Here is a 72,089-nt window from a genome sequence, read left to right as displayed (position 1 = left end):
CTCTTTATACTTTCAGTCTCTCATTATAAAATCTGCATGTCTACCTAAGTACCCCAACTTTGCAATGCCTTCGTATATCACTGGATTGAAATGTTATTTTATTTAATAGAGAAATCTATATCCTAATTAAATGTCATTTTTGTGTCAGGATGAAAATGATAATAAAATCAAAGGATTTCGTTTTCAATGTTTACATATGTATTATAACTTCATGTTTGTTTCAGTTCTTCATTAATGACATAGGAAAATCATGTTTTTTTTAACTATATTATAACAGTAATGCTATATTATTCAAAAGATTTGGAAGCTGATTTGAATAGAATAAAGGGAGAATTGATTAATTGTTAAATCATGATTTTTCCAAGTCTTCAATTTATGAAGTTACGTTTAAATGAACAGTTGTATATTTCTGCACAATAATCTTGTTTTGTGTGTACTACATATGTAAAAATAGCCCCTTGTTAAATAAATTTGGTACAAATTCACAGAGCATATGCTTTTCTTGTTAATATTAAGTAGTTATAAACAATGCACCACAAATCCAGTGGAAGCAACTGTGATAATCTGAAATTTAATTATAGCATACAGACTGTGATCTGTGCAAAACTATTGATGCTGGATTTAGTTTTCTGAAAGACGTGTGTAGCTATTTTTTAAAATTAATTTACAGCGGGAAAAACATACGCACAAGAAATGATGAAAAGCAAATATTTGTAACTATTATTACTTTGTAAAGTGGTATGTCTGCAGATTTACAAAGCTCAAAACTGAGCTGTAATACCTATGGTGGCAAAAGCACAAAGATTGTGTGGTTTTGTGCTTAACTACAAACAATTGCATTATAAAGCAAAATTAAAAGCATTGGCCATCTGTGATTAATGGAAGCGGTGCTTAAATAAAATGTGTAAATAAAAGAAAAACATGATTGACAGAATCAACAACTTTGAGAACGTTACAAAGCTACAGGAAACTTTCACAACACGTTTTGACTATTACAAAACAATCTGTGTGTTGCCTACCAAGCATAAAATGGAAACAAGAATGCAGAGATGTCTGTGCTTCGTGTTATATTTGCTTGGTGGTTCTCTGTGCACAAGGTAAAATAAAATGCAATGCAATTATTCCATGAAACAGTAAATGAGTTCCTTAAACAGAAACTCTACAAGAAGTGATGCTTTAAGCTTAGTTTGTCATGTGACTCAATGTGCTACAGTTTTGAATGTTTTAAATATAATGAAGTGAAATGTAAATTACAGGAAAGTTAGGTATATAATATTTGCATACTTCAACACTCTTGTCCCCTTATTTTAGGCTTGTTTTCAAGACAACTTTAATTTACATTTATCCCCAATTAACATGTTACAATGCAGCCCATGAAACGACTCGCATATGATGTTCTCATGAAACTAAAAATAATTCTAATAGAAATCAAAAATCCTTGTTCAACTTAAATACAATAAAAGATGCTAAAACTTGCATTAAGTAACATATAAGGAAAAACAAATATTTACAATGCTATAAAAGTGGAAATTCCTTCTAATACAAGAAGTTTAGATTAAATGTAACATGTTGAAATCACAATAGAAACAACAAATTTGAAAAGAAACGTGAAAATGACTGTAAACATCAATGTATGAAATAACACTGCACTGTTGATTGTGCATTTACCAAGAGTGAAATAGAAGCAATCAACAAATTAAAACTTAAAGCTAAACAGTTAATAACACAGCAATATATATTGTATAACAGAATTAAACTCAATGATTGAACTTCGACAACAATACTAATATTTTAAATACATAAAACGTTTAACAAAAAAGGAACTTATTTTAAAATACAAGAATTTAACCATGTGTATTATGTACATAGGCATAGATATTGAAGAAAAAAAGGCAGTGAAAAATAATAATTTTAAAAGTAGAATAGCTTATTTATATTATTTACACGTGAAAAACAACGAACGTTAACTCATAAAGGATTAAAGACTTATAAACTTGCAAGGCGCGTAAAGAATGCTGAACAATAGTATGTGTGTGTGTGTACATATAAGTATATCCATGGAAAAATAAAGGAAATCAAACATAAAAAGCATATATGTACATAAAGTGCTTAAATTAAGTGTTGGTGGGAAGGAAGCAGGATGTGAGTGAAGCACTTGAATTTGAAAAAAACGTAAACCATTCGTGTATAATTTTCGATTACATGTGACTGAAATAGCCATTCTGAATTTTTATAGTTTATTGACTAAATGTGTAATAATCACACAATCTTACATTTTCTTATTGTAGTAGCAGAACAAAAAGTGTATTATAGCTGTGATTGTTTCACAATTTTGGTTTGGAATGTTTAAAAACGAGTGGTGTTCAATTAGGAGGTTTTGCAGGTTACACAAAGGAAATTTGACTATTTTTAGAGTATAAAATGTATTTTTAACTTTAATACTTTGGTCTACTTTCATCATTTTTATAGTCGTGATCAAGTTCACACAGTAATCGTTTTTTTGTCAATTTTTTAAAAGTAATTTAGAGAACTATGCAAGAGTCTGTTGGCTGTGGTTTGTATATTTGTACATAAATTTTCACAATGTACCACAACAGACTTTGTATGCTGCAGTAATTATTAAGTTTTGTATTGATTGTATTTTATTTATGTGTTTCAGTCCCATGCTTAACCATACTGGAAATGCACATTCGATAGTAGGTCGTGAATATGTTTTGTAGATTTTTATTATGTTGTCTGGTGAGGTTCCTTGGTTTTTGCCGGTTAGATTATTTGCATAACTTGTGCGTTTCCAGTTTTTTTAAATATGTTATTTGCATGTTTCATCCATGTTAGTTTCATATTGAAGGTTAAATCTAACAGGTTTGTTGTGGTCTGGAGAAGTGTTTTGCTCGTGTATAATTTGGAAGGATCTCTTTTATGTTTTGTTTGTGAATGTAACTAATTGATTTTGGTAAGTTTGGTTTAACACAATATTTCTGACAATATTCTTCTATATTATCTAACAACAGTTGTAGATTTGTCGCTGTTATGGATGGGGTGGGAGCACTTTTTCAGACCACAACATCGTCCGCGAATTGTGATGCATACTCCAAGTTTGGGTGTTTTAAGGGCATATTGATGAACAGAATAGGGCTAATTACCCCTCCTTGGAGAACACCAACCTCTGGAATAAAGGAGAAGGTTCCCCTGATGAAATAATAATCAGTGATGTCGAGAAAACCCACTTGTAGAGAAATATATGTTAAAACGGCATCGTCAGGTTCACAAAGGATGACCAAAGAAGGTCGAAACGTTGTTCGCTCCTCTACGTAAAATATTTTCTCAACCCAAACGAGCCATTTTTTACATATATAAGGTTCCCCTGACATTTGTTTTCCAACTTCTATTTTCCAGGACCCCTCAGTGTGGATTCATGTACGTGGTGAGGGGGACCTCCCAGGGAAGGTTCTGTTCTGTCTGGATACCTAATGCTTGAACACAAATGACTAAATTTCGTTACGTGTTTACTGATTATCACTTCGTTTCAGTGTGGGCTTAATCTTTTGACCAGCTTGTATTTGGACTAATTTCATAGTGTTCATTTTCCCTATTAAATGCTAAAAAAGGTTTTTATTTTTATTTTCCCTCTTTCTTATTTTCATCTTTTGAAGCTCTTCTCAAATAAGTGGTTGAGTCTAACAATGCAAAATGCATATTTTTTCTTTATGTTCATTGGCCTTAAGATTTTAGCCAGCAGTGTATGTAACACTAAGAACACTTGCCAAGAGTTCATCTCTTACAAGGTAACTATCCACATAGTTCACAATGTTCGGATGTTTCACATCACACAATATTAACAGTTCAGTAATTAAACATTCTTTATTAGGTTGCTCAGTTAGATAAAGCATCTTAACAGCAACTTACAACTAAGTTCCTCTATCTATTGCTTTATATACACCTGCTGAACCACTAAAACAATTAAAGAAATATCATCAGAATCTGTAATGTACTCGAATGCAAAGACATTACCAGATTCTAGTGATACAATTATTACGCTTTAAAAAACAAATGCACAATGGAAAATCACCTGTTTAAAATATTTGTACAATAATAAAACTGTATGCATACCTTATTATACAGGAAACACAATATCATACATAACTAAATGTCTTTCATTATATGAAGACTACCATAAAGCATCAATAAAAAATAAACAATAAGTGAAATTGACACATGTAAGCACCACTTGTTAAAATAACATAAATAACTTTTTGGAAGTGATTCTGGTGTTACAATCAAGGTGTACTAGTAACGTGACGATTTTAGAATATTTTCAGCTAATCATTCATGAGTGAATTAATCCATTGAAGTAAATGTATGTTTTTAAGTATAAGAATATCAATGACACTATTGATTATTCTGCTCTATAAATCTTGTAAATTTGTGTATGATCAAATATGCTTTACAATTTCACAAGGTACTGATGTCTTTATACACTGTTATTTTATTTTACAGAAGTTACTAAATGCTCTCTTTCAATCAAAATGTGCAGTTATTCAGTTTCAAAGTTTTAACTTTATGAACTATGTAAGTATTTTTGCTGGGACTTAAATGGTTATTTTTGAACACAAACTTATGTTGAAGTAAAATGAAACAGCTGTATTTGTGTGATATATATCAAACTTTCCACTTGTTATTCTGTATTTTTTTAATTCCTTGGTAGGTTAGAAAATGGCAAGGTGTTACTTATATTGAACATTTCTATATTTTATGATTTAAATCACATTTTCAATACATCAGGAATATGTTAAGCAGCACATACATTTCCCCCTCTTCATCACATATAGTGTAATAATGTTATAAATGTCATTACTTTCTCTACTGAAAATGCATTTCCATGCACTACTTACCTTTTCTTATATAAATAGCTATTCACATGCATTGCTGCCCTCTATATGTAAAACAACATTCTTACACACAAGCCTTCTTCCTCCCCTCCATCAGAAATGACTTATTCTAATGCGTGTCTCATGCAAATTATCAGGACAACCCTGAACCAGTAAAACTGTCACATATTCAGGGTTACCCATGTTATTTCTTCTACTGAATTTTACCAGAATATCACAACGAGTTTTGCCACAAATTGGAAGATTCTGCTTTAAACAAGAAAGTGAGATGTGTGAAAGGAGTTAAATACCTATCGAAAATACAATTTTAGTATCAATAAATTATAATATTATACATATGTTCACATAAGTACCTAGAATTCATATTCCATAGGCAAAAGAACCAGAGCAACAAAATAAAGGAAGAATCCTTTGAAACCATAGAAGGAAAACGTCTGGAAACAAAAGAATAAGATGCAAAGAACTGATGTGAGAGACTGTACTACAGTTGAACTCATTGTCCATTGACAAAAATTGTGGTACATGTGGATGGAAAACAGTGTCCAAGTGGTGTGTGAAAAAACAATGGAACTGCTTCCAGAAGTACAGTGAATAACGCACAACAGACCACACTCAGCAAGCCAACTACAGTAAACTCATTGTTTCAAAGTCGCTAGAAACGAATATATCACTTGTATCGAAGTTGCTGACTGGTCCGGCCAACTGTCCATATAAATACATAGTAACAAAAACCCCTTGAACCGAACTGCATGTATCGAAGTGTCGGCTTGTAACGATGTATAATTATAGTCCCTAGGGTGTGAAAAGCATCAATATTACATCCTTTGTATCAAACCAGGTACAAAGATATTTATTTTTCTCTTCTTCCCTAAATTAATTGTCACGGCTGCCGACCACCCGCTACGCCGCTAGCAAGTGCAATTAGTCAGTCTCCGCGCAACAATGTGTGGTGCCACCATCAAAATCTTACACTTGAGAAATAGCGGACTGCAGATGGAGTAGTAGATTAGCCTAGCAATGTTTTTACAACAATTATAGTCAATAACACTTTAAACCCCTGCCCGCCCCAACTCACCCGCCTTCCCAGCAAAAAATTAGCTTAGATATAAAATTTTCAGATTATGGCTTGAGTAGATTATGCCTGGGCAGCCTGCATGCTGTGGCCTATAAAGGCTAATCACAGTCAACTTAAACAGATCATTAATCATTGATCATGGCGAAGCACAAGCTTGTATCGATAGAAACTAAAATTGCAGCAATAGAAGAAGTTGAAAAAAAAGTTAAAACAAAAACAGAAATAGCAAAAGCATTTGATGTGCCTCTGAACACTTTGTCAGCATGGTTGAAAAATAAAGAGGCCATATTATCTTCTCGAGACAACTTTTGTCCCAATAGAAAATGCATGCGAACTGCAAAACATTCTGACCTAGAAGCGGCATTGCTTCTGTGGTTCAAAAATGCCAGATCAGAGAATGTTCCTATCTCTGGGCCTGTTATGCAAGCAAAGGCAAAAAAACTTGCTGATCAAATGGGAATCACTGACATTTGCATGAGTGATGGTTGGTTAACCTGATTAAAAAAAAAGACACGACATTCAATTTCATACGATCTGTGGTGAGTCTGGTAGTGTAGAACCAGAGCAAACAAACCAGTGGACATCAACAGCACTGCCACGCCTGCTAGAAAACTACAGCCCACGGGATGTCTTCAACGCAGATGAGTCTGGCTTATTGTTTAAACTTCTGCCAGACAAGTCTCTTGTTATCAAGGGAGACTCCTGTCACGGCGGGAAGCGAGCGAAGGAGCGGCTGTCTGTTTTGGTATGCGCCAATATGGACGGCACCGAGAAGCTTCCTTTACTTGTCACAGGTGAGTGTCAAAAGCAGGTAAAAATACTTTCCTGTGTTTTCTATAGAAGTTGTTATTTTATGATTTTCTTCAGATTATTGACTTGTAAATGTTTCATTTTTAATTTCAAGACATTAACCATGTACATTTTCTTTCTTTTTTTTTTTAGGAAAGGCAGCAAAACCGCGTTGCTTCAAAGATGTCAAAACCCTGCCAACACCATACAAAGCCAACAAGCGAGCTTGGATGACATCAGATATATTCACCGAGTGGCTGAGAGAACTTGACCGAAAGTTTGTGCTGCAGAAAAGAAAGGTCCTTATGATAATTGACAACTGCCCCGCCCACTCCAACCCCACTGGACTTAAGGCCATCAAGCTGGTGTTCCTGCCTCCCAATACCACAAGCAAGACACAGCCCATGGACCAAGGCATCATCGCCAATCTAAAACATCATTACCGCACCCTACTGCTACAGCGTCTTATTGATTCAATAGACAATAAAAGTGTTTTCACTGTGACTGTGCTTGAAGCCATGCGACTGCTACGCTCTGCCTGGTCATTGGTAAAGCAATCAACCATAGCCAATTGCTTCAGAACTTGTGGCTTCTCCTCTCCAGAGCCAGCAGAAAACAGTGAGGACCCCCGAGGATGACATACCATTGGACCAGCTCTTGACACGGCTGAATGACACTGGGTTTACGGTGGATGGCACAGCAGAGGACTACGAGACTGCTGATAATGATCTGATCACTAGCGCACCCCTGACAGACAGTTATATTGTGGCCATGGTGCAAAATAAACAGACACCAGAAAATGACAGTGAAGATGACGACAATGAGGAACCCCCCATCCCAACACATTCTGCAGCTCGTGAGATGTGCCTGCAACTTCAGAGATATCTTGAACACCAGGCTAACGCAGGACAGTTTATCTCTCAATTAAACATGATGGAGCGTTTTGTGACCAAGTGCCAGAGGGACAGCAGTTCGCAAAAAAGCATTGTGCAATATTTCAAGTGACTCCAGTTAGACGTTCTTGCTGGTGTTTGTATCCTGTACATTATAATTACATATGTCTATATTATGAATGTTATTTTTTTACATGCTTTTTTTTTTTACAAGTGCTGTTAATTGTCCTTTTGAAATTCATTAAATGTGTTTTAAGTGTTTACACACGTGTGACTTCTGAGTCTTTAATCCAATTACCGGTACTGCACCAGCCGTCAGTTATAGGGTCTACCATTACCAGACTTGGCTAGTGAATGAAAAAAAAATCCTTTTTAACGAACTTCTTTTGTAACGAACAATTCTCTTTGGTCCCTACGACTTTGTTACAATGAGAGTTTACTGTACATCCAAAACCCATGTTACTGGGAACTAACATCCATACAGTGATAGGGTGAGGAGCAAAATGTCTACACTTCAAGTTCAAAAGATGCAATAACATTAATAACAACAAGTAATTACCATCAAAAGGAAAATAAGGCCCCTGAAAAATTTAATAATAATAAAAAATAACTTACCTAGCCAAAGTCACATGGAAATTCGAAGAGTGGCTACACATCAAAGAAGACAGCCCAATGAGGATGAAATGGTGATACTATACAAACAGCGAGAGACGAATGTATTAGAAGTAGTCAACTAGTGCAGTTGAAGAAGTTCTTCCAGAGGATGATAAAGATGAAATACAAGAGAAAAGGTAAGACATCAAATATGATGAGAATAAATATGAAACAAAAAGTACAGGACGACAACAAAAAGAGACAAATAAACCAACTGAATCAAAAGCCCTGTCCCCATTGGTGAAGCTGAAATGAGAAATATCACAAACAGAATAGTTGCCAAGGTATAAAGAGAGGGGAACAAGCACTACAGATGACAGTTGTGTGAGCAATGAAACATTGAAGATCACATGTAGGACACAGTCTTTACGGATCAGACATGTGATAAAGGTTACTAATGGAAGGAAGGTAGATCAATGAGTTATCCTCACTAGCTACTATTGTTTTGAGGAGGAAAGAATGATTCAGATAAAGGAGAAATATGTAGGATGATGAAGAGATAATAGTACATTGAATATAAATGTTGCAGGAAAATTAACTTGTGTTAAGATCATAGAATAAAAGAACTGATGTCCCAATGTAATGACTGAGAATGACTGTAGTACATGCCAGAAGCATGAAAACAGTATCGATGTGGCTATATTGGTATGTACAATACTCTGACAAAGTTAGCCCCTTAATGTATGAACTACACAGATCCAATGCAATGTACATAGAACACATTTATCAGCTGTGTCCACACATCTCAGACAAACCCTTAGTTCACTGGCTTGATCAGGAGACTGCAGATGAAAACAATGAGTCAGAGGAGGATGAGAACATTGTTTCTAATTGTTACATCCTGTATGAGAATAGAGAAAGGAAACTGTACTTATATAGAACATCCAAAGAAAGGACAGCACAAATCTAACGTAGCTTATCCAAATATTAAATGGAATATCATTGAAGGCCACTTTATGAGAGAGGAACAATTGCAGCCACAACAACACACACAACCAGTACCTGGCACAAATCATAAGGTGTGTTATCATGTAATTTACCTTGGTGTTCAGAGGTACTGAGGGAAGTAAGATAAAAATAACATTGGAGGGTACAGCATCTAACTAGTTTTACCTCCATATTGTCAGCCTCACATGATTAAGACAGAAATTGAGCAAATGTGGAAAGCTGGATGTTCACAAAAACTAAATAAATAAAATGAAACCAGCATAAACTCCACGTGGTGATATGGTAGTTTGATAATATCCAAATAATGTGTAGCATATGCTTAGTAATAACATAACTTCATAACATTTACGCATTACACAGTTAACACCTTTTATGCAGTCAGAATGTACTCTTATGACATGTAGTACTAAATCTGCTCTGCCCACCACTGTATCAAAACTAGGTTTCTCGTGGTATAAGTCTGCAGACATACCATTGGGGAGCCACATAGAGCTACTAAGTAGCAATAGCATGAGTATATTAATTTCATTTGAAAAGCAAAAAGGTAAATCAGTTAGCAGTGTAACTTATAGGCTATTATGTATTCCACACAGTATTTGTTTTTGGTGTTTAAACATTACTTTTGTATACTTAATATTGCATCCAAATAAAAATGTTATAAATTATGTAAAATATTATTTTCAATATAAAAAGGAAAAAGGATAATTAGTCATAAATTTACTTACTTATTTGATGTATTTGTTATAATGTGGATAAGTCCTAAACTTCAGGAATGATGTTATAGCTTAATTATACCTAATTTGAATAAGATCATCTCAAATGTCCAGCATTCTTGAATTAGCAACTTTAAATCTCCAAAATACTAATGTACATAATGATAAAATATACTTTCTACATCCACAGAAAGTTTGTAGAATGTTTAAAATCACAAACTAAAAGAGAACTTGACAGCAACAGTATCAGATAGAATAAGTAAATAAGTCCTAGACTTCAGGAATGAAAAACAGGGTTTAACAGTATATATTAAGTTTTGTTGTCATACCACAGTCACAAAAGCACAGATCAGAGAATTTGCATAAGACCTTTATTTGATTCTCTCTGGACTCTCCAAATTCTGCAGACTTCAATTGTTCCCAAAACACTGTCAAACACACCCTTGAGGCCAAGACAGGAAAATTTGAACATAGAGGCAGAACACTTAAACTCAATGATACTGATGTCAGGTATCTTTGTTCATTCTGCCTTCAGTACAAAGGAAAGACTGCCACTGATGTCAAAGTGATATAAATGAACATATATAAAATGACAGGTGTTCAGATCTAAAGAATCAAGAAGACACACTGATAATGTAATATCTGGTTGTGTTTCAGTTAAAAAGCTTTTACTTTGATATTCAAATATTGGCAAGAGACTTAAATTTTCTGAAAAATACAAAAAATGGACTGCTTATAATTGGAAAGAGCTGTTATGGATGGATGAGTCCAAGTTTGAAGTATTTGGGTCAAAGTGTAGGTAATATGTCTGGCTGAAGATAGTAGAAAGATACTTATCTCAATGCATAGCACCAGCCATAAAGCATGATAGAAGCAGTGTGATGATCTGGGGACATTTTTCTGCTGAGGTGATAGAAAATATCTACAAAATAAATGGAATAATAGACCAGCACAAGTCCAATGCAGTATTGATCAAGTAGGGTATACATGGTAGTTTGCATATTATTGGTAAAGGACTCTACTGCCAAGATTACAATAACCTCAAATACTCATACAACCAATGTAGAAAAATTTACTTAGCGATGAAAGCTGTTGGTGAAATCATTCAAATGATGTAACTGCCCCCCCAAAGAGTTGCAGTCTCAACCTAATTGAGCAGATCTGGGATTTGATAGATTGAAAACTTGACAAATCAAAAGTTACTTCCAAAAAAGCTTCATATGAGTGTATCAGAGACACTTGGAGTAAAATCTCAAAGGACACTCTTATTAAATATCTTGCAGCAATACCTAAAAAACCATCTATAGTAATTAAAGCAAAAGAGAGACAACAAAATGTTAACTGTTTCCTTAATCAATCACTCTAACTATATTTCAGTTGTGCTAAGTTAGAATAACAATAAAATATTGATGTTTAATGTGGGATTCACCTTCTATTGTTCTTTTGAGACAACCTTAGATCTATTTTTGACTTTGTCCTAACACATTTCCACACTTCTGTATTACAAGTTTAACATATGTTACAGGGAAGAGCATTATAAAGACAGGCTGATAAATAAAGAGTATATAACATTAAACTACAACTTTTTACCAACACAATTTGTATAAACAATGACAAAGTAAGTGTACTGTAAATTTGACTTGCATTGTGAAAGAATCTATAGGGATTCATACTTAACCATTCCTCTGTAAGAAAATGTTTTCAAGCTTGAAATTTCTACTGACAAAAATGTTACATATGCTTTATCATAAAAAGCATAAAAAAAATAACATTACAAAAATTAACTCTCGACTCATTAACAGTCTTACAAGAGTCTTACTGTAATTTCTTGAATAATTCCCAATTTTATCAGTGATACAAGATATTACAGAATGTTCTTTACTTTGGAACTTAACTTGAAGAACAAAAAATAAGATTTTCTACTTGTTTCTCAAACAATTAGTGAAATTCTCCATTAATTATTATAAACAATTTAAACTTTATCATCACCATTTTTAAAATGTTTTATATTACAAGTTACCAGTACTGATAATGGTATCACTTACATTTAGAATGTACATGTTTTTTAGTTGATTTGTTCATTTTTCTTTCACTCATCTCAGCAAATATTATAAAAGGTGAAATGATATCTTTAAATTTCTATAAATATCCATAAATGGTCTTTATGAAAATTTACTTAACACCCAACTTTCATCATTATTTTCATAATGCATGACATTGTAGGTGTGTCATTTTCCTGAACTTTCAAAACTGTATCATATGACATGTTCTAGTGTAACTTCCTCCTCAAGACATTATGTAGTAAATTTCATTCACAGCAACACAAATTGGTAAGTTTGATATGAAAGATGTGCAACTCACAGTAATTTACTTATTTTATATATCTCAGATATTTGAGAATAAAATGCATGATAGAAATATTTGCTACTGAAAAATGCATAAAAAAGGAGCTAGTAGATAGTGATTCCAACTACCATAAACAAACAGTAACATGTATATATATATACACACGTGTGTGTGTGTAAAAGTTATTAATATTCTTTTTGCATGTAATAGTTTTTTTTTTATACACATATTAGGTCATCCCATAAGTAATGTCATTTTTTGGGATAGGATAAATTTAAATGCATATTTTTTGGCTAAATGAAGTTATTCTCAAAGTCACACAAGTTATATGGGATGAAATAATAACATTCAGAGTAAACCAATTTGTTTTTTTACTAATTTTTGTTTTATTTATTTTAGAAGCCCCAATTATCATGGAGGTATCAGAAGAGCACATAAGGAATATAATGTTTTACAACTTCAGAAAATGAAAGAGTTCTACTGAAGAACCATTCAAGATGTGTACAACAATGACATTCTGAATGTAGGGAAGTGTCAAAGATGGTTCCATAAGTTTAAAACTGGTGACTACAGTTTGACGGATGCAGCTCGCATTGAGAGCCCTGTTGAGTTCAATAATGACCTGCTTCTAGCAACACTTGAGAAAGATTGTGCTGTAACTGTTGAAAAATTAGCCCAGAAACTTAATTCATCTCCTTCCATTGTCCATCAACATTTGCAACTTGGTAGAGTTTTAAAGTTTGGAAAATGGGTAACACATGAGTTGTCAGCTTATAATCAGAAAGAATGAGTAGACATCTGCACATCTCTTCACTTTCATGAACTTCAAGCTTCATTTTTGAACCACCTATTTAGTGACTGGAGATAAGAAATGGATACTCTATCAAAATGTCATGCACTGCCAACAGTGGGTTAATGCAGTAGAACCAGCTACACCACAGTCAAAAGTGAACCTGTACTTCAGGTGGTGTAATACTCTTTGAGTTGTTACAAACAGATCACACAATAACTGCTGAGAGACACTGGCAGAAACTGGATTAACTGAATGCTGCACTAAAAAATAAATAAAAGATACCTGCTTTGGTAAATCAGAAAGGAGTTGTTTTCCACCATAACAATGCACATCCTAACATCGCTAGGGTCACTTTTAAAAAAATTGAACAGCTTAGCTGGAAGAAACTTCTCCATTCTCCTGATCTTGCTCCTTCAGATTATGATATTTTCATTCACGTCATCTGAATGAAAAACAGTTTACTTCTATGATTTGTTAAAAAGTAACTCTTGTACCTTTTATATTTCAAAACAACTTGATTTTTATAAGTGTGATATTGAAAATATTTTGATACATTTCCAGACTGTTATTGAGAAGAGATGAAAAATATGTAATTGATTAAAGTTGTTATTTGAGTTATTTTTCTTCCTTTTAAATCTTAGTGTTAAAATGATATTACTTATTGAATGACCTCACAGTTTTCATATATGTAGTGTAATCTACACAGGAAACCTAAACAGTAAAAAAAAGAAAATAATTGCATCACTGACAGTGTTTCTGTTTAAAGCTTTATGTGATTTTGTAGTCAACAAATTCAAGATGCAAAAATAGCTTAAAATTGTATTTATAAAACAGAGAGTAATCTATTAATGATTTTAGGATTTACTTAATAAGTTCATTTATTCCACAACCTTCAACAGAAAAACATGTCTTTGAAATAGCATCTCAATATTACTTGCTAGAAAACAAATTACCAGAGCAGTTCCTAAAATTAAAGATATAAGTACCTATCAATTAATATACATACAAACATGTACACACTTGTTTAGGCACACTTTCCCAGTTTGAATGATTTAATATTTCTTAACTCTTTTCTGTCTTCAATCTAATAAAACCTTATTTCTTCATCTTCTAACCACACTACAACATTGAAAACTCATTCTCATCTGTGAAATATATATTTGAAAATATCAATACACTAGTTAATTCCATCCAGAACACAAACAAAATAAATTTAACTTGAGAAATACCAACTAAAATATTATTCAAAACATTGCCAAAAGCAATTTCCTACTGTCTTACTAATATTAAAGTGTATAACTTTACAACTACATGAAAGTGTAATTCTGAGAATAAAACAAATTATCAATCACTTTCAACTATAAAAACCTGAGTTTGAATACAATATAAAAATTCTTATAATATATTTAAACTGCTATAAGTTGCACTAACATTACAGTTAAAAAAAAACTTTATTACTAATATAAATTTCTAAATGTTAAAATGAGACACATCTTAATACAACAAATAGAAATACAATTAGCCACATTGCACAGATGTTTAACTTGCATTTATTTCCACATAAAACAAATATTCTAACAAAATGTATTAAGTAATATTAAATTATCTTATAATAATACTGTTCTAAAACTTTATGTGCACTTCATTTTAAAAGATATAAACAAAAGGCAGGTGTAAATATACTTCAGTCAACATTTTGAAGTAATACATATTAAAAGCTAATCAAAGTTTTAAAAAGGTCTAACATTAATAAGTCATACAACATGGTAAGTTTATTTATTGTTTTGAGTATGGTAAAGTTCAGCCCTAACTCAATTAAACCAAAAAATATACATAAATTACAGTGATAATTTATTTCTTTATAGCAGAAAGGATGTATGCAAAATAAATGATTAACAAATGTCAGGCCTAAGACAAATGGACTTAGAATTTTGGTGTATGTGATAGGAGTTCTTTTGTATTACTCTAGTATTTAAAGAAGTACTGTTACAATAATTATATTAATTTTATTGCAAATGTTTTGTGGGTCTCTTTAGCTAAAATTAATAAACACCAATTAACCAGTCATATTTCCTAAGTAACATTCTCTTATATTTTTGTTCTCAGAAGAATAACAAACCTGATTATTCTTTCTGATTCTAAACATGTTTCAATATGTTTCTTGTTGAAAGTTGTAAAGCTGTTTGATATATTTCTGCTCATAAAGGACAATGTAACTCAATATGGGTTTTAGATAAATTTACTAAGTAATGGAACTGTTGCTTCATTATGGGTCTGTATTATATATGTATCTTAAACATTTCTTGGTAAAGAAAGTAGTTTTTCTAACCTGATCTGGTACAGATTTAATAAAACTTCATTACTCTAACTCAAGTAGGATATAGTAATAACACTGAGGTACAATACAAAGTATACAAAAGGCCAACACTAAAATAAGTATTTAACTTTGAATGAAATACCTGTATTCTTTGAACTTTCTGGGTGAATTATTTTAACATATTTAATTCATTTTATTATCATACTGTACCATTAAAAAATCTATCACAATACTCATTTTGAAACTGGTTGATATTTAAAAATGAATTTAACAGTTTGATAGAAATATAGAGAATAACTTGTAACATGGTATTCTAAGTTAGTTCAGCTTGTGAAATAGATTCTAAAATAATTTAATCAGCCTAAGTGGACTTTTAACATGAAGAGAACTGTCACATTTAATATACCACTGTAGTCATCATAGTCTAGAGAATTCTTGTAGGTACATTTAACTTGTTTTAAATATATAATTTTAAAATAACTGGATTGCTTGCTGCATGTTATTTTCAAATTTATCACTAACAAATCACAGACATCTACTGTAGAAGAATCCTAAAACTTTGACGTATGTAGTTTCTGACTATGAGTTGAATGTTAAAATCTTCACAAGTATGCAGTGAAGTTAAAATGGTGATAGAAGCCACATGTTTATTTGCTCTTTGGTTACTCTGTTTCAAAATCTGGAAAGTCTCACCTAAATACTAAAATTCATTAAATTCATATTTATTGTTACTCGTGACATACACAACATGACTAGATAGTGGTGAGGCCCACGATAAACTAATGAAAAATAAATAAGAGGCAGAGAAAAGTTTAGTTGAGGAAATTAGTATAGAAGTAATTAGAAGGGTAGACTTATTTCTTACAATCATAATAACAGAAAAAAAAAGATATAAAATAAATAACTTTAGAGCATTAGTAGGAATGAAAGATTTTGATATTATGGTAATAACTGAAATATGGTTAAACAAAGATGATGTGTGACAAAAATTTCCTTCAAATATAGTGTTAAAGACTTTTTAATAATTAAAGTACAAAAGAGATGGAGGAGTTGTCATATGAGGAGTGGCTGAAAACTCTTGTACTGCTTTCTCTTGGAAAAGAATTGGAGGAGGGATGTGATATGATTGAGGTGTTAAAGATTGTAAAGGGAATTGATAATGTTGATGCATCATCTTTATTCATACTTAACAGTGAGAAAAGTAGGGCAAAAGGAGTTTAGTATAAACACTGGCAGGTTGGTTGATTGGTTGATTTAATGTTTTATGGCACAAAGCAGCCAGGTTATCTGTGCCAAACATCCAGTAAAAAGGTAAAAGTAAATTTAGTAAAATTCATTAAAGGAAATCAAGGTAAAACAAAACAAAGTTAAAAAAAAACAACAAATAGCATTAGACCAATGTTTACATCTAGTCTACAATGTCAAAACTGCAGTGATTCAAAGTTGTAAAGGACTTTCTGTAGCATGACTGTAATAATCATAACTCACCAGGAAGACTAACAGATAAGTACAAAAACCACCATCAGTAAACTGGAGTTAGCCTTTCCAATCCTGGTTTCAAGTTACTTAGTGGATACTGGCAGAGTAGAAGTCACCTTCAGCTAAGATAACTTTAATTTTCTTACAAGATAGTTGGCCTTTGAAGTGGGTTTTCTTTGGATGTTATAGAGCAGAAAATTTAAACAAGTTTAACAGAAAGCTTGATAAGTATATGAATAAGTGTTGGCTTTAAGACTTCTAAAAATTTATTCATTAACATTTATAGTTTAAATTAGAGGATGTAAGAGCCAGGATGGACCAAGAGATCCCACACTATTCCAAAACGTCATGTATTGTGTCTAGTGCTTCAGACTGCAGTCTAATTCCAGAAGATTTAACATGTTTCTAATGCAACAATAAAACTTTTGTCGATAATGTGGCTTCTTACTCAGCTTTAATGTTAGTATTACATGGTTCACTATGGTACTGAGAGAGACAGTAAGACCATACAACATAGAAGAATATGGTATTGGGAAAACTAACTTCTAAAAAGTTCTATTCTGACATCTAACTTCGTTTTTGTTTTGTTGGTCCCCTTATGATTCTATTTCGGATCAACTGTCCATTTGATTACAAACGTATCTTTATGCTGATGTTTATGCTTTAATGGTCGAGGTTATGTTTATTTCTACATGCATCACACTAGGGCCAACAAAGTACAGCAAAAATATAAATTCTCTTTCTAAGAGTATGAATAACCTGGTCCTGAATTACATTGTTGAGTTGGCTACATCACTCGGCATATTAAATTTTGTCTTTTGCAAAAAAAAAAAAAAAAAAAGACATTCTAAACGACCAAGAAAGTTTGGCAACCAGAAAATAAAACATTTAAACTCACCATTTGCACTAAAGTTATCTAAATTGTGATAACCGAAAGCTGTATATTTCCTATTGAAAATCCTTATTTTTCGGTATTAATCAATGAACTATGGTCTATAAAAGACCTTTGCGTTACATAGTGGTTAGATTTTGTATGACGTTATATTTACATATTTTTTAATTATAAATAAGCATTAAATATACATTATGAAAAATAAAATAAATCTTCATTGTTTGGTTGGTTGGTTGGTAGGTACAAAACAACACAACAGGCTATCTGCGTTCTACCTACCACGAGTATCAAAATCCGATTTTGAAAGTTATGAGCCCTCATACTTTCCACTTAGCCACTGAGAAAATAACATTTGAACATCGATTGTGTATTCATATCTAGCAATGTACCATAAATACACTCTTTTGGGAAGAAATGAGTCTTAATGAAGGTTTCTGAAATAAATTAGAGCCATGTTTGTGATTTCAGAAAAATACTAACAAGCAAATGAATAAATTAAAATTTGATATCTTTTGACAAAAAACTGTTTTAAATAACCACGAAATAGATTAGAAGGGAAGTTAGTTTTCAAAAGCTGTAATTTTATTTATGTACAGTTTTATAAATTATTATGGAAAAGTGAGCGAAACATTCATCATCGTCATCTGCCACTCAATTCCTTAAGGAACATAGGGCCGTAATCACTGCGGTTTCCGAAACAATTTTTTTTTTTTAAGTGAGTAGGTTGTTAGCCCACTGCACCTAGCCGTCCCTAATTTAGGAGTGTAAGACTAGAGGGAAGGCAGCTAGTCATCACCACCCACCGCCAACTATTGGGCTACTCTTGAACCAACGAATAAAGTGGTTGTCAATATTGTCAATCGCTAGCATTACATACACACCTTTTACTTTGTTGATTCTTTCAATCGAGAATCTTCTATTAATTTCGAGAACAGGCAGAACTTGTGAATTAAACAGCCCACAGTAAACGTCATAAGAAAATATAAAATTACACTGGAAGAAGCGAAGGTACAACACTAAATGTGCAATAGTAAATCTGTTACAAAATAAAAACCGATAACTCAAGTGAGATTGAATGCCTTTTGACGAAGAACGGTCCGGCGTGTTAAGGCGTGCGACTCGTAATCTGAGGGTCGCGGGTTCGCATCCACGTCGCGCCAAACATGCTCGCCCTTTCAGCCGTGGGGCGTTATAAGTTACGCTCAATCCCACTATTCGTTGGTAAAAGAGTAGCCCAAGAGTTGACTGTGGGTGGTGATGACTAGCTGCCTTCCCTCTAGTCTTACACTGCTAAATTAGGGACGGCTAGCACAGATAGCCCTCGAATAGCTTTGTGCGAAATTCAAAAACAAAAACAAAAACTGAGGAGGAACAGATAAATAAACAGAAACCTCAGAGTCAGAGGATGTTAGTGTTGTGTTAGTTGATGAAGTAATAATAACATGGGGCATCTCAGTTAAAAACACTAGAAGTGAAGATAAGGGCCCCAGTAACAAATAATATGTCAAATACTTTCCCAATGAAATGTGAGTAGAACCTTATATCATGCAGATGCTCAAGTAGTTGCATACAAATCCAAGAATGATGTGAATGAAAGTGGGTAATATTGCCTCTAATAACATAACAAACACTGGATAATATGATACTCTATTTATGAAGTTGTAATTACGTTAAGTAGATTTGTTTCTTTGTTTTGCATTTTGCTCAAAGCTATACGAAAACGATCTACGCTTGCTGTCCCTAATTTAGCAGAGTAAGACAAGAGGAAAAGCAACTCCTGGGATACTCTTTCAAACGAATAGTGGGATTGACCATAATGACACCCTATGAATGAAAGAGTGAACACGTTTAGTTTAACGTGGATTCGCACCCGTGACTGTCAGATTACGAGTCGAGTGCCCTAACCACCTGACAATGCCGGGGCACGTAACGTGGGATAAGTCATATATGTATATAATTACGTAAGATTATATGTTTATCAAATAAATTATACAATTTATTTTAAGAATAAATACTTAATGATTGTTTAGCTTTATTTGTAACATGAGAGTCACAATAAATTAATTTAAAGTAAACATTATGACAAATTTAATTACGAAACTCGATAGGGGTCGTACACATTGTTTGTAACTCATTGATGCAGAGATTATCGAGTGTCGCGTGAAATTTTTTGATGTGTAGAATAGAGAAAACAGACGATTAGGTGTGACAAAGATAAATAGTTTGGTTTTCTGTTTCATGACGCAAAACAACTAGACTATCTGCGCTAAAGATAAATAAATAGTTTTATTGGAATGGTCAAAGTAGAGAAACAGACAAAAATTAGCAGATGAGATGTTACGAAACGGAAATAGGCCAAAGAAAAGTAAAAAGGGAAGTTAATCGTCGTGGAAGGCCTTACGATTAATATAGGCCTAATAATTGATATATTATTGTGAGTATTGTGAAAGGTAGCGAAAATAATTTATTTCGCCAAAGAGAGTACTGAGTATATATTTATATCTAATCTTTTAAAATAAAAATTACAGCATAACTTCCGTTTGACGTATCTTAAAAAAACAAAACAAAGAAACAGCTAAGCCTAAAGTTACCACTAACCAACGTAAGCTTTATCGAAAGAATCTGATTCTGTTATGGCGAAATAGAAAATAAGAAATTTATTTAATTACAAAAAAATATGATGCGAAATTTAACGTTTACAAAACTTGCAGATTAGAAAAATTGACACCAACCTTCCTAAAAATAAAAGTATACTTCCAGACCAAAAAGCCCCCCAGTGGCTCAGCGGTATGTCTGCGGAATTATAACACTAAAAACTTGGTTTCGTGATGAGCAGAGCATAGCCCATTGTGTAGCTTTGTCCTTAATACAAAACAACAACCAGACCAAAAATTCAAATATATCACAGAAGAACTTCAAATCAAAAGTTTAAAACAAAGTATAAAGGAAATTCTCTGCAAAAAATGAACTGAATCCCTGCAACAAACTTGCAAGTTTAACTTCCTCTAAAGATTAGTATTATCATCATTCATACGTAAAATCACATGCTATAAAGGCTTAACAATCAACTAAAGCAGCCCTGGATTAACCATTACGCAAAATACGCACATGATTAGGGCAACAATGGAAGGGATAACCACAGAGATTTCCCCTTAGTTATAATGCCCTTATCTCTTTCACTACCACACTCAACTTTTGTTGATTTTTTTTTGTAATTGCTCTTATCTACCGTGCTTGATTTTACTCTGCATTGTTAAAAAAGTTTTCTTTGGCTCGGTTAGTGACTAAAGTTTCGAGAATCTACCAAACTATGTATCTGAAGTAAGAAGTAATTGATTTGCGAAAGATTACTGTAAAGAGCGGTACAAAATGTTGATAAAACTTCAGGTAAAAGATGATCACATGTTATGATGTCTATCTAACTTTGCAGATGAAATATTTTTCTCAATCATTTCTTCTGCTGTGGCTATTTATAAGAAATTATAGGCAGTGGAACTGTTTTGTTTTATCTTTTACTGCTTTATTCAGTCACATCTACAGAAACAAAAGAGAATAATACCACAGAAATATAAGTCAAACGAAATGGTAACAGATGTGTTCAGAGACGTGGCTAGTTTAATGTTTTTTTCGGTTTTGTTTTCGTGCCTTATATTGTCTTGTTTGTTTTGGTTTTATTTGCCTTAGAATTGCTTTATAAGTGTGTTTTTCACTGAAGTTTTCTGAGCCGGAAGTTTTTTGGCTTCAAATAGCTTGCTGTTAAAAACCTTTGTTTGTGAGTACATGTTTTGTAATTTATCATACCAAGAAAAATTTTAGAAAGGAATGCTACTGTAGCAATGCTACCGTTCATATATTACATGTAACCTGTAAGAGCATTTGGGCATGTATGTATACCCTTGTAATTATGTAATAATATAAGCAAATCTGAAGCTGAGATTTACTAAGGAGATAAGTACAAGGGTGCCTTCTGGTGATATTTTTTTTATGAGACGAACGAACAATCCGAGACAGAAACACAAATACAACGAAGACAAACTTTCAGGTGTAATTCAACTATTTTGTGACTATAAATTCAGATCACTATGTGTTGTATTACATTTCTGAAAAGCTGGGAAAACAATTGAAAGATCGGAGCAGTCTAAAGGCGATAATTTGATCTTTTAGGTTAAATTACGTAAGACTTCGTTCGACTTGTTCGATAACAAGGTTCTTAACATTGCTATGTTTATACCATACTACTACTAGTAGTACAGTAATGTGTCATCGTGGTCATACGAAGGTAATGTAAAGAACTGAAAAATCAAGAAAATCAATTTAGGATTGAAAATAGTGCATAAACTGAACAAGTTCATGTGAGCAAGGTTAGTACTAAGTACTAGGCTTAACGTTAGTGGCCTCATTTGCAATGTACAGGGTGACCCGTAAGTCTCTACCCATCCATATATCTGATGTATCTGTGTACTGTCCCTCATTCTCGCTGCATAATATTATGCGACGCCATGTTCTGTGAGACATTTTCAAGTATAAATGGGCTTACATCGGCCATATTTCTCTGAAAAAAAGAAACGAATACATAATACATGCGTAATTGAATATAACATAATAACATATGGATGGGTAGGAACTTACGGGCCACCCTGTATCAGCATTAGGCCTAACGTTAATGTTATCTGAGAACTGAGTGACAATAACGTTAGGCCTAAATACTGTAACTAGTTTAGTGTAAGTACACTGGAAACGCTACTGTAGCATGGAATAATGAAGTGGACTATTCCCAGTGTAAGGCTGTCGTTTTGAATTTGCCTTCGCATCCAGGCATGTAAGTAAAGTTTCAGACATATGCCTATTTTGTTGATGCATGGTTTGTTGGCTCATCTAATAGTCCCAGGTCAAATCTGAGCTCAAAAGAAAAGTTGAGGTTACAACTCATTCTTCAGATATTAGGATTAAAGTACTCTAGCCTTTGACATTGCTTCTTGCAATCAGCTACCATAACAACAACCGAAATGAAACTTTTGCAATGACTGAAAATTAATTTTTCTAAAATAGATTGAGGCCAGTCATGAATGGTTTTCAACATATCATAATACAGCAAGTCAATAAATGTATTTATGAATTCATGTTTATGTGCTGATGGACCTGGACCTTAGGATAACTTTCTGACAGTCTTTGTCTAAATGTAGACCTAGAGTTTAGTATGTTTGACTGTCTTACGAATGTTTTTCTTTATAAATTTCAGTGTTTTTCTTATCATTATAATTATATATGATCCGTATTATTTTGTGGTTTTTTTTCTGTATTTTTCAGACTGCAAGATGAAACATGTTCATTTAAGTGGTGCACAAAAGAAAAAACTGGCAAAAGAGAACCAACAAAAGGCTTTGGATTTAGTGGCCAAGACTAGATAGCAGACTAATTTGTTCACTGAACTTACACAACAAGATCTTCCACATCAAAACCATGAGAAGTCACTTGTACTGTATCTGACTCTGACATGATTAAATTTGAACCAAGCTTCACACCTACAAGTACCACTTTGTCCACTTGAAGATCAGAACATCATGGTGACGTTGAGGTGTCACAGGCTTGCTCAACTGGAACAGCTTTCACAACTGATCTTACTATGCTTGTAAATTCTCCAGATATCTCTCGTGTTAATGTTGATGCAAGTTGCTCTATAAGACAGTTTAAAGTTGAAATAATTTCTGAAAATGAAAATTGCTGAACTATGGTAAAATGCTTCAGTCTACAAAAGATGAAGAAACTAAAGCAAAAGATCCAGGGTTGTGGCTCGATTTCTCTGCTGCTGATGTGGCTTATTGGATTGCTTGTGGACCCACTGACTGTTAACACCACAATGGGTCATTTGTTAAATCTTGCTGGATTTTAGTAGTAGCAAACCAATGAAATACTGTTTGCAAAACTTTTCTTTGGGGTAAAAACCAATGGTGAGTAACACAAGAGAGAGTGGTTATTGTATTTACTATCGACTCTTTGTCCCTAAATTTTCCTCGTGTTTTGTTGAAATAGAAGGGTTCAGTGACTGGCGAAATACTATTGTAATTGATCATCATGAAAGAAGCACTACTCACCGAGACTCTAGCTAACATACTTAACTTACAGACAAGGTTTAGGCTTGCAACAAGAGTTGGAAAAACAAATTAAAAGAAGAGTGCGATTACTGGGAACATGTCTTGGAGCACGCAATAGTTGTTATTTGTACGTTAGCTGAACGTAGCCTGGCTTTTCACTGAACAGATAAAATTTGGTTCACTGCAGAATGGGAATTTTTAGAGCTACTTGAGCTCAAAAGTCAGTTTGATCCATTTTAGCAGGACACATTTATAAATATGGAAATTCTGGAAAAGGAAATCCTTCATACTTGTCCAAAACCGCCTGTGAAGAACACATTGAACCAATGGTTCAGAAGGTCCACACATTCGTTGTTGATAAAGTAACTTCTTCTGGTTATTTTAGCTTGTCAGTTGACTCGACGCCAGATCTATCACATATAGATCAGTTAAGAGTTGTACTCGATACTTAAAAATGGGCAGCCTATTGAATGCTTTTAACCTTTCTGGAACTAAAAAGTCATATGACTGATGAAATGGCAAACCAGGTATTGCAGTAATTACGTGAAGTTTGCAAACTTAATTTTACAAAATATAGGGGTCAGTCTTATGACAATGCTGCTAACATGTCTGGGGGTTATAAGGATATGCAGCAAAAGATTTTAGAAGAAAATAAGTTTGCCATATATGTGCCTTGTACAGCCCATTCATTAAATCTAGTAGACCGAAGTTCTTTCTACTGCTGTCAAGTGGCAATTAACTTTTCTCTACAATATATTTGTTCTATACATTTTTTTCAGCCTCAGTTTTTTTGTTTGTTTTGAGTAGCACAAAGCTACTTGAGGGCTATCTGTGCTAGCCGTCCCTAATTTAGCAGTGTAAGACTAGAGGGAAGGCAGCTAGTCATCACCACCCACCGCCAACTCTTGGGCTACTCTTTTACCAACGAAAAGTGGGATTGACCGTCACATTATAACGCCCCCACGGCTGAGAGGGCGAGCATATTTGGCGCGACGCGGGCGCGAACCCGCGATCCTCGGATTACGAGTCGTCGCCTTAACGCGCTAGGCCATGCCGGGCCTTTTCAGCCTCAACCAGCCAGTGGAAAATTTTTAAAGCTTGTACAATCAGGCAGAACGTGCTTCCATATTGATCTCATGTTACTCTCGCTTCGTTGATATTCTCGATAGCACTTCTGATGATGTAATCTTTCCAGAATTTAGTCGAAGATAGTGCAGCTTCTGTAGTTGTAGCCTTTATTGCTTGAGAAAAGTTCGCTTCAAATAATAAGCTTTAAACGTCGCAATGACACCTTAATTCATTAATTGCAGTAGAGATGTTGTATTGGGTGGAAGAAAATGAATTTTGACATTTTCATTAAAGTCACAAAGTCCCGTTGGATGGCTTTAAAGTTCAAGTTGTTTTCTTGTGCAGTAATGTTCAACTGCAGGACAAAAAATAACTTTTTTAACCAGTCTTCAAACAAAGGTTTTGTGACCCATGCTTTTTTTATTTCATCGCCAAACAACTGAGAGAGTCTTCTTTGCACAGCTGATTAGTGTTCGGGGGATTTCCGCACGATACACAAGCACACAGGTTTTAATTTAAAATCGCCAGATCCATTTCCGCCTAACAAGTGTTAAACGATCTTTTAACGCTTGTAACATGGCCAAGTTTTTTTCATTTTCTGATAGGAAAGTTATAGAAGGCATATTTTCCCCAAAATAAACCCGTTTCATATTTGGTTATCTTTGTACCGAACTTTTTTAATAATTTCTATAAATTCATTTGGAAATTTTTCAGCAGCATCTTTGTCTACACTTGAACTTTCGCCTGCAATACGAACATTATGGAAACCAGTGTTTGCTTAAAACAAAAGAACCAATCACGGCTTGCCGAAAATATTTCATTAGTTCCCCATTCTCCATCGTTCTCTTTTAAGGCGTTTAAAAGGCTCGTAGCTTTCGTTTGAATTTCCATTTGACTTAAAGGAATTCGTTTCTGATTACAATCTTCTAATCATATTGATAGCAGACGTTCCATATTCACCATTAGAGAGCTCCTTTTCTTTACGATTGTTTTCGAGGCAAAACAGTTGGTAGCCATTCAATACTGTTTTACTGGTTCTTTCATTGAACAGTCTTACAGATGGTTCATTTATTCCTTTGTTTCGTGCTAGTTAGGTTTCTTTGGCTCGGTATCATCACACATTCTTTTCTCACGCATAATAAAGGGATCTCTGTAAAAAAGTGTACACACGTTCTTAACATGAAAAAACTGAACTGCCGCTGACAGCAAGTGATGCTCAGATTTATACTGTGCAGTATATAATGTGCATGCGCATTGTATAGGCTTGCAGAAAGACCTAGAATAAGCGAATGACACAAATTCGTAGACATCTTTTCAGAAATATTAATTAAAATGTCAGCCATAAAAAGGGCCCAAAGACTTATACGTATATAAATAAAGCCCCATTATAGTGAACCCCATACTGTTAAGCTGCACTGTGGACCTCCTTTAATATCCAAGAACACACTTCAAAGACGAAGAGAAATACGTAACAAGATATTTATGAAATTGAAGATTTATAGAAATATAAGTCTACGTTTCCAAAACCGAAGTGTCACAGTAACAAAAATTACATTTAACAAAGGATTTCATTCATGTACTATCTTGTAATTGAGTTATACGTTAGTTTTGCATGCTATTCTTCTCAGTTTTTGGTTGTTTAACTGAGAAATGAACAAGTTAAAAATCTAGAAGCATGGTTTGGTTTGGGTTTTTTGGAATTTCGCACAAAGCTACTCGAGGGCTATCTGGCGTTCGACTCGTAATCCGAGGGTCGCGCGTTGGAATCCCGGTCGCACCAAACATGCTCGCCTTTCAGCCGTGGTGGCGTTATAATGTGATGATCAATCCCACTATTCGTTGGTAAAAGAGTAGCCCAAGAGTTGGCTGTGGGAGGTGATGACCAGCTGCCTTCCATCTTGTCTTACACTGCTAAATTAGGGACGACTACCACAAATAGCCTTCGAGTAGCTTTGTGCGAAATTCAAAAAACAAACTATTGAAATCTTATTAGTTTTGAAGAACAAAATATTAATACAGCTAATTGTAGTCATTAATCCCTATATAACACCATGGAATGCAGTATTTGTCACATAAGTTATATATGTGAATATTCTTTAACTGATTTTTTAATTTAAATATTGTTACAATGTTTGTAGGTTTATAACTACTCAATTATAATTTATATGTATCATAAGGCATCTGTTAGCAGTCTTATTATGGTTTATATCATAAATGCCGACTAAGATTTGTATTGTCAGAAGAAATTGCATAGAAAAATTTCGTATAAATTTTATTTGCTTTTACCTAAATTTCAAGTTGAACTCTTAGGCAAGTGTTGTTATTGTTTATTAAATCTAAATTATGCATAACATAAACATGAATATAATTTCTCTGTTCAAGCGTCTTTCACACTACAGAAAACAATAAACTTTGCAATCATTATTGTTAGTAAAACGTTTTTCTACCTCACAATGTTACTTCAGTTCATGACGTCATTCAAACAAGAATACTATTATGCGCATAGTAACACTGATATTTCACTTAGAAACAATACAGAAAGTGACTTACAAAGAGTACAGTGCAGAGAGATTTCAATGGCTAATTACACTCAATTATTTTATATTTTCGCTAGTTTCCTGCTTGTTTCAGGTTTTACATTCGTCTACGAAATTGAACGTGGTTCTACTCTTACATTAATATGTTCAAACCAAGCGAGAGAAGAACCAGTTATTTGGTACTCAAATCTCAAAGAAAAAGTTATTAATAGTGAGAGAACGCAAATAAAATACGGTGGCAAATTAGTGCTAACCCACATCCAATTTGAAGACGCGGGAATTTACACATGCAAAAATCGTGAAGGTGATTACAAACATGATGTCAGAGGTAAATTCATGGTGTTTTTTTTTAGACCATATTTTCATTTATTAAACTGTACTAATTTAACAGAAATAGCATCTAAATTGATATCGTCCATCTTGCTTTTAAATTTCTTTCAGCCATAACCTTTTCGTTTGATATTTCACACACCATGTGTATTGATTTAAAAATTAATTGCCTGCGTATACGTAAGATTACACTATGTAAGAAAATTTTTTACCTTTTCATGTTCCTGGGCAAAAAATGTTATTTTCTGATTGCTTATGCCTAAAGTAAATGGAAAAGGCCTATTGTCTTCAAACTTTGCTCTTGTGACTTGGGAGCGTGTATAACGAAAACATGATGGTAGAATATATTTGAGGGCTGATACGTGAAAGGGATTTATATTACAGTCGCAAATCTCGAAAAAGTATTTCTAAATATTTTTGTATAAATTTAGTATAAATACATGTAAATATTGATTCAGATGCTGTCAGGATCCGGCATGGCCAAGCGTGTTAAGGCGTGCGACTCGTAATTTCAGCGTCGCGGGTTCGCATCTCCGTCGCGCCAAACATGCTCACACTTTCAGCCTGGGGGTGTTATAATGTGACGGTCAATCCCACTTTTCGTTGGTAAAAGAGTAGCCCAAGAGTTTGCGGTGGGTGGTGATGACTAGCTGCCTTCCCTCTAGTCTTACACTGCTAAATTAGGGACGGCTAGCGCAGATAGCCCTCGTGTAGTTTTGAGCGTAATTCAAAACAAACAAACCATCGTAATTTAAAAAAATATAACAAATCTTTGGTTAAAAGGAATTTTAATTAAAACTTCATTTATTAAAACTGGTGTTTTCTTTTAAATTGATTCTATTATTCTTGTGGTTCAGTATTTTCAAATGACTCGCAAATACGTTGTTTTTCACATTCTTTATGAATAAATTTAAATCCAAGTCGTATAAGTATGTCTTTAGTTTAAGTAGAGTGCATATTTACAGAGAAAAATAGAAACAAAACTCACAGCTTAAAACGTGTAATATAATCTATTGTACCATTTAATCATTAATTAAAAAACTTTACGATTATAGTCTTATAATCGAACTGATAAGCAACCAGTTTTGGACTGACAACAGATAAAATCAGTTAACACTTAACATTAAATAACTATGTTCATGGAGTTATTGTTTTAATGAAATAGTCTCCCGATGGGACAGCGGTAAGTCTATGGATTTACAACGCTAAGATCAGGAGTTCGATTGCCCTCGGTGGACACAGTAAATAGCCCGATGTGGTTTTGTTATAAGAAAAACTATGTGTGCTTGATCATTCGAAAAGCTTTTCATTCTCTACAGTTAATTAGAAAGTTAAGTTCTTGCTTTCTACTCCAAGTAAGCTATCAAATATATTAGACAAAAGTGAAAGAAGATTACCTCATACTTACAGTTTGTGGTCCCTACATATAGTTGTCAGATTTTCATGTATTACACGTGGACTGATATTATTACAGCTATAATAAGTGTATTTCTTTTCAATTTATTCAAACATTTTCAAGGTACCTCTAATTGTAGCTGTAGTAATGTCAGTCCACGTGTAATAAATGAAAATCTGATAACTATGTGTAGGGGCCACAAACTATAAGTGTGAGGTAATCTTTTGCTTAATAGATTTGATAGCTTACTTAGAGTAGAAAGCAAGAACTTAACTTTCTATTTGCGGTCACATACAGCGCTTGTACTAACATAGCTAACTCCGATCTACTGTTTTCCACTGTAAAAGCTAACTACTGTCAATTATTCTGAATTTTGTCTTTGAAAACTAACATCTCAGCTCTTGTTTTGTATATTTTATTTTGTTTTTCTCTATGAATTGATATATTAGTGATACTTACCAATGATCTGAAGACTTTTCTAATCATGGTTTTCAGTTGGTTGATTCAAATAATTCATATTATTCGTTTGTTCACCTTCAATTTGTTTGTTTGTTTTGGAATTTCGCACAAAGCTACTCGAGGGCTATCTGTGCTAGCCGTCCGTAATTTAGCAGTGTAAGACTAGAGGGAAGGCAGCTAGTCATCACCACCCACCGCCAACTCTTGGGTTACTCTTTTACCAACGAAAAGTGGGATTGACCGTCACATTATAACACCCCCAGGCTGAAAGTGTGAGCATGTTTGGCGCGACGCGGGCGCGAACTCGGACCCTCGGATTACGATTCGCGCGCCTTACGCGCTTGGCCATGCCGGGCCCTTTTTCACCTACAAAGTAAATAATTTCTTTATAGAATTGTCTCTGTTGATCAAACTGTTGTTACTGCACCAGATAGGAATTTTAAAATACTCCCATCTACGTTAATTAAATTGTGTTTTTATCGATTTCGTTCATAAAACGATACGTTATCTTTTATATCATTTAATTGTAATGAAAATTGAACTGTCTTATTTTCATATTATAGTTTTAACAACCTTCGTGTAATTTCCTATTAATACTATCTGCATTACTCTTAGTATTCTCAGAATATTTTGTAAATTATAAAATCTTGAAAATTAAAAGTATCATCTTCAAACTATAATACATCGAACAAGATTTATTAAATTTTATTAATATAGATATAAAAGTGTTTCTTTATATTGGTTTAATGTGTGTTTGCTCTTGTATTACAAGGAATTATTTGGTTTATCGTCTAATGATGTTGGATTCTCTGTTTGGAATTTAAATGTTACCTGTAGTATATTTATTTGAGTTGCAGTGTTAAATTTAAAAACGTGAAATTCTATTTTTTTTGTGTTACATGAATGTTGTTTTGAGTTTCGGGCTTGTTTCTCTGACGTAAAATACGTGGAAGTTGCCATAAAGTATTTTATAAATGACATTAGTATTGTATTTGCTTTATTTTTTTTACAAGAATTTAAGTATTTTGTTTATTGTATTTGGGGTTATTGACAGGGTGGGTATCGTGTTGTTGACTGAGGTTTCTCTATATCACCGTTATCTCAAATCTCCTTCCTAGTCGCTTTATAACCTAGAAACATCGAACTATATATGAATTCTGTAATAAAAAGTTTTAAATTACCCATTGTAGAACGTCTGCAAAATTTATTAGCTTCAAGTGGGTTCCTCAGAAATATAAATGCATGAAATAGATTATTACAATAATGTTAAAAGTACTTACAAGGAATTATTACTTTAGAGATAACATGAAATCAGTTTTTCTTAATTTTAATGATAGGAAATGTCGATGTTGGAGTGTGGTATGAATAAGTATTGGTAAACATATCCACATATAATTACTTTAAATGTTACCATCAATACTACACTCTTTGTTCGTCCATATACTGATCCATCTAATCAGGACTCCAGTAATGGGTGATATTGTCCAACTCCAAGGTGCAGATGTTGATATTGACAGCCATAATATACTCTTGGAAGATGTATCACATTCCATTAGTTGATGCTAAAGATGCCCTGAAAAGAGTTATTTCAGGGCAGTGATGAAGACGAATGCGTAATCTTATCGGTACTCCTGTAATAAACATACAGTATTAGTCAGAGGCTGCCACTGATGTTCATAGCAATAATACTTTATAGTTTATAGGGATTAGTAAGCCATATCAAAACAGTTTTGAATATGCAACCTGTCATATAATGTGACTCAATCTGATATAACATTTCTTAAATGGTGTGATGTAACCGAAAATTGGTAGCTTTTGGGAAAGGTATGTAACAGACCTTTCCAATGTAAATTTTTATATGCCCATATCATGAAAATATATTCAAATGAGAATTTAAATTTTTCGAAACAAAGATATTTATTGTACGTAAGAGCATCGAAGAAATAATTTTGGTTTGCCAGAATAATTCGGAAAAGACCTACAACAAGTCGTACGAACACAAATGTCAGAGATAAAAACCGCTGAAGTGTCCCAGGCGATGGTACGTAAAAAAATATCTCAGTCTTCTAACCGCTGAGTAATTAGATAGATATGCATGTTATTGTACACACAGACACACCAGTCACCTCACTGATGTAAGAATTATAGATTTCTATGTGATCAGAGACTAGATGGATTATGGTAAACCTGTAGAGAGAAGTGATGAGGCTCCAAAGTTATTTTGATATAATGAACTCAACTTGTGAATGTTGAAGCAAAATCTTTTGTACTCTAAAGATACAAATCATATCTACGAAGTTTTTTGAGAACGTATTTTGAATAAACAATACTATAAATTTACAGTGAAAGGTGTTAGATCGCTATATTATTTATCTTGATAAATCCGCAAAAAATTAAGGATTTGGTTTTATATTAAATTTAAATGAAAAATTTTCTCGGAATGCATTTCATCCAATTTCTGCATTATAAGGATATTATTTGATATTTTGTTGTTTGCAAGACACAATCATACACTGATACATTTTACGAACGTAATATTCCCAAAATAACCTGTATTTTCATAACTGATATTAACATAAACAATAACAACAGTTCAACGTTTAACTGTGACAAATAAGAATTTTGCAAGGGAAACACCAACGGAAATCAAATGTACCTATAGAAAAACATAAAAAAAAGATCGTGTGTAATTTCATAAACTTCCAAGTTTGTGTGATTAGTTTCATTAGTTAACTCCATTAGGAAGTACATAAAGAAACAAAAGTCTACTGTTAAGAAACTGTTTTGACACGTTTTATTTTTCTCACGAAAAGTAACATTAATGTTGTTATTTTACAACATTATTTATTTTTAATATTATTGTGAAAAACCTTAAAATTCCAACGGTGACACAAAACGTGCTAATAAAAATATTAACTCTCTGTTGTTTTCTCCAGTGTATGTTCCAGCCGAGAATCTCAACTGTACTCGTGGATACCAAAGAGATGTTAACAGGTGTTGTAAGTATATATGATACTCAATTACTTTAAACTGTTCACATTAAACACAAATAGATGAAAGACTTTTAAAAATATGGAATTTTAGTTCAACACATATGTTTTTTGATACTAAAGACGTTGTTAGAACAATAAAATTAACACTGGGTAAATAAATGTTTAGTTTTGTACTTTTAACGCTTTTAGATCCATGTCCTCCTGGTCACTATGACAATGGATTCCAAACTCACTGCCTGCCGTGTCCAGGAGGGACTTACATGGCATCTTTTTGCTGGTGACGCCTGTATACCTTGTCCTGATGACGAAATTACTGATGAAGAAGGAGCTGATAATAAAGATCTTTGTAGAAGTAATGGAACAAAAGGGTTTTAAAGTTTTCTTTTATTGTTTCCTTAACATTTTAAAAATGTTTATTTTTGTTCATGCAGATTGTTATAATACGATACTTCTTCATAACTTTCATGGTTTTTAATGCATTAAAAAACTTTGCTTTTACTTGGAAATCCTACTACTCGTTTTTAAAGATGAGCTCAAACATTTACGACAAATAGTATTGAATAGCTGTCTTACCTCCAGTATATCATTTCAAAATTAGGAACGGCTAGCGCTGAAAGTCCTCGTTCAGCTATCCGCGGAATTGAAAAACAAACAAATATAACGGTGTCTCAATATCACATCTGTGTGCGTCACATTATTACTAAAAAGACGTAAAGATATTTAACTAAAACAGTGTATGTCCCAAATCTATGTTTAATATGTTTATTTTGTGTGCATAATGTCGTTTTTTGTAATAAAATACAGTAATTTGTCCAAATACAAAACAAATGTTTTAAAATACGATTATAACAACATTGGATTATCAAAACGTTAGCAGTGTCTCATGAGTACTCAATAAAACTATTAGAAAGAATTGTTACCAAGTAAACGAAAAACTTCATGAGCAGTGACGTACGACGTTCAGTGTTTGTAGTCAAAATGGTATCGTTATTTATCTGGGAAATTTAGAGTAAAGAGAAATTTGTAAAATTACTGTTTTAATAGTGTTGTAAAGACGCAGAAACTACCATTCAGTGGATACGATTCTATAGTAAAATATAATTATGCACCATAATAAGTGAAGCTGTTAATTATAAAACTTAACACAGTAAGTGAATACCCATTAAACAAACTGACTTTATTAAGTAGTCAATGGAAAGACAGTTTGTTTAATTTGTGTTATACATCTTTACAGTTTTAATGAATCTAAGTTGATTTAACTCACTGTGTTATACTGAGTTGTATAATATGTACATTATCGTAAAGAAAATGTCTAGATTTTTCTTGTATAGTGTGATCACGTGTGTTTGGCAGGGAAAGTCAGTAGGTTTCTTGTTGTATTGTCTATTAATGTAAATATGTTGGAAAACCTGACTGATTTTATGTTATATAACTATATAGTTATTGTTATTACATAACTGTACTACTTGTCTACTAGTAAGGAGCTCAAATAATATAACAGGCGTCATTTTTCTTTGCTAATTATCTGTTTAACGTGTAAAGAAAAAATGTATATTTACAGTTGGCAAATTGTAAAGGTTGTTATCAATGTTTAATATGAAAATATATTATAAGTGTAAGAAATTTCATATTTATTTAATTGAAATTTTAATATGTTAATGAAGATTATTGTTGAACTTAAAGAATTATACACATTACTATTATTGTTAACTTACATTTGAAGTTTTATTTTTCTGTTTTACGTGACCGGTGGAGTACGTAAACTGATTTTAAATACGACTCTCTGTCTTAAGATCGAATTGAAGTGGTTTCGAAGGCTACGCTTCACTTGACTTCAAAATCTACAGTTCCAAGATGTGCTTGGCGAACAGCACTCATTTTGATGTGTCTTACTGCTTTGTGGTAAGTTACGACTGTAAGTTTTAACTGTGACGCATTATCCATAGCTTATTTAATTACAATATGTATTTTAATGGACTTGAAACACGTGATTCTTATTTATTTATTTTCTGTAATGATCATGCAGCGTACTTTGTTTTTTCTACACCTGGAAATATAAACCTCGGGAAGAACGGAATGTTTTGAAAAACCGTGTCGAACACAAACAGCTTGGTGATGAAAAGATAACCACTGATGAATTGGATATTTTGGAGGCTATGCCACTGATCCCTGAATGTGAGAAGAAGGTCTCTGAAAAGAATGTTAAGAAGACAAAACTAATATACTAAGAAAGAAAAGAGTGACCAAACGAACAACCCTGGAGACGATATATGAAAACGACCTTGAAGAAAGGAATACTTTGGTTCGAAATTCAATTAAGTTCTTATTCATCTTACGTAATAATTAATATTTGATGCAAGTAAATTCACATTTTTACAGTTAAAAAAAAAAGATGCGTTCAGAGAATCTTTAATGTTCAGAGTCGTTTGAATGCGTGCAATTTTTTTTCTCCAAAATAGACTTATACATGTTCGATACCATTGAGGTCTAATAAGTCTATATGCTAGTTAAATTGATGAATCACCTCTTCTTCAATCTTAGTACATGTTGGAAGACAATTACCATCCATTAAACTGAACACAGAGCCAATCATAACAATATATGATTGTGTAAGAAGTTCGCATTACCTTTACTGATGTCCATAGCATTAATAACATATGGAAAACATAAAGATCAGAATGCCCTTTCGTAATTTTTTATTCACATACATACTACCATTACTGATAATAAAAGCGAATTATTTTGTACGTTAGTGGCACCATAATATATCATTTCCGCTCATATTGCTCACTTTATTTCGTTTTTTAACTGTATGTACAATGAAATGACGTCATGTTGGAGCTTTGAACATCTGATTCAGATATTATCAGGTTACACATAATCGGTATATAACGGCAACCTGCTTTAAAGGTGGATTGGGACCTTCTTAGCCAAGTACCAGTGTATTTGTGCCATTTTGTTGCAAGTGGTTCTACTATATCTTGTCAATGACGCTTTGAGACATTTTACAACAGTTTTTTTTCTTATTTTGACTGTCAGCCAACTTTCATTGGTCTGAAAGACATTTAGTGAAATATCCAGTTCTCTTCTTTTGGACTTTACTAAGTTTATTGATTGTTTTAAAATGCTATAAGGTGCGTGATTTATTCCAAAGTTGCAAAAAAATAAGACAGTTTGAAAACTGTTTCTCTCTGTAACATAAGGTAAATAACCAGTCGTTTGAACTTCAGATCACATAACTTTTCATGTTTAATTTATATAACAACAAATTGAGTAGAACACTTAACATTTAATTATAAACGTACTTTCATCTTGTCTAGTTATATAACAATAAATTGAGTAGAACACTTGACATTTAATTATAACCGCACTTTCATCTTGTCTAGTTATATAACAATAAATTGAGTAGAACACTTGACGTTTAATTATAACCGCACTTTCATTTTGTCTAGTTATATAACAATAAATTGAGTGGAACACTTGACATTTAATTGTTACCGTACTTTCATCTTGTCTAGACAATAATATAAACAATCTAGTTATCCTTTGTGAACGTGTAAAATATAAATGGAAAACAGTATTTAAGCTATTGTCTGCTGTATATCATTCTTTATTCACTGCGTGAAACAATGTTTGAAATAGTTTTCTAGTTTCCAGAAAACATTTATGAGATAACTGAAACCAATTTCATAATTTATAATTTTTATAGAAACATTTATTTGGTTTTATGCATGTTATAGTAAAATTATTGCTCAAATTTTGAGTGTTGCACCACTAAACATAACTATATTCTACATCTTCAGAGAGAAACACCAGCGTCAAAACAAGGAAAAGCTATTAAAGAATATATCCAGCGACCTCTGTTTCCTAGAAATGTGAACAATTACGATGAACTTATTATCGTTAAACCAAATAGTAAACAAGGACATCGAAAAAAAAAAGGTTGTTATTCTCATTGAAAATTCTGACAGCCAAGATACGTTTATCATTGGAAAAGTTCGGAAACAAACCTGATTTTTCTTCAAAACTGAGAAATAGAATTAATAAACGAATTTATAAAACAGCCATTGTTAATATGTTCACTCTAGAGTTAAGAGAAATCAAGATGGATTTTACCTCCACACTATACAGTTACACGAATGGGATTGATACTTACAAAATTGCACAAACTTTTTAAATTCAGTATCATTGATATTATTGGGTTATCAGAAACTTACATGGTAATTTAACTATTTACGTTTATGTTCAAGTAAATTAAATATAAACTCTAAAAACTTAGTCTTAACATTTTATCGGAACATTCATAACTATTATTGAAATTTAAGAGACTGTGGCTTTAGTTCAACAATTCACAAGCGTTTTTTTCATGTTTTTTATCATTTCCTTTTTTGCAGCATTTACTTATTACAATATATAATGTTAAAACTTGTTTATAATATTAAATCAAAAGTAACGAAATGTTTGTATACATATTTTTCGCCCATTTAAATGTAACAGCTATTATACATTAAATGCTCATTTCGGTAATAATTGTGTGTTTGTTTATATTGTTTGTAATATAGCTCTAAGTAAATTTACTGTCATAATATAGTCCAGCAATTCACAGTTGTTACACTGAGATTTACATGCAACATTTTTTTTTTACTGAAATGTATGATCTACATGAACTTCTTCAATTTCTACGTTTAATGTGTTTGACATAGTTGATTACTTCGCTTAAGCCACGTATTGGTTCTTCAATTATTACACATTGATAATTTTCTTGTGCTTTGTCTACATGTTGGATTACGTATTAATTATACAACATTTTCAGTAGAATTGTTGTGATATGCCTATGACATATTCTGTTCTTATCTTACAGTTTATATTTATCGTTTTCAAATGGTACTCAGTGATTAACGTGTAACACTGTTAAGATATAATTTACATGCACCATTTTCGGTTATTAAAGTATTATTGACATGTGTCATCTTTCAGAGTGACGTGTAGCTGTTAGAGGTTGCGTCACACTGATTGTTACAGTTTATGCCTGAAATCAATAAACTAAAAGTTGAAATACATTTTTACTTTGTGTCTATCAGATGTGCTGGAACTCTAAATAAAGATAGCTTAACTGACTCTCGACCATAGTTAACTAGTTCACGTGTTTCACGTGCATGTATAGCGTGTCCTCTGCATAAGGAACAAGACTCTTTCCATCATCTGATAATGAATGAATGAATGTCGTCGGTGTTTGGGTACATACCCTGGAGGGTCAGGTTCTCTAAGACTTCTTCCTCCAACATCTGATAACATGGAGACATGTTTTGTTTTTTGAAAAGGACGCCAGTCTTCCATAGGAAGGTCGTGTAAGTTAATAATCAACTAGAATTTTCTTATCATCAAATTCAATACACGTGCTCTGCCTGTAACTTTGTTGTTGCTCTAGTGGCTGGAGTCGAAGATATTTTAATTTCGTGGTTGTTTGATCTTAATTAATTCGTCCTGACAGAAAATGTCGGACAAAAACTTAATACAATTCATCACACGATAAAACGAATATTTTATTAGTTTAAGAAAGAAATGTTAAAACTAAACCGTCCTTTTAAATCCGATGCAGAATATCCACAATCACGAAAACTTCAGATTTCTATTCTCTCATGAACTATATTTTTCTGGAAAACAATTTTCAACTAATAGCAGTACTGATACATAGTGCAGAATAATTCTAATATTTTAACTACCAAAGACTGCCATCATGCTATTAAACATAGGAGGATAGATTCAGAAAATCAGATGCTTCATTATAAAGTGGTTATTTCTAATAATTTTCATATTTGATTAAATATTAATTTCATTATTTTTAAGAGAATTGTCAGGAATAGTGGACAAATCTAATAACTGCAAAAGAGGGAGCTTCTATTTTATTGATCAACTGCCTGATCAGAAAATGTCAGTTGATAAATAATTTTTGTTTGAATTTCGCGCTAAGCTATACGAGGGCTATTTCCGCTAGTCGTCCTTAATATAGCAGTTAAAGACCCACCGACGATTGTAGGACTACTATTTTAAAATAAATAGTGGTATTTAACATGACTTTATAACTTCCCTACCGACGAAAGGGCGAGTATGTGTGACGTCGATTCGACCATGTGACCCTCAGATCATGGAACGAGCGTCCGAACCACCTAGCCAATTAATAAATTATGAAAATTTTGAAAAATGTCGTCCAATTTGATAATACAAAAAATATATTATTATATTTACAATAAAATTAAGTAATCCACTTTCGTAGAAACGTTTATCATTTATACTTAAATAATTAGGTTGCTCCCTTACCATCAGTCAAAACATAATCATATTCAAATAATGACGTATTCCACTTACCTTGAACAAAATTATCTTCCTATTATGCTTCAAAATTTGAATTGTATTTTATTTATTGTATTTTTGACTTGTACAGTTATCAAAATTAAATTCAATAAAGCTTCTTTGTTTTGTATTTCATATGATTATTTTTCTTTTATATTTTATTTTGCACGTCTAGTTATATCAAAGACTATTGACGAAGAATAACGTTAATAAGTTTCAGATATTTCAAGTACTAATTTATTCTAATACTCGAGTTATCATTCAAAAGTATCATCTAAACTATTAAGTACAGGCTATAAATACATCTAGGTATTTATGTACACTATACAATATATTGTAGAAAAATATCATTTTTCATAATGAAAATAACAAATCAAACAAAAAAATCTTAGAAATGAAGTATTCTCCCATTTTATTTTTCTTTACCTTAGGTACATTTTCTCATTTCTCCACAAATGTATAATTCACAGTAGACAAACAAATCAAGGTTCTCGCGCTTTCGTAAAGTACATTTTTTTAGTTGATTAACACAAAATCGGAGTTCGATTATTTAATTTATCGTTTCTTTATTCACTGAGAGAGCACGTCCTGGTGTTAGCGTACCTGGAGGGTTTATTATTCGCATCCCGCTGTTAAAAAATTTCTCTCACACTTTAGGAAAATGGATTCGCTACAAGAGGGACAGTAAAATTCCAATATTTGTAAAACAGTTGACAATGAATACCTTTTTGTAGCTGTCTTTTCTCTAGTTCAAAATACAAAACTGCTGAGCTCACAAAGTACTTGCTCAGCTTTACGCTAAAATTATGAAACAAACAAAAATACCTTCACTTCGTTTTTATGAGCCTAAAAACACACACCTAAGATTATTTATTATACTTTTCGTGATGACACCTTTGTATTTTATGTTTCATCAATCACTTCAAAAGAAACATTCGAGGTTATTTCACCTGATTTATAAGAGAGCTTCTCTTTTCATTAAGGACATTTTTCATAAACTAAATTATGACGGCGACATAATTTAGGAGTGTCTTTGAGATCTTATGAACATGATAATCCATGTTAAAAACTGTGTCTAACAATCGATTCTGAACATTAAGCTCTAATCTAACTGTAATTAATATACTCACAAACGTAAATAACAATAAATATCTATTTTCCTTAACTTCTTCAGCACCTTTATTTTGTACATTGTGTAAGCAAAGTTAATCGTTTTTTTATCATCTTAATGACGAGAAAAACCACATGTAGATAAAATATATACGCTGCTAGCCAAAATCTTAAGGCCAATGAACATAAATAAAAAATATGCATTTTGCGTTGTTAGACTCAACCACTTATTTGAGTAGAGCTTCGAAAGATGGAAATAAGAAAAGGAAAAAAAACACAACATTTTTAGCATTTAATAGGGAAAATGTGAACACTATGAAATAAGCCTAAATACTAGCTGGTCAAATGTTTAAGACCATACCAAAAAGAAGTCCTAAACAGGATAGAAAATGCCCAACAAGAGGTCTCAGTAGTGAATTGCACGGCTGTCATTGCGAATAACTTCAAACATTCGCTTTGGCATGATTGACAGAAACGTTTGCAGAAGGCTGACTGGAATGTTATTCCAAGTGGTGAAGATGACTTTACGAAAATCATGCACTTTTGAAATTGACGTTCATTTCTATAGACTTCCTTTGCCATCCACCCCAAACATTTTCATTGGGGTTCAGTTTGGACGAACACGCTGAATGGTCCAAAAGAAACGCGTTATTCGCCATGAAAAAATCCTTTGTCCTGCGGGTATTGTGGATTTCAACGTTGTCCTGCTGAAAGATCCAGTCATTTTTACACAAGCGAGGGTATTCAGTCAATAATGGTGACTGCCAATATCGCCACCTGCTGTTTGACGCCCTTGTATAACCTGAAGCTCCATTGTTTCATGGAAGAAGAAAGAACCCCAGATCATGATGGAAGCTCCTTCACTGTGTCGTGTAGAAAATGTCTTCGGTGAGATATCCTTGTCGTGCCAATAACGTTTGAAGCCATCTGGACCACCCAGGTTAAATTTTTTCTCATTAGAGAACAAAACATTTGTCCACTTTTCTACGTCCCATGTTTGGTGCTTCTCAGCAAAGTTTAAAAGAGCTGTTTTGTGGTGTGGAAGGAGGCGTGGCCTTTGAACACGTTTACGTTTTCTAAAGCCTTTCTCTTGTAAATGCCGTCTTATTGTTTTTGAGCTGCATTCTGCGTCCGATAGGGCCTTAATCTGGTTCTACGATTGGCTGGTGTTGTCTTGCTGGATAAACCGTCGAATCCCAGTGCTCAACGTAAGCGAAATTTTTTTGGTCGACCACTTGAAATTCTCGTTCCGGTCAAGGTCTTTTAAGATATTTGCAACAGTAGTTTTACTACGTTCAATCACACCAGCAATGGCACGTTGAGAGAGACCTTGCTTTAGCAGCTTGACAGTTCTGCCACTTTCACACTATGTCAAGTTTTCAGCCTTTGCCATATATTTTCCTCAATCTAACACAGGAGATGTCAGTGGGAGATGTTGAGAACGCTAATGCTTGAACACAAATGATTAAATTTCGTTACGTATTTACCTATTAACGCTTCGTTTGAGTATGGTAATAAAGTTGTGTTTTTTATTTTCACTTTTATTATTTTCATCTTTGGAAGCTCTTCTCAAATGAGTGGTTGAGTCTAAAAACAGAACACAAAAAATCACCTTCACACGTTTTCGAACACTTCAAATCAAATAAAAACAATATAACCATAAAAAACACCCAATTACTAAATAAAGAAACCAACATAAACAAACTCAAAATCAAAGCATTACTTATACAGCAACTCAAGCCCAAAATAAACATCAAACATCTAAGCACGCCCTCTACATTCCTTCTCTCAATTACACAACTCTCTTCACACATGTGGTCAGCTATCAGTCACTTACCTCTTCCTTTCTTTGTGAGCTTGACGACGATCGAAGAAGGTCGAAAAGTTGTTCGCTTCTCTTCTTATAAGTTTTCTTAACACATTCAAGCAGTTTTTAAATATATACATTTGTGTATCAGATCTCTGGATTCTATCAGAACATGACGTGTATAAAATTCAACTTGGTACGTATTATTCTTTATCCTTGACGAGTCTCCTCTTTATTACGTTACTTACTTTACGTATTACTGATTCAAATCAGTACAAATATGAATTTGAAAATAGAAGATAAATAAATGTTAATACGTATTAAATTTATGATATTTTGTAACAAGTTTGAAAGAAACAATGTTCTTTTTTAAGATAAATATATTTTAATACAAAATTATAATTTATGAAAACCGTTATCACTAAAGAGTTATTACAAATGATGGATTATATACAACAGTTTTATAAACTTGTAGACGTTAATAGTGCTACTTCTCGTTTAAGCTATTTAGTTTGATAGGCTGCACATCCTTACAAGCTGAATTTTTCCGCCGAATATATTTAACATTTTCGAAGTAATAATAATGTAAAGTTGATTAACTGAAGTTAAACTGCTTGTAATGTTAAAAATCTATAAATGCTGCTAGCCAAATTGTGTAGTTTTCCGAATAGTTAGGGCTAATCACAGTTCTAATATTGCATTCTGATGGTTAGTGACTAACAACATTCTTCACGTAATACTGTCTCTCGGTTTTTATATGAATCAAGCGCGTCGTTCGAAGTTTCAAGAATGTTCTAGTGCGATTTCGTAAAAGAAATTTTGTGTATTACTCTCAAGAAATTTCTACAAATTTCTGGGAAAGGCTGGTTTAAAGAAAAATACAAATACCAATCAAATTAAAGTATTTTTGCTTTTAAATTTCTTCTTTCCCACTATTTTATGATTGGTTATGTTAAAATAGTTTTAAAATATAGATGAAGTTTCTATTTTTGCTACAATTACGACCAAAATAAATAAGATTATAGATGTTTTTTTTAAGAATGACTCCACTAACACAGTTTTATGAACATATAATTTTATGTGTATCTTTTTGTTCCATCTAATACAAAGTTAGTTTTCAGCTACAAGTGAAATGTGGGTGTACTGTTAGAATTCCATTACCATTTGACTTTCCTTCAAGCCTTCTTTTGTTAATCATTTCATCTGTGATTATTAAAAACTTTAGTAACAATTATTTGGTGCTTGTTAAAAACAAAACAGACCTGATTATCCGTTACACAGATATTTGTGTGTTCAACGTGTTTTATATGTTTTTACAGCAGTTTCTTAACTTTATATTTGTGATTAAGATTAGAAAAAAAGATTGGTACAGTTTTCCATGATGATAATCGCTTCCTGTAGGCGAACTGTTGGTGTGACGTTTAAACTTAACAACATTTACGAGTTTAAAAACACCTGATAGCAACAAATATTTTTAAATCTTCCATATTAAAAAAAGTTGTATCCATCTTAATACAAAAAAACTGTTTTCCTTCCTTGTTATAACCACGGCAGCCTGAGTCACCTAGCAGGAAACATACAGAGCAATGGACTAATAAAATGGACAATTTTGTCAAACAGTTGACATTGATGGTGTCTGTTTGCAATATAACACATTCACACGGCTGAACAGGGCAGATATCAATTGGCATCTAATGGGTTTATCTTTACTCTTTTCGAAAGAGCTGATATCCTACAAAGCTATGTATAGCAAGAGATGTAAGACCTGTGGGCATCAAATAATATTACTGTTTCCGGAGGTGTTCAGATTCGTAGGCTGGAGTCATGTATATATTTGTATGGCTCCTATAATTGTGGTAAACTTTATATCCACAACTCATAAAACCCCCACAGATAAAGTATTTATACATCTTTGAAAAACAGATACGATCCGTCAGACACCTAGAGACTTTTGGAAGAAAACAGTAGCGTATTTTGGAAAGCACTAAATTTTCTATTGAATTTTTTTTTAATTTCGCTCAAAACTACTTAATTGTTATCTGCGATAGATGTCCCTAATTTTGCAGTGTAAGACTAGAAGGAAGGCAGCTAGTCATCACCACTCGCCGCCAACTCTTGGGTTACTCTTTTACCAACATTTTACCAAGATTGACCGTCATATTATAACGGTGGTACGGCTGAAAGGTTGAGCATGTTTGGTGTAACCGGGATTCGAACCTCAGATTACAAGTCGAACACCTTATCCCACCTGGCCATGCTGAACCTTGAGTCGAACACCTTAACCCACCTGGCCATGCCGGACCTTTTCTATTGAAAAGACTAATGACTACTTTAAAATTTAGTGGAGCTGTTACGTTACTTTGTGTTTTCAGCCTTTTACAGGTTTTCTTTCATTTTCTTCAATAGTGTGATTAAGTTTTCTCTTACATATATCGTCTAGTTAAATTTAAATCATTTTTTATCGTTACTGACTTTAATTGTCCTGTGGTCTTTATTTTTATAACTTTAATCACCAAAGTATAAATTTCTATAATTATATCTCTTCTTGCTGTAGTGTACATTCGAATTTTGTCTCTATAATCTCACTGGCAAGGACTCGAATCCACTCTTATCTTTTCACCAAAAAACACTAACATCTGTACAGTTTATCAAAGTACATGTTTTGTCTTTATTGATGGTAAAACATTGCATATATTCACTTCTTTATTGATGAATTTACTGTTGCTTACTTCTCATCCGACTTGTATTCCTGATGATAAAAAATAATGGTAATTTAAATTACGATGATTTTCAAAACCAAGTGTAGATGTTTCTCAAGACCGTTAATAGTGTAGTGTCACATATTTTACTGTACACATTATTAACAACACATTGACTATATATAGTTTGATTCGAGTTTTAGCATAAAAGGCAACTGTATTTTTTATCTGCACATTTTGTTTTCATATTTTAACTGTCTGAAAGAAGGAACGTGCCAGTAGTTACATCGTAAAACTGAGCTTTGTTTGCGTGGAATTTTACCCGTTTAGGTTGTGGTGACCTTCGATTTTGGTTTTTAAACGTTGTAGTTGTTACTGTGTGTTTTCTTTGTTAAGTGGATTATTTTCATTTTTCTATAATCGACATCACGGGAAACAGATGCAGTTTCGGTTTGTTTTGTGTTACACAGTTGCCATGGCAACTGTAGACGAAACGTTAAAATTCTGATGTCTGTCATGCTCCATCTTCTCGCATGCTGTATACCGCAGTATATTTAGAATCTGAGAACGTAGAGAATCAAAGTAATTTTATTTATTAAATAAGTTATTTACACGCGTGCAGAATTAAACATTGAACAGCTCTGTATATATTATGCTTTAATTAAGATAATTTTGAATCTGTGAAGGATTGTTGCGTGTAAGTACAGTGGGATGCCTTGATCCAGAGACCAAAACACTCTTAACTTAAATACCGTTGGTTGATTTTTGTGTAGACTAAGAATAAGGACAAGTTTCATGTGAAGTTGATTTCCCAATAATATCTACAAATAAGGAAAACATAATTTAGATTTTATCATGAGAAAACTGTCTGGATTAGCTTAAAATTAACCGAGAACTTGGAAAAAATATAATTTGTATTTTGTAAAAGACAGTATTATAAATAATGTACATTCATTTGTTAGTAAGACGATGGTGACTGTTAACTTTATTAATTAATTTAATTAAGATCGAAATATTGGAACAATCAACAGATGTTCATGAAAACACATAACTATGATTAATGTGTTAAATATATTACAAGTAGAAATAAGTAATTCGTCTTAGAGCGAGAATATGAAGTTTATTAATCATACCGACTAATTTGTTTTATATTTATTGTTTTATAACGTCAAACCTTGGATATTTTAGAAATAATGAAACCAATTTAGAAGAGGACTTTATTGACTGTGAAGAATTTTGTAGAGTTTGTGTTGTTGTTTTTTTTTTAACATTGTCTGGAGAAGTACTCTGATCTATATATTATGTTTGTAATTAATCGCAAAGCTACAAAATGCGGTATTTGTTCTCAGCACACCATGGATATCAAACCCTGCTCACTATAGTTGTAAATCCCGAATGCATACCGCTGTGTCACAGAGGGTCTACTCGAGCTACCCAATTTGTATCACTTATTTATTTCATCTTCAACTTAAGTTAAACTTTAAAAAATTCAAAACCACAAGTGCAGTGGCATGTTGTCAACTGCACATTAGTTCTTTAAGTCATGTGTTGTTTGAATTTCAATTTTAAAAGAATATTTTAAATTATTAAACATATAAATTTATAAATTACTAAGTAATATTAGCGTGGCAATATGTATTTATAACAACTCACATTTTCCCTCAGTCTGCAATATTAAAAGTAAATACTAAATTGAAATACTGTTTTGATCTTCTGCAATAGTGGTGACGAAAGCCCTTTTAATTGTGAAAACTACTTTCGAATAATAAAACCAGTTATATTATTGTAATGTAGTCTAGTAAGGTGTATCCTTAGGAAAACCGAGCTGAAACCCTTTTACATACTATATAGCTATAGTTATTACATAGCAAAATACTTATGTTATATAACTGAGAGAGATCTTGTGAAACTAACTGTGTCTAGGTGATTAATTTAATTAGTAGAGTGTGTTGTAAAAGCTAGTAAATAGAAGTTAAAGATACCAGCTGGTTTACTTCTGTATTGTTTATAAAGATTTGTATAGGTTGAATTAACTAGTTTCATTCTTGTTTTATACTTTCAAAAGGTGAGTAACGATCTTTTAAAGTAAGTTACTCTGGGATTAAATAAAACTTAATTTACTTAAGTGGAATAAGTCAGATTTTATACTTTATTATCAATATCTAATATAAAAATGCAAGAAATGTCGTACTTATTTAATTAACATTTTTACGATGTTAAATCAAGATATCGTCAGGTTTAAAGAATTACACATTTTTCTGTTATTAATAACTGATATTTTCATTTTTCTCTCGGTTTCATGTAATCGATACAGTACGTAAATCGGTTTTAAATACGACTCTCTCTCTTAAGGTTCAACTGAAGTGGTTCTTAAGCGCCATTCCTCTGGGCTTCAAAACCTGAAGCTGTGAGATATCCTTGGTGGATGGTAAAGCTAGCTCTTATTTCGATGTTTTATTGCTCTGTGGAAAGATACATGTTATGTTCCAGTTCTTGATATTTAAAGTATGTGGAACAGGAATTAATCATTTTATCATACAGTTGTGGGAGAGTATCTGACCTCAATACCGACTATCTTTTAATTGAATAGCAGGGTTAGGTGTTCAATTGTATCTCTCCCACATTTCAAAATGTCAAGTATGCTCAATGCTTTTTTTGGGAAGTTCAAATGTCAGTACGTTTAATTAACCTTACGAATGAAACCAAACAAGATTTTCAGTTATAGCTAGCACTACCTACCGACATTCTATATAATGATTAAACATGTTTTTCCTCACAGTAACTATTATTTACTAAATTTTTGTGTGAAGATTTATCAAGTATTTATCGTAAGTGAATAAAATGATAAAAAATACATTGTTTTAGATTTAATATACAAGAAACTGAAAGAAAAAACACTTTTTTGTTTCTCATTTTATTGAACAGCAGTGTTATTTATATTACTTACCTTAGTGCTTCAGTAAAGTTTGGCTTGTGTGCCCAAACTGCTGTTAGAAATATCTTCCTTCATGTGAGATACTATAGCCATGTATCTTCTTTCATACGAGATATTATGTTGATACATCTGATTTCAGGCTAAGTATTAATTTAAGACCTTCGACTGTTTATGAGGTACTATTTTGATACATCCGCCTTCATGTGAGATACTATATTTGATGGTGTGAAATAATGAAATATTATGACTGAATACACTTAGCTAAGGAATAGTGGCAATTATTTATTGCTTAAGCATGAGAGTACTGTTAAACTTATATCTGTAGGTAGATTCAGTTTAAATAAATAAAGGCGCAACCCAATATCTCTAACTTATGTAATAACGTGAGAGAAAGACCTCGACAGAGAATAAAGAGAGAAACTTATTTCCTGTTAAAGGAAAAATGTTAGGCTCGGTGTGATTTAATGATTAGGATGTTATATTTTGTATCAGAGGGTCTATGTTGGGATCTGATGACAAACAAGCAAACAATTTATTACACATCACATTTAAGAGCTACGAGTGTATTATTGTGTGTGATTCTTTTTCCTTTTTTTTAATTTCCCGTAAAAGTACATGGGGACTATCTGTGCTAGTCGTCCCAAATTTAGTAGTATACGACTACAGGGAAGGCAGCTACTCATCACCTCCCACCGCCAACACTTGTGCCAACGAATAGTTGGTCACATATTATAACGCTTCAAGATTGAAAGGGTAAGCGTGTTTGGTGGGACGGGGATTCGAACCCGCGATACTTAGATTACGAGTCGATCGCCTTAACCACCTAGTCAGGCCAGGACCACTTGGGATACCACAATTGATAGTGGAGGAAGCTATATACTGACTGTCTGCCTTCCCTCGTGGAAAGTTTCAGTTTTAAGATAACGTAAATTAAACACTAATTCCTGCAATCTAATCTTTATTGATATATATATTTGACTCTTGAACTACTCTTGTTTGACTGTCACTCTTATAGCATGCCAACACAGCACCAAAGTGCAGGGCATTATTTCGTTTAGTAGTAACTGGACTTAACCAAGAACCCTCAGTCCCATAGTCTGGATTACTGGTAGTTCGCTTAAAGAAGTGAGCAATAGGCCGCAAATGCTTTTACTGTTTAAGCCCGTATTCCTCGCATTCGTGGGTTAAGTTTGTTGTTTTTCTGCATGATTCTCACTGTTTTCGTATGAATGACACACAAGTTGGTTCTTCGAAGAGTCCTACCAAAATGGCCTCACTATCCTGTTGAAAGCTATGACGTGGAGCTCTGGAATCGCAGGTCAGTCTTGAAGTCCTGAGCTATGGGCACTTCACTCCCTAGGTTTTCTTGCATTTTGTTTTATACAGTATTACATCTTCGGTATGAAGGGTCTGTAAGGAAGCGATATAATCCATATCGGGTAGTAAGACCTCACAGATTGATTGGTTTTTTTAATTTAGCGATGACTATCTGTGTCATCAGTCCCTGACTTTGAAGTGATAGATTAGAGGGAAAACAACTTATCAACACCAAACATCACCAACATTTGGGCTATTCGTAACGAACAAAATGTTAGATTCTCACGTTCTTATGATCATGTTATTATTTAATTTGGGTCTTGTGTTTGAGAAGTGGTACTACTGACCATGCTTCGTTCTTTCAGCTGTATGTGCGTCATAATAGTAACAGTCAATCCCACTTTTTCTTTAAGAAAAACTCTTCAGACGGTAAATGGTGTGGACTGATTACCTTACCAATGTTTTTTGGTTCAAAATTACGGTCTGTTAAGCCTAAATCACTGGGTATCTCCGACATGGCAACTTATCGCATTATGCGCATAATATATCAATTAATTGTACAAAGAAATTTATTCAAACTAAGAAGTTTGAAGCTTTGTTGTCTTCTTTATTTTAATAAAAGTTTTAATACCCACACTAGCAGTATTGAAATACATTGTTACATCAAGTAGATTTCTCGTGATCACGAAGTACATTATGTTGAAGACTCGAAAGAAAAAAAAACTTAAATTTACATAACAGTCTGATGGCAGTAGTAGTAGCTTGGCCAAATTGTTGCTTTATGAAGTTTGTAGTGATTAGAGGAGTTGGATATCTAACAACCAAACTCTCATTCGAAATGATGCTTCTTTACTCAAACAGATAATTAAAGTAAAACAATATATAAGTTATGTGGATGTCACTCTACGAACCCAAAACACATTTCAAAGATGAAGAGAAGTATCTATGAGGATATTTATTAAATTAAACATTTATAGAAATATGAAAGAACGTTTCAAAAAACTGAAATGTTACAGTAACAAAAAGTACATTAACGAAAGCTGACATTACTTATATTACTAGTTTGTTAAATGATTTATGCTTAAGTTTTGGATGCTTTTGTTCTCGGTTCATTGGTAATTTAACTGAGAAATGGACATGTTAAGATGCTGGGTGCAAAAGTACCTTAACTTCAAATAAAGAGATAGACATGCGTAAAGTCGGAACATGTAGTCGGTTTAGGTTTGAATTTCCGTCACACCAAACATGCTAGCCCTTTCAGAGATGGTGGAGTTATAATGTGACGTGCAATATAACTATTCGTTAGCAAGTTGGTGCTGGGAGGTGATGACGAACTACCTTCCCTCCACTCTTATATTGTTGAAGAAAGGACGGCTATCGCAGGTAGCCCTTGTGTAACTTTACGAAAACTGAAAACAAAACAAACACATCACGATATACTTATCCAGTGTAACTTTTTTATATAATTTTTTATACTTTTTTATATAATTGTTTAATTATGCTGATGGTATGAGTATCCTAGCCCTCAAAGTATGAGGTGCTAAAGTCTTGGATAAAAAGATTTCTCAATGTTCTATATTGATATTAAGGTTCACACTCATGTAATAACTACAGAGTAAATGTTGAAAATGTAACAATGCAGCGTATGACCGAACAAACAGAATTAGGAAACTAAAATTACTACACGTCTTTTTTATACAGATGTGTATTTTTTTTGTAATAAGGATTTAAAAACGTGAATGACTATGATAACTAATTAATTTTTAACCATTATTTTTTATTTTGTAACATAGATTTCTGAGATAAGTACAATTCGATACAGTGGGCATTCAGCGCTCTGCCCTTGGCGAGAATACAGTTGAGAACAGCTCTTTAGGTAATGAAATCCAGCTATTATTACATACTAACATATTAACACTAAATAGTATCAGTAAGATTAAAACACTAATGTGATTAACAGCAATAACAACTTTTTTTATATTAACAAATCGCATCAACTGCTATATACCAATAATAATGAGAGACAAAATATTTCCCAAAACGCCATTTGCATGTCCAGCCTGATACTATATGCAGTTTACGTGATTTTTATCATAAAATATATATAGCATGGGTATTAATGCAGAGGTTAGTGAAGCAAAGAAGGTTTTCCGATAATAAAAGAGTTGAAGAACCACTTCAAACGAAGATATCCTTTGCCCTTATTCCTCTCTAAATGATTTTACACTTCTTATGATTTAGTGTCTGAATTGGACTAAATACGACAAAAAAAACCGGTAGTTAAAAGGTATTTGAATTAAAACTTTTAATTATAATCTCATTTATAAAAACAACACGTGATCGACCATATCATTACAGACGAGGCCTATCGTTATCACTAGAGATCGTAAAGACAACAAGATTCGTAATGTTGTTTATGAATACAGATAACAGTACATAAAGCTATATATATATATATATATATATACGAGAAATGGCCCGGCATGGCCAGGTGGGTTAAGGCGTTCGATTCATAATCCGAGGGTCGCGGGTTTGAATCCCCGTCGCACTAAACATGTTTGCCCTTTCAGCCGTGGGGTCGTTATAATATGACGGTCAATTCCACTATTCGTTGGTAAAAGAGTAGCCCAAAAGTTGGCGGTGGGTGGTGATGACTAGCTTCCTTCCCTCTAGTCTTACACTGCTAAATTAGGAACTGCTACCGAGCTGAAAGGGTTAGTATGTTTGGTGCTACATGGATTCGAACCCGCGAATTGCGGGTCGAACGTCTTAACCCACCTGGCCATTCCGGGCCTACTAGCTTCTAATATTCATGATTTGGGATATATATTGTATACAAATTATACAGAGTATTGCATACTTTCGCTGAATACAGTGGTAAGTCTACGGATTTACAACTCAAAAATCAGGGGCTCGATTCCTCTCCGTGTATTCAGCATATAACCCGACGCAGCTTTCCTATAAGAAAAACACACACACACATGAGGTACAGTGAAGAAGTGGTCGACTTATTTGTTTAGAATTAAGCAGAAAGCCACACAATGTGATATCTGTGTTATCCCTACCATGAGTATTGAAACGCGATTAATGATTTACATGTTATAATTTAAGAGTCCCATCTTCAAGTTGTAATACACACAACAATATTTAATAAAAGTTTTAAGTATAGGTATAAAAGTGTTTTACTTTGCATAGGTTTAGAGTGGTTTTACTCTTGTATTAGAAGGAATTATTAGGTTTATTGTTTTATGATGTTGAATTTCCTCTTTGGTAAGTAAATGTTACGAATGATATACTTACCTGAGGTGCAATTTTTTAAAAAGATTTTTCAGAGTTATGGTGTTACTTCCCCGACTTAAAATACATGAGACTTACTATCATGTAATTTATATACGACATTAGTATTGTGTTTGCTTTCTATTTTTTTACCAGAATGAAAGTATTTTGTTGTTAATTCTTTTTTTTGGATTAGGGTTATTCACAGGGTGATTATCGCGTTGTTGACTGAGGTTTCTCCCTTTACTAGTTACTTCAAATATCCTTCCCAGTCGCTCTATAACCTAAAAATGTTGAATATTATTTGAATCTCGTAATAAAAAGTTTTAAGTAACTCATTTCAGAATGTTTCCTAAACTAATTATCTTCAAGTGCGTTTCTCAACAAAATAAATGCACGAAATAGACTGCTTACAATTGTGTTAAAAATACTCACAATATAAATCCACGTGAGCAGTATCATTTTTATATAACATTGAGGCTTCATTTCCAAATAATCTAAAGTGAACAATTTATTACTTTCGAAAGAACATGAAATCAGATTCTCATAATTTTATGGGAGGACTTGTCCATGTGGAAATATGATTGGTAAACATATCTACCTCTAATTCCTATGAATATTACCATAAATCCCACGCATTCTAAAGACAAACCATTGGAACATTTGTACGTCTATACACTGATCCAATTAATCACGACTCCAGTCTTATAAGTGATATCGCCAAATTCAACATGCTAAGTAGATCGATACAATCTTTGAATATGTTTATAGTAACACCAATAGGATACTCTTGGAACATTAATCTTATTTTATTAATTGATACTAAAGATGAGCTGCAAGGGATATTTCAGGGAAATGATGAAGAAGAACTCGTGATATTATTGGTATTGTATCAGTGCCAGGCTGCCTTTGAAATTTAGAGTTATCATACTCTTCAGTTTATAGGAATGAATAAACCACACCAAAACCGTTTTGAATATGCAAACTGGCAACTAATGTGACAATCAATGAGATATGAAGTCGAAGTACAACAGAATTTATCAGAACTTCTTTATGACAGAGCTTAGCATTTCGTAGATATCTTGATGTAACCAAAGATTGCTCGCTTTTGGAAAAGGTATATAATAGGCCTTTGCAATGTAAATGTTTATATGTTCAAATATTAATTTAAATTTTCTAAACAAACTTGGTTCGCTAGAACAATTCGGAAAAAGTTCTGCAACATATCGAAGAAACACAAATGTCAGAGACGCTGAAGCAACGAAAAATATCTGGAAACTAGGTCAACCGGGTATGGATTACTTATTTATTATTTATTTCTGACTTAGTAGTAGTTTAGGTTTTAAAGTCCTTAAAGGAGACCCTTAAGGCAAACCTGGGGCGCTCAGAAACTTTTGTTTCTCTTCAGCCCCACACGCGTATAAGGTAAGATGTGTCGTGAGGAGAAAGGTAGAAAAAACGAATTGAATGATGTATTACAGAAAATAACGATAATATTGGAAAGTTGAGGAGCGGGAGAGCTGGACTGGTACACTTTGGACGGAAATCATCATGACCACGAGCAGGGAGACCAAGCTGCAGCAGGTCACAAATTCTTAAAGGAACCAGTGACATAAGGAGGGACAGAGAAAGGGAGAGAGAGAGAGAGAAAGAAAGAGAATAAAATATGGAGAGAGAGATAGGAAAGAGGATAGTGTGGAGAGTGAGAGGAAGAGAGACAGAAGGTCCTTTCAGAGCTAGGGTGCGGGGGATCTATAAATCAAATGGCGAGAAATGTGGGGGAAACCGGAGTACCCGGAGAAAACCACTTTCACTGGGTGGGCGCGGAAAAACAATACCAACCCAGTGCCCAACCTGGAATGTAAAAACATTAATGACATATAAATGGGTAACACAGCATTGTCTGTTTTATCGGTAATGGTTAGTACTGGTCCCTGTGGTTAGTAGTCCAGTTTAATGGTGAAGTATACTTTGAGGTGTGTCTGCCAGTCGGAATAATTGGCGAGTTTGGGAGTTTCTGTCAGTAGCTTTAGTGTAGTATCGTTTGGTAAGTTTGATGAATCGATCCTGAATTGGTAATAGTTGAGTTAGGAAGTTGAGGTATGTTGCGGTAGTATAGTTGGGGAGGCGGTAAGCGGTTTTAATGGTGCGGTTTTGCAGGTTTTGTAACACTGAGTATTGTCCTTCAGTCATGTTACATGTGGCTGCACTACCATATTCGAAAAGGGGTCTAATGAATGCTTTGTATATTGCGAGAATAATTTTGGGACAACAGCCTTTGTTGGGGCCACTAATACGTTTAAGAGAGAAAATTTTATTACTTGCTCGGGTAGCGATTTTCTGAAAGTGTGGGGTCCAAGATAGGTTGTGAGTCATGGTAAGGCCTAGAAAAGTGATAGACTTTGTGAAGATGATGTTAGTTTTATTGAGGTTAAGTTTAATGTTTTTGAACTTTTTTTCTGAAAAGTTACGTCATTAATATATATATTATAAAGTACTGGGCTGAGTACAGACCCTTGGGGCACGCCTGCATTTAAACTGAATGGGTGTGTGACCGAGGTATTTATCTTAACACTTGCCTTACGAATGGTAAGTGTATGGATGAAACAATATCAGACTTTCATTTGTATCTTATACTCAGCAAGCAACTGATAAATTCCATGTAATTTTGAAAGACTAGACTGTTGCCTGCAGTTGTTTTTAAATATATGCTCTTGATAACTTTAATTAGTTTGTGATTTTTCGAGAAAATCAATTCTATAATTGTAAATTTTTAACCCATTTTCATGCCAAACCACTTTGTAAGTTTATACAGTATGTATTTCATTTGAACTATCAGTTTCTCTTTGAAAGGAAACGTGAATTTGTAAAGACCACTTTTATACATTTTGTTAATTCTTCAATTTCTAACTTTTATTGTAGGAAGTATTAATTTAATTACATGGGATTTGGAAATCGTCAAAAAAACCAGGGTAATAAATGAATGAGACTTTCTGTTGGCTCATCAAACCGTAACTTTCTTGAATCAATACAAATAGGCTATGGAGGAATTATGGAGTTTATTGGTTAATGATAATAAGAAATATGACACTCACAGTCTGCCTGAAGATGGCGCTGGTTTATTCAAAATGGCTCCTGTTTAGTAGATTTGATCGATTGTGATCAACGCATGCGTGATAAATAATAACTACCTGAGAAAATGAATTAGTCGCCTATTTAGCTAATGTTTCACTTAGATAAAAAAAGTCTATACTGAACATTTTTAGCAGATAACAACGAAAAAGGTTTAGAAGTTAGTGTTAACCATTGTGAGCTGTAAAGTGCAATGGTAGAGTCATCGTGGATCATTATGAAGTGTAAATACTAGCAATGTATTTCTCAGAGATGAAGTTATTGTTGACTAAGTTGAGGTGTGAATGTCAGTTGATGAAACTGTTACAGATTGTTTGTTTCTTTTTCTTATTCTTACCTTATATTTATTTTTCAATTCATTATTTTCTTCTTTACTTTGGAAATCAGTCACCTTCCCATAACTCCCTGCAGGCAGTGAAGGGTGATATGGATGTGGGACGTTGTGGGCTTCAGCACCCACATCTTGCTCTCCCAATTTCTCTTTTCTATTTCTATATCTATTGCTATTCCTTTATTTTCTTTCTTTATGTGAGACTGGTGGAGGTTAAGACGGTGTATCCCCACCATAGTGTGGGGCCTACTTCTTCAGTTACCTCCAAAATCTAGGGTACATTTTATATCCCACATTATAGCTTGTATCCTGGGATCTTTTCATTTAGTGCAGCGTTTTTTATTTTGTTTGTTATTTTTATAATTTATTTTTGTTTTCGGCTTGTTTTTAGGCTAAAACAAACTAATATAATTAGTCAAAGATTTGGATTTGCTGTTTTCAACGCAATCATTCCTTGTAAGTTTGTTTACTTAACTTTATCAATATTAATTTTCTCCACATTGCACCAAACTAGGGTTACTAGCAAATGATGGGAATCATGCAAAATAAATTGTTAAGGCATTTACAATGCTTTTCATAAAGAAGATATGATTACTAAAAATGTTCACATAATTAGGATAAAATATCGTTAACTTTACAAACATAAACATATATTAATAAATTAAAGTGTTTTAACTCATATATGTATTGCCTTTTTTCTGTTTTTCGAGGTGATAAAACTGTCCATAATTCTTTGCTATATTTTCTTTTATTATTTTGTCCCTCTGGTGGGACGGCTTCAATATCACTGACTTTCAACACTAAAATCCAAGGTTCGATTCCCGGTGGTAGATACAACAGATAGCCTAAATTGGCTTTGCTCTAAACATTACCAAGCAAACAAAACTTCCACACAAAGGTAAAAGGTTATTTCTGTCAGAATACCGTAAATAATTTGATGATTTAACGTACACGTCACACTGTCAGTCAAGATCGCCTAAGTAATTTGATTATATAATGTTGAATATCATATCATTCTATTATATTACTGCTACCATGGGCATATTATTCTGAAATAAAGTTATATCTTCTTTTATCTTAGCAATCACATGAGACAGTTCAGGTCTCATAATGCTTTCGATTACATTTCTCTAATATAATTTAGAAATACGAGTAAAACCTTCTTATATTATTTCTTTCATTCGCACCTTGGGAATCTCTTACTAGAATTAATTTGTTCTAAGACGATTTTTAATATAATACACCTATTTCATTGCAATGATAACTTGTGAAACTGCACGGTGAATTTCGAATTGGATAGAAATTAACAAGTAAACCTTTAACATTATGGATTCGTGCCTACTGGTAGTGTGGAAATCTTAAAGGATAACATCTTAAGCCTCATAAATCTGTTCATAATCCAGTGTTGTAACCACATTCTACACTCCATCACCTAACACTATGTATTAACTTTATTCTACGCTCTCTTACCTAGTATTGTGTATTAACTTCATTCTGCACTCTCTTATCTAGTATTGTGTACTGAGTTCATTCTACACCCCCTTACCATACTTCGTTCTATACATCCCTTTACCTAGTATTGTGTATTAACTTCGTTCTATACATCTCTTTACCTAGTACTGTGTATTAACTTTGTTCTATACATCTCTTTACCTAGTACTGCGTATTAACTTTGTTCTATACATCTCTTTACCTAGTACTGCGTATTAACTTCGTTCTATACATCTTTTTGTGTACCTAGCATTGTGTATTAACTTCTATACATCTCTTTACCTAGTATTGTGTATTAACTTCGTTCTTACATCTCTTTACCTAGCATTGTGTATTAACTTTGTTCTATACATCTCTTTACCTAGTATTGTGTATTAACTTCGTTCTTTACATCCCTTTGCCTAGCATTGTGTATTAACTTCGTTCTATACATCACTTCACCTAGTATTGTGTATTAACTTCGTTCTATACATCCCTTTACCTAGTATTGTGTATTAACTTCGTTCTATACATCTTTTTACCTGGTATTGTGCATTTGCTTGCTTGAAACAATACGTTGTAGATATTGGCCAAGAATAATGAAGTCATGATGTGCACATGGTTTTCAAACAATACGTTTTTAAAGGTCCTGTTACTTAGGACTTTCATGCTATGTTTTAAACAATATCACAAAGAATCGTGTATTTGTACTACTGAACAGTTCCCGGTTGATAACGCGTGAATATGTATAGGTAACATAGCTGAATCACAACATAACTCCCTATACTGTAACTACATTTAACAGAATATTTACAATTCACATTAGATTTCACAACACTTGAACTATAGATATATGGCTATAATTTAGAATAAAATGAAATATATTTTGTGATTGTAATTCTTCCAAATGATGAATCGTCTCTACAAACAAACATCAATGATTTACTGTAACCAATGTAAATATTCAGTTAAGGTCTGCGAACATTTTATCATTTTGTTTCTCTTGCGTGTTACGAGAGGATGTAAACTCAAGGAATATTGTACACTCTGTTTAAACAGTTTCTGTCTACTTATTAGAGATCAATCGATCGATTTAGAGGTTACACGTGGAACAGCGAAATGTCTAAACTGATATACGAGGTTCGATTCTCCTCATACAGCCCAACGTAGTTTTCTCTGAAAAAACAACAACATGAGTTACGGTTGAATGGGTTTTATAACTCTAACTGTAATGAAACATTTTAAATCGAATATTCCACAACTGAAATAAAACGTATATAAAATATATATTCACTAAATCTTGTTTATTGTTATATTTTATCTGTTTCAGAGACATTTCAGAAAGTGTCTTTAACAATTAGTGTTAAATTTCAGAACTAAATCGATTGAGAACGTTGACGAATTAAACTTTACGAGATGTTCAAGATTTGTGCACTCGTACTACTGACTTTACACCAGTTTTACCATCATGTATTTCATTTCTTCATCATGTGTCACTATACCTGTCTCAAACTTTAAACAATATATTTTATACCAGTTTTATCATCATGTATTTCATTTCTTCATCATGTGCCACTATACCTGTCTCAAACTTTAAACAGTATATTTTATACCAGTTTTATCATCATCAATTTCATTTCTTTTCATGTGCCATCAATCTGTCTCAAACATTAAACAGTATATTTTATACCAGTTTTATCATCATGTATTTCATTTCTTCATCATGTGCCACTATACCTGTCTCAAACTTTAAACAGTATATATTATACCAGTTTTATCATTTTATACCAGTTTTATCATCATGTATTTCATTTCTTCATCATGTGCCACTATACCTGTCTCAAACTTTAAACAGTATATTTTATACCAGTTTTATCATCATGTATTTCATTTCTTCATCATGTGCCACTATACCTGTCTCAAACTTTAAACAATATATTTTATACCAGTTTTATCATCATGTATTTCATTTCTTCATCATGTGTCACTATACCTGTCTCAAACTTTAAACAATATATTTTATACCAGTTTTATCATCATGTATTTCATTTCTTCATCATGTATACCTGTCTCAAACTTTAAACAATATATTTTATACCAGTTTTATCATCATGTATTTCATTTCTTCATCATGTGTCACTATATCTGTCTCAAACTTTAAACAATATATTTTATACCAGTTTTATCATCATGTATTTCATTTCTTCATCATGTGTCACTATATCTGTCTCAAACTTTAAACAATATATTTTATACCAGTTTTATCATCATGTATTTCATTTCTTCATCATGTGTCACTATATCTGTCTCAAACTTTAAACAATATATTTTATACCAGTTTTATCATCATGTATTTCATTTCTTCATCATGTGTCATCTGTCTCAAACTTTTAAACAATATATTTTATACCAGTTTTATCATCATGTATTTCATTTCTTCATCATGTGTCACTATATCTGTCTCAAACTTTAAACAATATATTTTATACCAGTTTTATCATCATGTATTTCATTTCTTCATCATGTGTCACTATATCTTAATGATTATCTTTACATCCAAACATCTTATATCTGTCAAGGTTTACTGTATCTACTCTTTCTCTGTGTATCGTCTTCAATATTTTTCCGTTAATTTCCATATTCTGTATTTTGAAAAACAGTTTGTTTTTCTGCCTGTAATATCAAATGGTGGCTAACAGTAACAACTTGTTTTTCTAGGCATTAGAAACAAACATATTATTCCTTGTTTCATATATAATCTACATGATTGTCTGTAATGTTATGTGATTGTCTGTAATGTTATATGATTGTCTGTAATGTTATATGATTGTCTATGTTACTGTTGTATGTTGTATTTGTCTCTAATGTTATGTTATTGTGTGTAATGTTATATGATTGTCTGTAATGTTATATGGTTGTCTAATGTTATATGATTGTAATGTTATATAATTGTCTGTAATGTTATATGATTGTCTGTAATGTTATATGATTGTCTGTAATGTTATATGATTGTCTAATGTTATATGATTGTTTGTAATGGTATATGATTGTCTGTAATGTTATATGATTGTTCGTGATGTTATATGATTGTCTGTAATGTTCTCTTATTTTTAAAGCTATATTCGTAGAATTTCACCCCTCAGTGGAACTGCGGAATGTCTACGGACTTATAGCGCTAGAAACCGGATTTCGATACCCGTGGTGAACAGGTTGCAGAAAACTTTATCTCAAACAAAGAAAGAAAGCTTAATTTTCCATCCATTATACGTCTTTAACTTACATCCAATATGTTCACAACGTTATTTATATATAATATTTTAAACTTACATCCAATATGTTCACTACGTTATTTATTTATATTATCTTAAACTTACATCCAATGTATTCACTACGTTATTTATTTATAATATTTTAAACTTACATCCAATATGTTCACTATGTTATTTATTTATATTATTTTAGACTTACATCCAATGCGTTCACTAAGTCTATTTATTTATATTATTTTAGACTAACATCCAATGTGTTCACTAGGGCTATTTATTGAAATTATTTTAGATTTACATCCAATGTGTTCACTAAGTCTATTTACATATATTACTTTAGACTTACATCCATACCAGTATCGTGTAGCATTGCACGAAATTCCAAACAAACCAAATATCCTTAGATGGCCATTTTTTGATAAAGCCTATAATATATCCTAACATTTCAAAACAAAATTCTGCTTTTCATCAGCGACCATGTTGGACATTTTCTCTTAAATACATTAAACTTTCTATCCTTTCATAGTAGTATAACAATAGGTGAACATTGCTTAAAATTCTTGTTGGTTTTCTATAGATATAAATAACAGTTCTTGTTTTGCTTTAGCTGTAAACATGTCTAAATATAGCGACAAGGTACTGGTTCACTTTTAAAGTTAATATAATACTATGCTTTACTGATCTTTTGAAAAGACATAAAAATCATTTCTGAATTCCAGTTGAATAAAATACATGAACGTGTCCAAACTTATTTCATATAAACATCAAGTTACATAGTAGAGACTTTAACTTCAGCCCCTCACTCGCTGGTACAGCGGTAAGTCTACGGATTTACAACGCTTAAATCAGGAGTTCAATTCCTCTCAGATGGCTTAATAGATATCCCGATGTGGCTTTGTTAAAAGAAAACAGATATCCTGATGTGGCTTTGTTAAAACAATACAGATATCCTGATGTGACTTTGTTAAAACAAAACAGATATCCTGATGTGACTTTGTTTAAACAAAACAGATATTCCAATGTGACTTTGTTAAAACAAAACAGATATCCCGATGTGGCTTTGTTAAAACAAAACACACACACTTTAACTTCACATTATTACTTAGTCTTGACTTTATTGTAATTTGTTCTTTTTGTATTCTGCCTCCACTTTATCAGTTTCAAAAACTAATTATTTTCATACGTTACTTTTTTAAAAAAAATATATGTTCATAACTTCTTCTTGTAGCCGTGGCTACACTAAGTGTGACAGTCATATACATCAACAGATCACTCAAGAGTAGCCAAAGAGTTGACGACGAGTTCTGTTAGCTTACTGCCTTTTTAATGTTCTTTAATGTTCTGAGCGAAATGAACTTTCTGAAAAGACAAGGGTTGTAATAAACAATGATTTTGTTTTTCATTGAGGTTCAACTTTATTTATAATTTATCAATAGTATATATGTATGTAAAACATTTAATAGATTCTGATATGTTTCCCACCGTCAGCCTTAGTTGTTATGTTATTACACTTGTTTACTTCACATATTGTTCATGTTTTGTTTTGTTTCTTTGTGTACTTCCTCAAGTTATTATAAATGAATTATTCTAAAAATAACACATATTTTGTATAGACACATGTACTTACCACATTTAACCATCAATGTGTTAGTTAATCCATCATATATCAGTATAATAGAGTTTGAGTAAAATGGTTGAGATACTTTTAACTTACGGACGATCACAACATGTACGGTGTGAAGGTCTGTTAACTGTGTTAATATTTGGTGACATAACGGAAAGACAAATACTCTAAATTAATTTACTGAATTCATGCTATCGTAACTTAAAAATTCTAGCTTTAATTGGTCCGTGTTATTGGAGAAGATATGTGTGAACTTGCACAATTCTGGATACGGAAAACACCAGCTCACGATATTATAAGTGGCAGACACTGTTAGGGTGTCAAAAGCACAAAAACTATTATTGTTACAAATGAGGCCGGACTTCCCTTTTATGTTGTCGTTCTTTCGTGTTTCATCCCTCTGGAAAATAACCAAAATGGACATCAAAAACGAGATCTATATGCAATAGCCTGCGATTTTATCGTCTGGCGAGCCTAGATCATAAACCCGGAAAGCAGCTAGTTGGCTCGGAACACGAACTGAAGCTACTCACAATCCAAATGTACCAGCAGAAGCTAATACCATCAACCGACAAACCGAATTCACCCTACTATGAAACCATGAATCCCGTGTCATAATATTTCTCTGTTATGTGTGTTTAAATAATTCTTGTTTATATTGTTCAGTTGGTGATGAAATTACTCGGCGAATTTTTGCTTTGCAAGTCGAACAAAATGTGTAATTAAACAACGTAACATATGAAATGTTCCTGTCAGCTCTAGTCATTCTATTTTAGTTTACAATTTTAGATAAAACAAAATGTGTAATTAAACAACGTAACATATGAAATGTTCCTGTCAGCTCTAGTCATTCTATTTTAGTTCACAATTTTAGATAAAATCTATGTATATATTGTATTTCTACTGTAAAATTTTAGTTCACAATTTTAATAAAATCAAAAATGCTAAAATGCTTACAGTGTTTTACGTCTATTTTTATCGGAAATGTTGAGTTGTTTTAATAGCTGAACTTAGTTTAACTGACACATAAGGTCAGTCGAACTAAATCTTTTGTTTGTTTGTTTGTTTTGGAATTTCGCACAAAGCTACTCGAGGGCTATCTGTGCTAGCCGTCCCTATTTAGCAGTTAAGACTAGAGGGAAGGCAGCTAGTCATCACCACCCACCGCCAACTCTTGGGCTACTCTTTTACCAACGAATAGTGGGATTGACCGTCACATTATAATGCTCCCACGGCTATCGGAAATGTTGAGTTGTTTTAATAGCTGAACTTTCTCTGGAAGCATTTAACTTTTGACAAATCATAAGGTCAGTCGAACTAAAACTAAATCTAAGAATACGTGATACGTATATAAAAATAAAACAAAAAAGTTCTTTTTCTTTGTCCCTAAAATTAGGTTTTTTTTCAACATCAAACATACAATTCTGGAACATCATTGTTTTTAAGTTTTCAGAAAAAAACTTAGTGAGTAACACAGTATAACATATTTTTAATATCTGTTTTATCAGATATTATGTTAACGTAAATAAAATTCTTCAAACAACCGTGATTTATTGAACCTAACGGCCCGGCATGGCCAAACGTGTTAAAGCGTTCGACTCGTAATCCGAGTGTCGCGGGCTCGAATCCCGGTCGCACCAAACGTGCTCGTCTTTCAGCCGTGGGGTCGTTATACTGTTATGGTCAATACCACTATTCGTTGGTAAAAGAGTAGCCTAAAAGTTGGAGGTGGGTGGTGATTACTAGCTGCCTTCCCTCTAGTCTTACACTGGTAAATTAGGGACGGCTGGCGCAGATAGCCCTCGAGTAGCTTTTTTGCGAAATTTAAAAACAACAAAAAAACAATTGAACCTAACATTACCTTCACCAGTCTTTAGAAGAATTCTGTAACTTCTGAGTCATTAAACTTGAAAGCAAGTCGAAAAACTGTTGATCAAACAACAACTTGAAGCATTGTTTACTTTAGAATTAAATCTGGTCTCATAACATTTTGAAAAGTCGATAATGTTGTATAGTTACTGTGAGATAGCAGATTGTAGTTTTATTTTGTGACGTTTCGGTTACCATTAAGTTTGTACATGAATTTTTAAATATGTTAAAGTGCTAACTCACTTTCTCGATACAGCACGTTAATTTTGAGTTTTCATGTATTATGAAACCGAGAGAAGTTTCTCCTAGCGGTGACGTACAGATATTAATGTTGTGAAATATTATGTAGATTTATTATAATAACTAATCACATGAGATGTAATCTCGTGGTCTAATCAGCAAATAAAGATGGCTAAACGAGTTAGTTAAAAATAATTATTGCTAAATATTGTTACTGACATAAGAAATGGTTCATTTTTTGAAGCATTATGTTATTCTCTGGTTCTTTCTTTTTTTGTTTGATATTTGTTGATATTCATCTAAGTGACATTTATTTTGTATTATTTATTAATATATATATATACCTAGTCCTAACCAGATAATGGCTTACTAACTGTTGTTTTGTACACAATAAAACTCGGATGCTAGTTGTTTTGGTTATCTGTTGTTATTTTACACTTCTTGAGCGGCGTTTTGATTAATTACACTTTGAATTGATTCTATGGCTAAATTGTTACGAGAAAGATGGGTTTTAACAGAAGATGGTAAATAATTAAACTCACACACCCAATGAATAGATAGGAACTAGAGCACGTGACTGAGTCTACCAATGATAGGTAAGAACTAGAGCACGTGAGTGAGTCTACCAATGATAGATTGGAATCGCACAACAAAATGAAAGTGCTTAAAGCTAGTTCTTTACTATCACACCTGGACAACATAGACTTCACCTGACATATCGATGAATGAACCAACATTTATAAAAGTAATCAATTTAAAAAAAAACAACAACATTTTACTGTTTAAACTTGTGTTGAATCTGTCTTTGTTTCACGTGGCTTGACGTCATTGACGCGTGAACTGCTCTACAACCTTCAATAACGAGGAAATAGACGGTGAAACTTCGACATTCCAAATCTTATTATGTCGTGACTGACTTTAACATCTTGTATGTATGACTGGATATTTTGTCCTTCTTGGTAACCCTGCAGGTTCCACGTAAGTAAACTTTTTTTACTCTTTTTACGAATTACTTAAATCTTAAGTAATTACATGCTTATTAACACTATTAATTTTTTTCATTTTATGCTTTCGGAATAACACTTGGCGGTAATTTAAATATCAACACTTAACAATAAGTTTTTAATTGGGTTAAAGCAAATTAAGCGATGACGTCATTCGCTAAAATAAAGGTGCATATTAAAACGTAAATATTTTTAATAAATATAAAGTTATTTTGTACTTCTGGTACAAAAGGTAACTTCGGTCATTAGGTTCATAAAACCAACATAACATGTAAACAATCAGGCATGTGTCTAAGCTTCTGAGAAATGTACAGTCAAAGGGAATCTTTGTGGCTAACGTTTGTACTTGTGAAACAGAAAAGCATGGAAGCTGTAAGTTCTGTATGTTTGTGCATAGCACGTGTAATTGTTTAAATGTCTGTTAAAATTAACTTACTTTCCTTCCAACACTGATAGCATTAAAATATTAATATTCTTAGGTTTTCATATTTAGATAAAAATACATATCTAACTGAACTTTTGTATTATGCATTTATTCGGATTTTTTTCACTTTATGATATTCTGTATCCTGACACGATAAAAAAAGATTATTTTTTTTCAAACTAGATAGGTTGGAAACTTTTAATGTAATTATGAATGATGTAGCATTTGTAACAACAAATAAAAACTAGTTTATCATTTATTGTAAGAAAAAGAACGATTTTTAGTGTTAATTATTAACAGTAACAAACGAAAGGAAAAGAAATCCGTTCCCTTTGAGTCCTTCATATTTTGTTCCTGTAATCTGCCTTCAATAACCCTATCGTATAAAAGGGATAAGGCTTTTATCCATTCCCTTTTTGTGTCTCACTCTTTGCTTTTCCAGTCTGTCTTCAGTAGTCCTATATGTCTGTGGACTCAAACTGATAATAAAACGGTTTCGTAATGACAAGAAACCCACTTGTAGTTATTATTTTGTTTGTTTTTGGAATTTCGCACAAAGCTACTCGAGGGCTATCTGTGCTAGCCGTCCCTAATTTAGCAGTGTAAGACTAGAGGGAAGGCAGCTAGTCATCACTACCCACCGCCAACTCTTGGTCTACTCTTTTACCAACGAATAATAGCATTGACCGTCACATTATAACGCCCCCACGGCTGAAAGGGCGAGCGTGTTTGGCGCGATGGGGATGCGAACCCGCGACCCTCAGATTACAAGTCGCACGCCTTAACACGCTTGGCCATGCCGGGCCAACACTTGTAGTTAAAATGTAAGAAAGTCGAAACGTTGTTCACCGCCTTATTTTGGTAAAAGTGTTAATACCATACCAGCCGTTCTGAATCCGGTTTTCGATACCCGTGATGGGCAGATCATAAGCAAACAGTAGTCTTATCGTGTAAAAGTAATATGTTGTGAAACATTTTCAGTACACATCCTAAAGAAAATGACGTTAGATAGGTAAATATTTGTTTTTTCTTGCTGAATACATTCAAAGTAAACTTTTGGATTTTCTTTTATCCTTCCTTGAGGTTAATTAAGCAGAAATCACAAACTCAGAGTTAAAAGTTTTTAGAATCTAAATGTAAATAATAATACATGATATTGTTTATTCTCTAAGTGTTAGGATGTAAGTGTCTTTTCTAATCTAGCAATGTGTGAATTCAATTAAACACACTCTTCATAAAAGATGTAATATTAAAAGTACGTTAGGCCTAACACAACCGTCTTACGACCAATATATTTAATTAAACTCATGTTTTGCTGGATTAGAAAAAGCGTTCAAAATTAAACTGTCCTGTATAGATAATATAATAAATATAAAAGTAGATAATTATGCTGTCCTTATAACTGACTTAGAATTAAATAATTAAAATCTCCAAAGTTGTAGAGATTCAACGAGGTTAGTTAATCATATTTCTTGATTAAATTATCTACAACGTTGTTTTAAAACATTTATATTAATTAGTCCACGAATAAATAATCTTTTCAAAGTGTATCTTTATTCAAAGGTATTAAGTAATTCGTGTTTACTTTAAAATCTAATAAAAAACACCTTAAGAGGGAAAAAAGGTGTGGCTAAAAATGGATTGAGCGTGCGAATTGGAATGGTTACTGCAGATAGCCATCGTGTAGTTTTGTTCGAAATTCAAACAAACTAACTGTCAAATCAACAATGGTAATGTTGTGATGGACTTGATCTTGTGTATTCAATGGAATCTCACTCTTCTTATGGAATAAAACACTTTAATTGTTTTCACAACTACTTTCACCACCCACACTATTACATCACCTCCAGAAACTTTCGCCATTAAAGTAACTCAACACATAGAGGCCAATCGTCTCGAGTGATTTTCACTCTCACTTGAATTCGAATTTTTGTCAATAGAGAAAAGAGTGAAATACTATCCATCAAACCATAATTTAGAGTCGGGTTCTTTCTGTCCAATAAGAAAAATGATAAAACACATCCCACTAAATGGCAACTTCCAATCATTCATTGTACAATAATGAAAGGGGTGTAACACTACACATCAAAGCGCAATAATCAGTTATTGAGTGTCTAATATTGAAATGGGTGTAACACCACACATCAAACCACAGCATCCAGTTATTTACCAGTAGTGAAAATGGTGTAACACTATACATTAAACTACAACCACCAATCATTTATTGTCCAAGTGTAAAAAATATAAAAAGCTAAACATATAAACTACAACTACCAATCATTCACAGTACAATAGTGAAAAAGGTGCAATACTAAACATCCAACCACAACATCCAATCACTTATTGTACAATAAATAAAGCCCCCCGCTAGAACAGCGGTAAGTCTACAGATTTACAACGCTAAAATCAGGGGTTCGATACCCCTCGATGGGCTCAGCAGATAGCCCAATGGGGCTTTGCTATAAGAAAAAATACACACACAAACACATCCAATAAATCAAAGGATGAAACCCCACACATCAAACTACAATCTCCAATCTATCACTGTACAATAAACAAAATGGTGTAACACTAAAACACCCAACCACAACTTCCAATCATTTATTGTCCAATAAATAAAAGGATGAACTGCTGTATATCAAACCACAACCTCCAGTCACTTACTGTCCAACGAATAAAAAAGGTGAACTACTATACATCAAACCAGACCAAGTTATTCATTGCCCTCAGTTTGAGTTGCTCTCTTCTATGCTAACGAACATTTTCTTATTTGGATCTACTATAAATGCATTTCAAGCTGCCTTGATGTTGTCAACTTCTATTTTGTTTTCATTGTTTAAAACATTTGACTTAATGAAGTTGGACTTAAGCTGACGTCTCATACGCTGCAGAGATCTCTTTAGTAGTTTTCCATTGTCCAACCACAGGTAAACATATTTTTTACTGGAGTCATTCATATGTCCTTTTTAGTCATCTTGTAAGTCAGTGGTACGTATAAGGATCACAATTCTAAAATTCTCCACAGCGGACAGGGTTGCAGGTATCAAGAAAGAACAAACAAACCAAAGTTTCCTTTTTTATGACCGCTCTAGACATTTTCATGACGAACGTCTATGAACAACCTTTCATAGTCATTCCTCTTAAAAAGGATGACCTTTAATATGACCCTTTGTATTTCGGAAATAATTTGTCATTACAGACTAAACAATACATGACAACACCTCTATATTTTCATCGCTCAAAAGATTCCCTGCCATATTGCGTAATCAATCTATTTTATATATTATAAAAAGGTTTCTAAGTGTATCACATGGCCTAGAGTCCTAAGTTGGTTATTTCTGGGTTATATTCTGGATGTTACTGACGGTTAAGTCTTCAAGACCTTGTGTATTATTAGAAATTATAAACCACTTAATGATACATGGTTGTTCTGCACCTGAAGTTAACTCTAAATTAGTCCATAATCTTCGAAACCACAACGTTCAGCCACATAACGTCGTGTGTACGGTCATTATGTCTTTCTATAGATAATGAACTCCACATTAAATTTTAAAATTTACAAAAATAATTAATGTTAATACATTTCTGAGTTACTATCATCTCCTCTTTCTATATATAACAATCTCTTTATCTTATTGTGTAATTTTTTATTAGTTCAAAAAGGTTGAGGTGCAAGTTTTTTCCTGTTACATTGACTTTTAAAAAACAATGATTCCACAATAACTGTTTGGTAGATCACAATGTCTGCCGTAATTATCATTATTATTACTGCTCTGTCGTTCTTGTTGTTTTTGAATTAAACACAAAGCTACACAAATGAGCATTCTGTGCTCTGCCCACCACAGGTATCGAAACCCGGTTTTTAGCGTTGTAAGTTCGCAGACATACCGCTGAGTCACTACAGACTTACCGTTGAGCCACTGTGTCCTTTATTGGTGTTGTTAATAATTTACCACTGGGTAAGGAACACTATGAACATTAAATTTCAGAATATTTGAAAATTATTTGTGTTAAATGTACGAAATATTTCAATACTATATACACTACTGCTGGTTAGAAATAATCACAGAGAACGTACGGCAGTTTTATAAAACATTCCTGTCATAAAAAGTTTGAAATAGCTGTAAAATACACGAACGTTGTGCTGGAGAAATAGTTTAAAAAGTGTCATTAAATAAATAAGAATAATCGAGCAGCAAGAACGTTTCTTTTTTTCAAGTGTTAGTTTTGATTTTGTATTAAAGAAAGGTATAAATGGACCAAATATGTTTTCAAACTTCACATATTAATCATATTCGCCTTTGAAGCCATTTGGAAGCCACGGGGAGAAAGCTATTTTGTTTTGATGCAGATTTAACAATGAAATACGGATTTCGATGAAGTAACCTTTTCTTAATCCTAAAAATTACCAAAATACCCTTTATTTTAGATTATTTAATGACTGATTTTCTTCCATCACCACACTTCACTCAACCCCACCCCATCCCAAATCTCTACCACCACCACACTTCACTCAATCCACCCCATCCCAAATCTCTTCCACCACCACACTTCACTCAACCCCACCCCACCCCATCCCGAAAAAAAAAAAGAAACCAGGAGAATTATTGAAAGGAAATAATAAATATTTTACAACGACAGCAACGCTGAAATCAAGGGTTCGATTCCCCTCGGTGGGGTCAGCAGATAGCCTGATGTGACTTTGCTATAAGAAAACACACACACACACACATACAAAGATTTATTTTTATTATTCAGAAGGCCTTGTGAAAACAATAATACTTAAGTTTACGATGTTTAAATGGATAATATTAAACCAAGTAGCCCAATAATTCCGTAAGCTAAACAAAAACGTTTAAATGTATGAAGATTTTAAACGAAATATGAAAAATCATTTTTCATTAAAGGGGATAAATTGTACTCATTATTAGGTTTAATTCTTTCACTGAAATTTTAAATTTATTATTATCATATTTAAGTTATTTCTTCGAATAAACGGTACTGTTAGGCTTAGAGTTCCATAGCTAGAGTTTACATGATGCATCAGTCCCTAAAAGGCCTGGCATGACCAAGCGCGTTAAGGCGTGCGCTTCGTAATCTGAGGGTCGCGGGTTCGCGCCCAGTCGCGCTAAACATGCTCGCCCTTTCAGCTGTGGGGGGCGTTATAATGTTACGGTCAATCACACTATTTGTTGGTAAAAGAGTAGCCCAAGAGTTGGCGGTGGGTAGTGATGACTAGCTGCCTTCCCTCTAGTCTTATACTGCTAAATTAGGGACGGCTAGCACAGATAGCCCTCGAGTAGCTTTGAGGCGAAATTCAAAAAACAAAACAAACAAACCTTCACTTTTGTGTTTATTGACTACAGTGTCAAACTGTAAATGACTTTTTGCTATTCTTTAATCTGGTTTTCATTTTCTACTTGTTCAATATAGAAAGTCGTGGCAATTACATTGTATTTTATAATGTTATTGTGACAATTTATCAGTGTATTTTATAATATATAATATAATATTGTGGCGGTTTTGAATAGGAGTATTAACTGGGAATGTCATATTGTTAATTTTGCCAAATGTTATTTATACTGCTGATGTAAATATGTTGCATTTGCAGAATTCAGATATATTTACTTTGGTGATTTACTTTCTAAATAGCGTTAAATGTTTTTCTACATTTGTGGAAAGCTGATATTGATAATATTGCTCACTTTTAATACAATTATCGTTAATCTGGTAACTCTTTATGTTTTATTTGATTTCTAAGTATGTTGAGTTTTTGTTTTGTTTCATGTGCTGAGTCCCAAGGAATGTATGGTCAGTATGGTGATTTTTCGGTGGATTTCTGTTTTGAACTGTGTGTCGGTTCTTGTAATTTTGAGGTTAAGAAATGATATTTGATTGCTTTCTTCCTGTTCACATGAAGTTAATGTTGGGATGTATAGAGATAATGTGATTGAAAAATTAAGTATGTGTTCTGTGGATCTGAATCCGTAACCGTGTCATGTACATATCTGTACCAGTATAGTGGTGGATGTAATGCTGTGTTAATTGCTTGTGTTTCAACTTGTGTCATAAAATATTGGCTAGAACTGGTGATACTGGGTTGCTTATGCTTAGGCCATTTGTTTGTATATAGTTTTGGTTGTTGAACATGAAGTTTGTCTTTATCGTGGTGAATTCTATGAGGTTGTTAATTGGTTGCTGGTAATGTCTATAGTTGGGTTAGGATCTCGAATATAGATTTCTAAGGCTATCTTGCAGGCTTCAGTGGTTGGAACTTCTGTAAATAGGGATATAACATCGAAACTGGCCATTAAGGCTTTATGATTAAGTTGATTTAGATTAGACTTGAAGTTAAAAGAGTCTTCGATAAATGAGCTGGCTGATGTTACATATTTGGAGAATGCCCATACTATGTATTTACCAAGATTGTAAATAAACGATTCATATGTGGACATTATTGATCGTAATGGACAATCTGGTTTATGAGGTTTGGGGATGCCGTATATTTGTGGTGTGCGTAAGTCGGTTTTACGTAGGTAGGAATAAAGCGTTTGTGTTGGCTTTTTTTTTT

The 72,089-nt window shown here is 33.0% G+C and overlaps 2 protein-coding genes and 1 long non-coding RNA gene across 5 annotated transcripts in view; 2 read left to right on the top strand and 1 right to left on the bottom strand.

Moving 5' to 3' along the window:
- Positions 1 to 18,296, bottom strand: part of LOC143243215 (uncharacterized) — a 48,448-nt gene extending 30,152 nt beyond the window's left edge. The window contains exons 1-4 of one of the 3 annotated variants that reach the window (XM_076487047.1): positions 17,795 to 18,296; positions 16,906 to 17,070; positions 14,121 to 14,245; positions 13,383 to 13,542 (exon numbers count right to left, since the gene is read on the bottom strand). In XM_076487047.1, coding sequence (XP_076343162.1) covers positions 13,383 to 13,495 — 113 coding nt within the window. In that variant the 5' untranslated portion in view covers positions 13,496 to 13,542; positions 14,121 to 14,245; positions 16,906 to 17,070; positions 17,795 to 18,296. The remainder of the gene's footprint in view (positions 1 to 13,382; positions 13,543 to 14,120; positions 14,246 to 16,905; positions 17,071 to 17,794) is intronic. The other 2 variants (XM_076487045.1, XM_076487048.1) reach the window with 2 other exon arrangements.
- A 14,311-nt stretch (positions 18,297 to 32,607) lies between these two features.
- On the top strand, positions 32,608 to 35,017 carry LOC143243039 (uncharacterized). Its single transcript, XM_076486671.1, has 4 exons — positions 32,608 to 32,669; positions 32,853 to 33,015; positions 34,457 to 34,565; positions 34,690 to 35,017. Exons 1-4 carry the CDS (start codon positions 32,610 to 32,612, stop codon positions 34,889 to 34,891), a joined length of 534 nt encoding a protein of 177 aa, XP_076342786.1. The 5' UTR covers positions 32,608 to 32,609; the 3' UTR covers positions 34,892 to 35,017.
- A 6,913-nt stretch (positions 35,018 to 41,930) lies between these two features.
- On the top strand, positions 41,931 to 61,533 carry LOC143243065 (uncharacterized). Its single transcript, XR_013023836.1, has 4 exons — positions 41,931 to 42,127; positions 46,983 to 47,058; positions 50,676 to 50,758; positions 60,208 to 61,533. It is a non-coding gene; the product is annotated as an uncharacterized LOC143243065 (long non-coding RNA).
- Positions 61,534 to 72,089: the final 10,556 nt, after the last annotated feature.

The sequence above is a fragment of the Tachypleus tridentatus genome, unplaced genomic scaffold (genome assembly GCF_004210375.1).
Source record: "Tachypleus tridentatus isolate NWPU-2018 unplaced genomic scaffold, ASM421037v1 Hic_cluster_2, whole genome shotgun sequence".
Taxonomy (NCBI): Eukaryota; Metazoa; Arthropoda; class Merostomata; order Xiphosura; family Limulidae; genus Tachypleus; species Tachypleus tridentatus.
The sequence above is the reverse complement of the archived record's forward strand: the minus strand, read 5'-3'. Positions and strand labels throughout refer to the sequence as shown.

What these genes read in the sequence shown, in the direction of transcription:
- LOC143243039 (XM_076486671.1), top strand. Translation starts at nt 32,610, where the DNA reads ATGTTCCAGCCGAGAATCTCAACTGTACTCGTGGATACCAAAGAGATG. An exon ending in TAATAAAGATCTTTGTAGAA is followed by an intron (nt 33,016 to 34,456) that starts GTAATGGAACAA and finishes CTCTGTCTTAAG; the next exon opens with ATCGAATTGAAGTGGTTTCG. An exon ending in ATGTGTCTTACTGCTTTGTG is followed by an intron (nt 34,566 to 34,689) that starts GTAAGTTACGAC and finishes ATGATCATGCAG; the next exon opens with CGTACTTTGTTTTTTCTACA.